Source organism: Aotus nancymaae, unplaced genomic scaffold, assembly GCF_030222135.1.
Source record: "Aotus nancymaae isolate 86718 unplaced genomic scaffold, 86718_ANA_hifiasm-v0.15.2.pri h1tg000155l, whole genome shotgun sequence".
Taxonomy (NCBI): Eukaryota; Metazoa; Chordata; class Mammalia; order Primates; family Aotidae; genus Aotus; species Aotus nancymaae.
Window position 1 is genome coordinate 152,856 of NW_026988570.1, and position 72,089 is coordinate 224,944.

Sequence of the window (72,089 nt, forward strand, 5' to 3'; positions counted from 1 at the left end):
AGGCAGGAGAATCACTTGAACCTGGGAGGCAGAGGTTGCAGTGAGCCGAGATGGCACCACTGCACTCCAGCCTGGGCAACAGAGTGAGACTTCATTTAAAAAAAAAAAAGTATAAATAGCCCCCAAGATGTTGGTGGTAATGGAGGTTTGAGAACAATATGGTTAATTTTTTAAAAATTGGACCTCTATATATTTAATTTCTTTACAATAAATTACATACCAGACCTCTGATAATGCAAATTTCGCCACTCCTTTCAATCTTAATACTCTTATAAAGGTATTAAAATCAGTAATGAGCCAAGAAGTATGGGGCCTATCTGCAGAGCTGGTTTTTTCTAAAATGCTATAATCAGCTATACATTCATTTTTTTTCTTATAAACCCTAAGCTTAAAAAACAAGAGGCTCAAGAATAAACAATGCTGTAAAATACTATTCCAAGAAGTCACAGTCTTCTTTGAACTCACAGCTCTTCTTTAAGCCTACAATAATTTTGCTAACGGTAGCATGGTTGTTCTATAATGAAAGGCATTTAAAGATCAGATACAAGATCCAAAATTAGAGTCAAATCATAACTTGAAAGGGAAAATTATTGTTCATGGTGTCTGGATGAAAGGAATTCTAAATGCTATTGATAATTCACTGGTTAGGCCTAATTATTTAATTTAAAATAAAAGACTGGCCAAGAGCAGTGGCTGACGCCTGTAATCCCAACACTTTGGGAGGCCGGGGTGGGTGGATCACTTGAGGTCAGGAGTAGCCTGGCCAACATGGTGAAACCCTGTCTCCACCAAAAATATAAAAAATTAGCCAGGTGTGGTGGTGCACGCCTGTCATCCCAGCTACTCAGGAGGCTGAGGCAGACGAATCACTTGAACCCAAAAGGCAGAGGTTGCAGTGAGCCAAGATCATGCCACTGCATTCCAGCCTGGGCAACAGAGCAAGACTCCATCTCAAAAAAATAAATATATAAATAAAAATAATAATAATTAAAAAAAAACTGAGCCAGATGCGGTGGCTTATGCCTGTAATCCCAGCACTTTAAGAGGCCAAGACTGGTGGATCACTTGAGGCCAGGAGTTCAAGATCAGCCTGGTCAACATGGTGAAACCCCGTCTCTACCAAAAAATACAAAAAATAGCCGAGTGTGGTGACACATGCCTGTAGTTCCAGCTACTCGGGAGGGTACGGTGGGAGAAGTGCTTGAACCTGGGAGTTGGAGGCTGCAGTGAGCTGAGATTGAGCCGCTGCACTTTAGCCTGGGCCACAGAGTGAGACCGTCTCAAAAAACAAAACAAAACAAAACAAACAAACAAACAAAAAACAGGCTGGGCACGTTGGCTCATGCCTGTAATCTGAACACTTTGGGAGGTCAAGGTGGGTGCATCATCTGAGGTCAGGAGTTCGAGACCAGCCTGACCAATATGGTGAGAGCCTGCCTCTAGTAAATAAAAAAACATTAGCTGGGTGTGGTGGTACGTGCCTGTAAGCCCAACTACTTGGGAGGCTAAGGTAGGAGAATCACTTGAACCCGGGAGGTAGAGGTTGCAGTGATCTGAGATTGCACCATTGCACCATTGCACTCCAACCAACCTGGGCAATAAGAGTGAAAACCGTCTCAAAGAAACAAAAAAACAGCAAGTAAGAATTACCGAAAAAAAAAGACTGGCTATGCAGTTACTTTTCTGGTTACGGAAAAAAAATGCTGCAGACATTTATAGGAATAAATTATTGATCAATCCAAATTTTCACCATGAAATAATCTTCTAAGTCTGGAGGACTCTTAAAGTTATGAATTATTACAGAAACATGGAGCTCCTAAGTTGCCATAACCTGTCTTCACATTGCTTGGGGTGAAGATGAGGACAAAAAAGAGCAGTTGGGCTCTCTGGGTCTATCAAAAGAGATATAACTCGTAAGCTGCATTCTTTCTAATGTGGTCATGGAATGTTTCTGCCACATCTATTGTGATGGGTGACAGCACCTGTAAAACTGACACTTGGATGGATGTCAGGAAGCCATCAATAAGCAGTTAACAAAGCACCCACTGTGTGCCTGTGTGCCTACAACTAGGCCTGTTTCTATGGGGAAGTATAAAAATAAGGAGATACATACAGGTCCTGCCTCCAAAAGCATAAAATAGTGTTTTAAATATGCTTTTTGTTTCTTATTTCAAACTTAGAAATTCTAAGTACTATGTAGATGTTAACCAAAAGTCCTTTCTTGGGTTTGTATCCTTTCCAGGTAAGGCAGGTTAATATGGGCTTTGTCACAACTGGCAGATACTGCTGATAAGTGACATACTCAAACACAAAACTCCAGCAATATAGTGATTGGTAGCTGCCAAAACTGTTTCTGCAAACCACATTAAACCGCTTGGGGAAAAGGCATTATGTAAATGCTAAAGAGTAACACCTAAGAAGAAAATAGCTTTGAACCCTCAGGCTGTTTGGTTATATATGTCAAAGCATAGATTTCCTAAACTAAGTCTTATTTAAACTAATTTACAAATGCTTATATATTCTACTGGACTTAATTTTGAACATAATTATCATCAAGTAGTGCCAAACCATTTTTGAAAAGATAATTTGAGAAATTAACAGAAAGCTCAATCACTGAAGCTTGTGGGGAGGGGGACCCTATCAGTGGACCGCATGACTGCAGACCACCCCGCCAAGGTACAGCCTTCAGCACAGTCCAGCCCTCCAAAAACATCAGGGAAAACATCTCCACTACAGATTCTATGTCATGCAAATGGAAAGACTGCCATGGCCTAAGATCTCATATCCTGGTCTCTAGGAGCTTCCTAACTTCTAGTGGTTATTAACTAAAGAAACATAATACCTTTATCGACTAAGTGGTCACTCAGGAAGACCTCAATGTGACATGCCTGAAGAAATATATTACAGACTGGGTGTGAACAGATCTGCTGTTTCTAAGAGCTGGTGGCTCTCATAGTGAATGAGCTGGCCACTCTGCCCAAATATGCTATGATTTAAACAAACACATCATGCATTATGAATTGTCATAGCATTTTTAACCCTCCATCAATATCCAACCTGTATAAAATGGGCGGAGAAGTCAGATCTTGGAGAGACACAAGTCTATATAGCTCTAAGGTAGGGAAGTCCTATGTCTTCCTGATAAACATTTAAGGAAATTGCTAACTTGATGGGTTAATATTCACTTGAACAGCTTCTCAGGAAATTCTACTGTTGTGTATTCTGTGCATGCCATCTGAAGCTTCATAAAATTGCAAACCATACAAACCATATCATGTTATTTTGGAATTTGTACAACTTAATGCACCCTAATGGGAGCATAATGATTATGTTCATTCAAGTTATAAAGCAATTTTATATTTACAAATACCTTACAAAAATAATTCATTCTTTACATCAAATATGTGATCAATCAAAATTAACCCCATTTCACAGATAAGCAACTAGATATTGATATAAATGGCACAGAAACCAATTCAGAACAAAAATATGAATTTATTCTCTTTAAACTTCCAGCCCTTGTAAAGCCTTCCTACCTCTCTCTAATTAATTCAGCAGAGTGGCTGAGCTAAAAGTTCACACAGGATTTCTTTACTACCAAACTGTTCTTCCACTCTTAAAATAAGTAGGAGGAACACTACTATTCAGACTTCCATGGCTAAAGGATTAACAGAAACCTAAGCACACATCATTTCACAATTAGGCTCTTTCAGCTGCAGCCTAATTTGGGGGTTTGAAACATTCAGCTGGGAAATACAGAGGTTGCAGATAGAAACAGACCCAATTTTTGAAATAGAGTTTGAAATCATACCAACATTTGATTTGTTTTTAAGGTTCACAATGAAAGCTTAACCAAGATACGGGAAAGTAGTCGCTGAATCTAAATTCTCATGATCTTCTGTGTGTTCCATTTCAACCCCCTGATACATCCACTCTATTAATCATCAAAGTAAACAGGTATAGAATTTTCATCACAAACAGTATGAATAGTTAAGTTACATCGCAATGGATGAGCCTATCCAGACTCTTAAGACTCAAGTTATTTCTGTTATCTCTAAATATGTGGCTTCTAACAATAGGAACATAACTTACTTGTCCATCTAACAGTGAAATTCAAATTACATGGATTCTAAAAACACGAATTCACCTTAAAGAAGAGCTATTTATTAGGGGAAAATGGCTGCTTATTCAATTTGTATGAGAAAATGGGAAAAAAGAAGAATATTAAAATAAACTATGTTTACAAGGTATGACAGAATATCCCATAAACTAATGCTATCACAATAAAAATGCTGTATAATAAATAAAAGTCATTATTTTAAACATAAACATTTTCATATAAAATATATTGTCAAATTTGAAACTAAGTTCAAAATTTTTTTGTAAAATAGCCTCTAGGACAATAGTTGAGATAATAGGGACTCAGAATACTGAATAAATGAACATTACAGAATTTGCATTAGTAACTTTTAAATCTTACTTTTTAATAAATCTTGGAATATCTTTTTTAGTTGTAAAAAAGATATTCTGTTAAGAGTTTGGATTCTATTTTGATCTTTAACAAGCCAAATTCTCTTATGCTTAAAATGTAAATAGCATTACTTGACACAATAACTATAAACTACATGAATAAATTAAAGATTTGCTAAAAATTTCAATTACTAAAATCAGCCATTTTTCTGATTTTATACTGACAAAAGAGTAAATTACACTTTGGGATATATATATATATATACACACACACACACACACATATATATACACACACACACACACACATATATATATACATATATTTTCTGTCAGTTTAATTCATTTTATTGACTTCTCAATTAACAACAAAATTCATCTGGAGAGTAAATTAGAAAATACTTTGTATGGTGGCTTTAAATTACATTTTTAACCCAAAAATGTTATCCAGAGTCATTTCAGACAGCAAATGTATCCGAAGAACAAACAGTAAAAATTCACATTCCCTTCCGTAACTCTCCTTCCACTTAGAACACAATGAACTTCTTAAGTAGGCAGAGTTCTTGTTCACTTAACCACAACCCCATTTTAGCACAGAACTGAAGCAGAAAGAATTGAAGAAGTGATTAGAAAGGATATGCATTATTAGTAAACCATATGCTATCTGAGTGTTAGGTTCCCATGAAATATTTTACTGTATATTAAAAAAAAAAAATCACTTCTCAAGGGCAGCTGTTTTCATTCAAGGACTGATTTCATTACTTACTTTCACTGTCTTTTATAGTGAAATGGTCCTTTTCAAGTTATTAATATGTATTGGAGTTGTTACCAGCACTGTTCTATACTTCCAGTTCAGAATATGAGTAGCAGTGTAATACTTAGTTTCAGTTATAAATTATGTATGTATAAAACAAAGAGTTGCCATTATTTATATATTGCAATAAATACACAAGAATGAATACAAGTTATTTTTCATAAAATACAGTTTCTAATCAGTTTAGGAGATTTCCACACTATGAAGACATTAAATACTTAAAACACCAGGTAATCCCCTCTGTTACAGAATGCCAGCCAAGTGAGATCTGAAAGAGATTCTTTATTGATAGCCAAATGCTGTTGACTATACTTGCAATCTCTGTGTTTTCTTGCTATTTAAGAAAAAATACAGAACCTAGACATTTAAAACATTATCCATGTAATAATCACTACAGACTCTCACTGGATCCTTAAAAATTTTGTTAAGAATTGCCAAAGTCATGATGAACACAATTATTGCAGCTACATCATTTGAAAAAGCAATATAAACTATGCTGCTAAAGACACATTGACATACATAAATATCACAATGTAACATAGCAGTAACTAATTGCTATTTCATATGAAAAATTAAATTTAAAAAGTTATGCTAGAGAACTTGGAAATTTTTCACTTTAGCAAAATGTTCTATTTATATACCTCCAACTTCTATGATACAGTATACAATAAAATACTTTAAAAAGATATGACATTCAAATGCTTCATTTACACAAATGATATTGCCAATACTAATAAAAGTGATACCCTTAAACATGAACTGCTCTGCTAATTGTGATTTTAAAATGTTTTCTTTACTGGATTTTACATTTTAATTAGCAGTTAGCATTACATATTAATCAGTTTTGTGCTGACAAATAAAAATGAGAGGTCCTAGTCAAAATACTGTTTCTCAAAAGTAATGTACATCATATTGCTTGAAACTAAACAACCATATAAAAAGTGGCAATCGTTTATCTAAACATTGATTATGAAAGACAACTGGCATATATTCAAGCAGAGTGTTGAGTTCATGATGGTTTATTTACAATAAAAGTACTTTTACTGAAACTAACTTAAGTTTTTAGGTCAATTACTACAGTCTTTTAAAGTTATAAAAATATTATATAAAATACCACAGGCTTTAGAGGCTATAATTTCATGTGGTTCTGATACTAGCAGCTGAAAAGTGTTTATAATTTAAAAATAAATAAACTATAGAGGTAAACCAGTTACAAAACAGCAGAGGACTGAGACAGTCACAAGAGTGAAAAGAACTGCTTAATTACACAATAGCTAACAAAATGGTGACGCGGTTGGATCAAAAGTTTTAAAAACCTCTTTCAGAGATTTGTCATCTGTTTCTCTACCGGAATCATTATCTGGGGTTGGGCTCCCCTGTCCTGGCTGCTTTGCCTGCCTTGGATCACTGTACTGGGGCCTAATTAAGCCTGTTAATGCCTGAATAGGAAGGCTGTGCACTGCTGGGACCTGAACCTTACCAGAACTCCTGGGAACATCTGCCTGTGGGTCAGCTGGCCCGTCAAGAGGGACTTCCACATTTGGAGTTGTTTTCTGTGGCATGATAGCTTCTCCAGGGGAAGGCTCATTTTTGTCACTACTTTTTAAGCCACCACTTTTTTTCTGGTTCTTTGAGTTTTCTCCTAAAGAAACTGTTGCAAGCTCTGCTGTGGACGATGAACCATGATCCCTAGGGTCATACAAACTAATACCACTAAGAACTGAAGTTGGAGTTCCCAGTGGAAGGCCAGCTGAGGAAGAGAGTTTAGGGGCATATGGAGGCAGAGCCCCGGAACCAGAATTGCTAGTTCCTGGCCCTGAGGGCTGTGATGAACCAGGGTTTGATCTGGCTAAGTGAGGGGCACCCTTTGATGTATGTGAATCCTTCATAACTACTTGATGAGACTCTGTATTGGGCAGTCTGTGAAGCCTAGGATCAAAATTTTTTTGTAGTCTAGGATCTCCTAATTTACTTCCTGAACTGTGTGAGTCTCCAAATTGTTCTAGGTAGCCTTCTCTGTTTGTTGTATTAATTTTGGCTTTGGCTGCTAATTTTGGATCAATGGACACTGTATTTTGATGAAGATCACTTTTTGTATTCCATAACCTATTTAGCCTCTGGTCAGCTATAAGCGGGGGCAGAGGTAAATTGATTGAAGACACTGGATCAGGTTTAGGTAAAGGTACTGGAAGTAAGTCTTCCGGAGCCCACACAATGTGTTTTGCAAAGTTGGGTTTGGTTAGAATAATGTCCATCTTAATGTGACTGAACTGTCTCAATTGTGACCTTGGATCCTGGAGCATTATGCCAGGTGAGGCATCCAAAGGTATTAAGAAAGCTTTTTCTCTCAGTTCTCTCTCTGTATCTTCATCATCATCATCACCTTTTTTGTGTTTGACATTAGTGCCAGCATTTGCATGATGCACATCAAACTTTGCTCCACCAACAGAAGAGCCTACATGACCACTTCCATTCCCTCTTAATTTCCTGGGATCCCACGCAAGTCTAAGATCCAGTGGGGCAGACTCAGAAGGCTTTCTGATGTCTTGTCTTGGGATAGTCCTAAGTCTAGGGTCAACCACTTGGTTTCCTTTACTCTTCTCTTTAGCAAGCCTTGGATCAGTAGGAGGACTGAGTTCTGTGGAAGGTTGTTGCTGATTCCTTAAAGTTTCTGTTTGTTTCTGTAATGTTTTCAGTATTGATTTGACACTGCTTCCTTCTTCCTCTTCACTACTGGAATACCAGTTAACTGTATCATCTAAATGCAGACAAAAACTTATTATAAAGAATGAAGCATTTATATGTAGCCTTAATTAATATTAAAAAACACATACTATTTCTGAAATAAGTATAGTCTAACTTCAATAAAATGCATAACAAAATGACAGACTTCAATATTGCAACAAAATAAGATATGGTAAGAAAACTATCAATTCAGTCATTATACCCTGTAAAGGAAGCGGAGTGATACTAGAATATGTGTAATGTCCTTCCAGTTAGAGAAAAGGCAGGACTTTTTCCTTCTAACTGGCTCAGATATGTGTGTTGTATGTGTGGTGGATTGTAGGAGAAGGGAAAATGCTCTCAGCATTCTAAAATGTGCTAGATCTCTTCAAATCAAGTATTCCTTAAGCTTCCTAGCTCTGAATTTATCAAGTTTTAGTCCACTGTTAAATGGACTAAAAAGAAAATAAAACACTTAAAGTGATGGTAAAGGTAGCAATGGAAACTGAGCAAATGAGGAATGGGGTGGAGACTTTTCATTTACTCTTTATTATATGTTTAGATATCTGACCTGTGTGAATATATTAGCTATTCAAACATTAACTTTAAAAATAACAAAACTAACACCCTAAAACTTATATACTTTATGAGAACACTTTGAGTCTTACTCTTAAAGCCTATTTAACTCTAGAGTGTTAGACACAAGTTTAAGAAGCCTACCTATCATAAGACTTTTCTCTAGCAGAAGGAATTACAAACTGATGTTTCAGAAGGGTGATTCTCCCTCCACTCCATTAAAATATACACAGGTTGACTCTGAATTGGCCACAAGGTATCTACTGTTGACATTCTTGCCAGACCATAGAGTGAGAACATGGAACACAGATATGCAGATACACTATATATGCATATATGTATCTCCATCCTAGAGTGTCTTGGACCAGTAGACTATTCTAGATATTCTCATTTTTACCTTACCTCACTGCTCACTCATGCATGCCTACTACATGAAACTTTAGTGTTACAGGGTTAGTTTGAAAAAGGCAGTGCTTACAAAACAAGTATTGATATTTAGGGTAGAATGTGGTTTAAAACAGCATATGGTATGTCACAACTGCAAAGTTTTTCTCAGATCTCAGTATCTGAAAAAAACTACTTCTAGGCTGGGCGCGGTGGCTCAAGCCTGTAATCCCAGCACTTTGGGAGGCCGAGGCAGGCAGATCACAAGGTCAAGAGATCAAGACCATCCTAGCCAACATGGTGAAACCCCGTCTCTACTAAAAATATAAAAAATTAGCTGGGCGTGGTGGCGTGCACCTGTAGTCCCAGCTACCTGGGAGGCTGAGGCAGGAGGGTTCCTTGAATCCGGGAGGCGGAGGTTGCAGTGAGCCGAGATCACGCCATTGCACTCCAGTCTGGTGCCTGGAGACAGAGCGAGACTCTGTCTCAAAAAAAAACACAAAAAAACTAGACACTAGATCTCTTTTCTTCTCTTTGACATCAAGGAAACCTACAGATGGATTTGTGATTCACTTTTACCTGCTGCACTTATTTTAAGTATTTCTGTGTAGTTCACTCCTCATAGTTTGTGTTACTTCTATCCTTACTTTGTTTTCATTCCCACATCAATATATTTTATAAGCATTATATATATATTATAATTTATAACATATGTTTAAAATATTTCTCAAATGAGAGTGAATATAGGAATAGAGGAAGAGTAGAATAATAGAGACAGACCAGTGGAAAATAGATATTAGATAAAATATGATAATTAGCAGCTTTTTATCAAAGCAGAGATAAAATGCATAAAAGCATTCAAATCCATAAAAACAAAACAACTCGATCCAAGATGGCCACTTAGGAGGAAGTCGGGATTGCAGCTCTGAGAGAAGGCACAGAGGGTGAGTGGACGCCACATTCCCAGACGGATTTTTACTGCCCACAGACCAGGCGATTCACAGGAGGAGAAGCCCCACGGGTCGCCAGCGCCGCTGGTTTGAGCGGCGTGGCCACTCAGCCTACGCCCTGGGGCGGGGGGCAGTGGCTTCTTATGCAGAGCGAGAGAGACAGAGTTCCCTCTGAGCCAGCAAGGGGAGCTGAAGCAGGGAGTCAAGCCAGGAGACCCCCAGGCAAGGATGTGCCACGAATCTCAGAGCCGCTGCTTCGGCTGACGCAGCGGCACACAGGGCAGCGGATTTTAACTGCCCACAGACCAGGAGATTCACAGGCGGAGAAGCTCCACGGGTTCCCAGCGCCGCTGGTTGGACCAGAGCAGTCGCTCGGCCTGCACCGGGGGCAGGGAGCAGCAGCTCCTTGAGCAAAGTGAACGAGACTGTGTCCCCTCTGGGCCAGCAAGGGGAGCTGAGGCAAGGAGGCAAGCCAAGAGATTCCCGGGCAAAGAGGGCCCCACTGGAAACACGGCTGAACCTGGGACGGTCCAGCTCTGTGGGGGAGGGGCGTCCTCCATCGGGAAACACCCTGCAGTTCCCGGGGCAATTTGCTGTAACCAAGACAACCTGCCACTACAGAGACTCCGTCACTACAGGGGCGGGCCAGCATAGCGGAAGCAGTTCTAACTACACCCATATAAACAGGACTGCAGGGAAGCTCACACGGAAGCTGGGCGGAGCCCACAGCAGCTCAGCGAAACCTCTGCAGGCTGAGTGTGACTAGACTGCCACCTTGTGGGCAGGGAAAACGGTAGCAACACAGCTGAAAAGCATAAAGCCCTAACCCCCTGGGCCATAACACCTGGGGGGAAGAAAAGGGGGTTTATGAGTTCAGCTGCTGCAGACTTAAAATTACCAAAATCAGAAAGACAGCAACTACAAAGTCAATAGGCGGTTAAATCCACAAAGATGGGAAGAAACCAGCGCAAAAAGGATGAAAACACCCAAAACCAGAACACCTCTCCTCCTACAAGGCAGCATAACTCCTCACCAGCACAGGAACAAGACTGGACGGAGAATGAGTGTGATGAAATGACAGAATCAGCTTTCAGAAAATGGATAATAAGAAACTTCTGTGAGCTAAAAGAACATGTTCTAACCCAATGCAAAGAAACTAAGAACCTTGAAAAAAGACTTGATGAAATGCTAACGAGAATGGACAACTTAGAGAGGAATATGAGTGAATTGATGGAGCTGAAAAACACAACACGAGAACTTCGCGAAGCATGCACAAGTTTCAACAGCAGAATTGACCAAGCAGAAGAAAGGATATCAGAGGTCGAAGATCAACTCAATGAAATAAAACGAGAAGGGAAGATTAGAGAAAACAAGGTAAAAAGGAATGAACAGAGTCAACAAGAAATATGGGACTATGTGAAAAGACCTAATCTACGTTTGATAGGTGTACCTGAATGTGACGAAGAGAATGCATCCAAGCTGGAAAATACTCTTCAGGATATTATCCAGGAAAACTTCCCCAACCTAGCAAGGCAGGCCAATATTCAAGTCCAGGAAATACAGAGAACACCACAAAGATATTCCTCTAGAAGAGCAACCCCAAGGCACATAATCATCAGATTCACCAGGGTTGAAATGAAGGAGAAAATACTAAGGGCAGCCAGAGAGAAAGGTCGGGTTACCCACAAAGGGAAGCCCATCAGACTCACAGCAGATCTCTCAGCAGAAACCCTACAGGCCAGAAGAGAGTGGGGGCCGATATTCAACATCCTTAAAGAAAAGAACTTTCAACCCAGAATTTCATATCCAGCCAAACTAAGCTTCATAAGTGAAGGAAAAATAAAATCCTTTGTGAACAAGCAAGTACTCACAGATTTCATCACCACCAGACCAGCTTTACAAGAGCTCCTGAAGGAGACACTACACATAAAAAAAAACAACCAGCACCAGCCACTCCAAAAACGCACGAAATGGTAAAGAGCAGCAACACAATGAAGAATCTGCATCAACCAATGGTCAAAACAGCCAGCCAGCATCAAAATGACAGGATTAAACTCACATATAACAATATTAACCCTAAATGTAAATGGACTAAATGCCCCAATCAAAAGACACAGACTGGCAAATTGGATAAAAAGCCAAAACCCATCAGTGTGCTGTATCCAGGAAACCCACCTCACATGCAAGGATACACAAAGGCTCAAAATAAAGGGATGGAGGAAGATTTACCAAGCAAATGGAGAGCAAAAAAAAGCAGGAGTTGCAATTCTCATCTCTGATAAAATAGACTTTAAAGCAACAAAGATCAAAAGAGACAAAGAAGGACACTACATAATGGTAAAAGGATCAATGCAACAAGAAGAGCTAACGATCCTAAATATATATGCACCTAATACAGGAGCACCCAGATACATAAGGCAAGTTCTTAAAGACTTGCAAAGAGACTTAGACTCCCACACATTAATAGTGGGAGACTTCAACACACCATTGTCAATATTAGACAGATCAACGAGACAGAAAATTAATAAGGATATCCAGGACTTGAACTCAGACCTGGAACAAGCAAACCTAATAGACATTTACAGAACTCTCCAGCCCAAATCCACAGAATATACATTCTTCTCAGCACCACATCACACCTACTCTAAAATTGACCACATAATTGGAAGTAAATCACTCCTCAGCAAATGCAAAAGAACGGAAACCATAACAAAGAGTCTCTCAGACCACAGTGCAATCAAGTTAGAACTCAGAATTCAGAAGCCAACCCAGAACCACACAGCCTCATGGAAATTGAACAACTTTCTCCTGAATGTTGACTGGATAAACACTGAAACGAAGGCAGAAATAAAGATGTTCTTCGAAACCAACGAGAACGAAGACACCACATACCAGAATCTCTGGGACACATTTAAAGCAGTCTCTAGAGGAAAATATATAGCAATAAGTGCCCACATGAGAAGAAAGGAGAGAACTAAAATTGACACCCTATCATCAAAATTGAAAGAGCTAGAGGAGCAAGATCAAAAAAACTCAAAACCTAGCAGAAGACAAGAAATAACTAAGATCAAAGCAGAATTGAAGGAGATAGAGACACGAAAAACCCTACAAAAAATCAATAAATCCAGGAGCTGGTTTTTTGAAAAGATCAACAAAATAGACAGACTACTGGCCAGACTAATAAAAAAGAAAAGAGAGAATAACCAAATAGATGCAATAAAAAATGATAAAGGGGAAATCACCACAGATGCCACAGAAATTCAAACCATCATCAGAGATTATTACAAACAACTCTATGCACATAAATTAGAAAACCTGGAAGAAATGGATAAATTCCTGGACAGTAGCCTCCTCCCATGCCTAAACCAGGAAGAAGTCGAAACCCTGAATAGACCAATAACAAAGTCTGAAGTCGAGGCAGCAATTAAGAGCCTACCACCCAAAAAAAGCCCAGGCCCAGATGGGTTCACAGCCGAATTCTACCAGACATACAAAGAGGAACTGGTACCATTCCTACTGAAACTATTCCAAATAATCCAAAAAGAGGGAATCCTTCCCAAATCATTTTATGAGACCAACATCATCCTAATACCAAAACCCGGCAGAGACTCAACAAGAAAAGAAAACTACAGGCCAATATCCATGATGAACATAGATGCAAAAATCTTCAATAAAATACTGGCAAGCCGATTACAACAGCACATCAAAAAGCTTATCCACCATGATCAAGTAGGATTCATCCCGGGGATGCAAGGCTGGTTCAATATACGCAAGTCTATAAATGTAATTCACCACATAAACAGAACCAAAAACAAAAACCACATGATTATCTCAATTGATGCAGAGAAGGCCTTTGACAAAATTCAACAGCCCTTTATGCTAAAAACTCTCAATAAACTAGGTATCGATGGAACGTATCTCAAAATAATAAAAGCTATTTATGACAAACCAACAGCCAATATCATACTGAATGGGCAAAAACTGGAAGCATTCCCTTTGAAATCTGGCACTAGACAAGGATGCCCTCTCTCACCACTCCTATTCAATATAGTACTGGAAGTTCTAGCCAGAGCAATCAGGCAAGAAAAAGAAATAAAGGGTATTCGACTAGGAAAGGAGGAAGTCAAATTGTCTCTATTTGCAGACGACATGATTGTATATCTAGAAGACCCTATCACCTCAGCCCAAAATCTCCTGAAACTGATAAGCAACTTCAGCAAAGTCTCAGGATACAAAATCAATGTGCAAAAATCACAAGCATTCCTATACACCAATAACAGACTTAAAGAGAGCCAAATCAAGAACGAACTGCCATTCACAATTGCTACAAAGAGAATAAAATACCTAGGAATACAACTAACAAGGAACGTAAAGGACCTCTTCAAGGAGAACTACAAATCACTGCTCAACGAAATAAGAGAGGACACAAACAGATGGAGAAACATTCCATGTTCATGGTTAGGAAGAATTAATATCGTGAAAATGGCCATACTGCCCAAAGTAATTTACAGATTCAACGCTATCCCCATCAAGCTACCAATGACCTTCCTCACAGAATTGGAAAAAACCACCTTAAACTTCATATGGAACCAAAAGAGAGCCCGCATAGCCAAGACAATTCTAAGCAAAAAGAACAAAGCCGGAGGCATCACACTACCAGACATCAAACTCTACTACAAGGCTACAGTAATCAAAACAGCATGGTACTGGTACCAAAACAGAGATATAGACCAATGGAACAGAACAGAGGTGTCGGAGGCGACACAACATATCTACAACCACCTGATCTTTGACAAACCTGAAAAAAACTAGCAATGGGGAAAGGATTCCCTGTTCAATAAGTGGTGTTGGGAAAACTGGCTAGCCATATGCAGAAAGCAGAAACTCGACCCCTTCCTGAAACCTTACACTAAAATTGACTCCAGATGGATTAAAGACTTAAACATAAGACGTAACACCATAAAAACACTAGAAGGAAACCTAGGCAAAACCATTCAGGACATAGGTGTAGGCAAGGACTTTATGACCAAACACCAAAAGCATTGGCAACAAAAGCCAAAATAGACAAATGGGACCTAATCAAACTCCACAGCTTCTGCACGGCAAAAGAAACAGTCAATAGAGTGAATCGGCAACCAATAGAATGGGAAAAAATTTTTGCAGCCTACCCGTCTGACAAAGGGCTGATATCCAGAATTTACAATGAGCTAAAAAAGATTTACAAGAAAAATACAAACAAGCCCATTCAAAAATGGGCGAAGGATATGAACAGACACTTTACAAAAGAAGACATACATGAGGCCAACAAACATATGAAAAAATGCTCATCATCACTGGTCATTAGAGAAATGCAAATCAAAACTACATTGAGATACCATCTCACGCCAGTTAGAATGGCGATCATTAAAAAATCTGGAGAAAACAGATGCTGGAGAGGATGTGGAGAAATAGGAACACTTTTACACTGTTGGTGGGAGTGTAAATTAGTTCAACCACTATGGAAAACAGTGTGGCGATTCCTCAAGGACCTAGAAATAGAAATTCCATTTGACCCAGCAATCCCATTACTGGGCATATATCCAAAGGATTATAAATCGTTCTACTATAAGGACACATGCACACGAATGTTCATTGCAGCACAGTTTACAATAGCAAAGACCTGGAACCAGCCCAAATGCCCATCGATGATAGACTGGACAGGAAAAATGTGGCACATATACACCATGGAATATTATGCAGCCATTAAAAACGAGGAGTTCACATCCTTCGTAGGGACATGGATGAACCTGGAAAACATCATTCTCAGCAAACTGACACAAGAACACAAAATCAAACACCACATGTTCTCACTCATAGGTGGGTGTTGAACAAGGAGAACACATGGACACACGGAGGGAAGCACTATACACGGGGGTCTGTTGTGGGGGGACAGCGAGGGGGTGGGGAGTTGGGGAGGGATAGCATGGGGAGAAATGCCAGATATAGGTGAAGGGGAGGGAGGCAGCAAATCATACTGCCACATATGCACCTATGCAACAACCTTGCATGTTTTTCACATGTACCCCAAAACCTAAAATGCAATAAAAAACAAACAAACAAACAAGTAAACCTAGTTGTTCAAAATATTTCTGTATCAGGGCCAACAACTCTCATAGAACATTTACAATTATATATTATAGTATAAAATTTTATATTATCTAAAAGTTTTAATCTCCTTGCTTATGAAAACATAAAACTGTAAGATTTTACTGAACAATTACTATTAAATGATTGTTTTTTAACAATCATTTAAAATTATTAAATTGTTTATAATTTAAATTATACAGGAAATTCACTTACTAGGAATCCTTCATTCTCCTGTGATGTTAGGTAAACGAAGAATTAATAATACCTTCTTTGAAAATGTAACAAAAAATGTTCATAAACATTGAAGCAAGAAACCGAAGAGAACACCGAAAATTGAAAAGATATTCCATGTTCAGGGATTGGAAGAATCAGTATTGTTAAAATGTCTATACTACCCAAAGCAATCTATAGATTCAATGCAATTCCAATCAAAATGCATATGACGTTCTTCACAGATATAAAAAAAAATCCTAAAATTTATATGGAACCACAAAGGACTCAGAATAGCCAAACCTATCCTGAGCAAAAAGAACAAAAATAGAGGAATCACATTACCTGATGTCAAATTATACTATAATTTGATGAGCTATATAGTAAGTAAAACAGCATTGTACTGGCATAAAAACAGATACACAAGCTGGGCGCGGTGGCTCACACCTGTAATCCCAGCACTTTGGGAGGCTGATGCAGGCAGATTACTTGAGGCCAGGCGTTTGAGACCAACCTGGCCAAGATGGAAAAACTGTCTCTACTAAAAATACAAAAAAATCAGCTGAGCATGGTGGTGTGCACCTGTAGTCCCAGCTACTCAGGAGGCACAGACTTGGGAGGCCGGAATTGCTCAAAACCAGGAGATGGAGGTAGTGGTGAACTGAGATTGTATCACTGCACTACAGCCTGTGCAGCAGAGTGAGACCTTGTCTCAAGAAAAAAAACAAAAAAAACCCCAAACTAACAAAAAAAGAAAAAGAAACGTAGACCAACGGAACAGAACAGAGAACCCAGAAACAAACCCATACACCTACAGTGAACTGATTTTCGACAAAGGTGCCAAAAACATACACTGGGGAAAGAACAATCTCTTCAATAAATGGTGCTGGAAAAACTGGATATCCATATGCAGAAAAGTAAAACTAGACTCCTGTCACGCCTGTAAATAAAATTTACGCACCTATAAAATTTACAACCCTGTAAAATAAAGTTACCATCTGATCCAGCAATCCCACTGCAAGGTATATACCCAAAAGAAAAAAAAATCAGTATATCAAAGAGATATCTGTACTCTCCCATTTACTGCAGCACTATTCATAATAGCCAAGATTTGGAAGCAACCTAAGTGTCCACCAACAGACAATGGTCAGGTGCAGTGGCTCACATCTGTAATCCCAGCACTTTGGGAGGCCAAGGTGGGTGGATCATAAGGTCAGGAGATGGTGATCATCCTGGCCAACGTGGTGAAACCTCGTCTCTGCTAAAAATACAAAAATTAGCTGGGCATGGTGGTGCATGCCTATAATCCCAGCTACTCAGGATGCTGAGGCAGGAGAATTATTTGCACCAGGGAGTTGGAGGTTGCAGTGAGCCAAGATCAAGCCACTGCACTCCAGCCTGGTGACAAGGTGAGACTCCATCTCAAAAAAAAAAAAAAAAAATTAGGTGGGCTTGGTGGTGCACACCTCTAATCCCAGCTACTCGGGAGGCTGAGGCACAAGAATCACTTGAACCTAGGGGGTGGAGGTTGCAGTCAGCTGAGACTGTGCCACTGAACTCCAACCTGGGCAACAGAGTGAGACTCTTTTTTTTTTTTTTTTCCAACCTCTGCCTCCTGGGTCCTGGTTCAAGCAATTCTGCTGACTAAGCCTCCCATGTAGCTGGGATTACAGGTGCATGCGACCATGCCCAGCTAATTTTTTTGTATTTTTGGTATAGACGGGGTTTTACTATGTTGGCCAGGCTGGTCTTGAACTTCTGATCTCGTGATCCAGACGCCTCACCCTCCCCAAGTGCTGGGATTACAGGCATGAGCCACCATGCCTAGCCAAGACTCCATCTTAAAACAAAACAAAACAAAAAAATAGACAATGGATAAAGAAAATGTGGCACATATACACAATGGAGTACTATTCAGCCATAAAAAGAATGAGATCCTGTTCATTTGCAACAACAAGGAACTGGAGGTCATTATGTTAAGTGAAATAAGCCAGGCACAGAAAGACAAAATTCTCATGTTCTCACTTATTTGGGGGAGCTAAAAATTAAAGCAATTGAACTCATGGACATAGAGAGCAGAAGGATGGTTACTAGAGACTGAGAAGGGTAGCTGGCAGATAGAGAGGAAGTGGGGATAGTTAATGTGAACAAAAAGTTAAAAAGAATGAATAAGACCTAGTATTTGATAGCACAACATATAATCAATAATAATTTAACTGTATGTTAAAAAAAAACTAAAAGGCTATAACTGGATTGTTTGTAACACAGAGGATAAATGCTTAAGGTGATGGATACTCTCATTTACCCTGATGTGATTATTATGCATTGCATGCCTGTATCAAAATATTTCATGTACCCCATAAATATATGTACCCACAAAAAGTAATAATTAAAATATTATAGATATATATTTTTAAATGTTCATATAATGGCTTGTAGTGTTATATAGTTTTACATAATCTTTCATAAATGTCATTTTTAAGAGTGGCCAAACATCATTCATAAACAGAATTGGATGCTTTAAACTTTTCTCACCTATTACTGAATTAACTAACTGTTGTATACTTTCCAATATCAAAAATAATAAGGTATACTTAGTTTCCATATAATCTTTTTATATTTAAAAATATTTCTTAATATTATAGCAGATCCTTAAGTATATAGCCTATGCCACAAAAATGTCTCTAATAACTGAATCATTTTGAAATTGGGCTAGAATTTAAAATCCTCAAACTGAAAGCAATAGCAAAAAGCTTAATTGCTTGCAAGTCTGCACAACCTTAAACTCTAGCTTCAGATCTTTTCACTGCTTCAAGTCAAACCTTTTGCAATTAATTATTAACACAATTAACTGAAGCCACAATCAATCACAAGAAGATAGTGGCTACAAGATAAATTGGAAATACAAGACAGAGCTCATTTTTAATCATTATTATTTTTTTCAGAGTCTTGCTCTGTTGCCCTGGCTGGAGTGCAGTGGTGCAATCTCAGCTCATTGCAACCTCCCTCTCCCAGGTTTAGGCAATTCTGCTGCCTCAGCCTCCTGAGTAGCTGGTACTACAGGCACATGCCAGCACAACTGGCTATTTTTTGTATTTTTAGTAGAGATGGGATTTCACCATGTTGGCCAGGCTGGTCTCAAACTCCTGACCTCAGGTGATCCACCCACCTCGGTCATTTTTAAATTTTAACCCATCCAAATAGGTAAGATGCTATTAATAACTTCTAACACACCTTCTTCCCTGCTTGGTGCCCTATGATGTTGGGTGCTGGATTGTTCTTCATCTTCTTGGTATCTCTGAGTAAGTCGGACAAAAAGAGCTCTTTGTACTGCAGGGAGGAGGCCTGGTACAGGCAGAGGGCCATGGCCTGTCCTGGTGCTGCTGCCATCAGACCCACTTCCATGATTAGGTGAGTCTTGAACAACAGGAGGCTGCTGCTGGGCAAATTCACCATGCCATATCCCATCTACATGTATAACATGGGGAGAGACAGACATTGAGTGAGCACAAAACTCTACCAGTGTCATAAGAAATAAAAGCTTTCATAATAGGCACACTGGATTATCAAATTACGTCATTTTAAAGGATTTCTAAAAGTTATCTAAAGTTCTATTGTTCCAAAAGTTTCGCCAAGTGAAAACATTTTAAGATTTCAATCTTACCAATTTTACTTAGCGTTACTTAAAACATACATTTCTATCATGCTTTTAAGGAAAAATAGGACTGTATTTTAAATTATGAATAAATTATTTCAAAAAGTAAACTTACCACCAGAGTTATTGGGTGGCTGAAAATTATGTACAGAATGCTGTGCATAGTAATTATCATAAAACTCAGTTGGGTTTTGCAGGGATTCATAATTGGTGTTGAGCTGCATTTCACCAGGACTTTGCTGGTATGATGAACCTGGAGAACAGTGATTCTCTCTGGGTACTTTCATCACATGTCCTGGAAAGCCTGGCGAGTTGTAAGCCCCACCCATGCTTGGTGGTGTCAAAGTTGCGTCTGGTTGAACAAGTACTCCAGCTTGATTTTGAGGACCTACAATTTCAGGTGGACCAGGTGGTAAAGGTGGGCTCTGTGGCACTGGTAGACCAGGAGGTCCTGCACATGGGTGATGTCCAGGGGAGCCTGAGTGCATCACAGGACTACTGTGTCCTTGAGACATGTTAGGTCCAGGACCTGGACTTGACCCAGAACTATAGATATGTTGAGGGTGTGGGCTGCTTCCCTGAAATTGTGGTCCTGGTGGTGAGGCACTGTTATAAAAAGCTGGTGGCCTGTAGACAAAAAATAACATTTCTTAGTTCAAAGAAAAAGAGATGAGAATGTTAACACTTCTAAACAGATATTGGTTAAGTATTTTTTTATATCAGAATAGAATACTGTGTGCTTAAGAAGCAATTTGTTCCATATCGTCTATAGGTAGAAACACGAAATAGACCTCTTACTGTCATTGTAGCCCACCTGCTTACTGTTAGCTGTTCTAAAACTTACTTTTTTGAAAAATACAGAAAAGTACAAAGATAAGAAAGAATCACCCCTAATCCCACTACCCAGATATAAAATTTTTGATTGGTTCTCTTCTACTAGTCATTTTTTAAAGGCATATATAACCTTTTACAATAAAATTAGAATCTACTATATAAACATACAACTTTTTATGACAATTTGTAATTGGTTATTGTCGGCATATAAAAAGACCTTCAGTTTTAGAATGTTGCTCTTCTTTCTTGATCTCTTGCTAATTTAATTATTATTTCCAATAGTTTCATCTGTTGATTCCTTTGGGTTCAGGGAAACTTCCCAAATAATGAGGCTGCCACTACACTTCTAATCTTTATAACTTTTCTCTTTCTCTTATTTCATTGACCAGGATACAATACAATATGTAATATTAGCAAAATAGTGGACATATTTATCTTCTTGACATTAGAAATACTTTTAATGGTTCAAATGAATTGTGGTATTTGCTATAAATTTCTTGCTCCTCATTGACTGAGACTTCCTTCCTTTCCTGAGTTGTCAAGGCTAAACAAATACTCAACAATGTGACTTAGGGACCAGATGCACAGACCCTAGGGGACAGGCAGCTGGGCTGGAATGGTGGTGGTAGAAAATGAAAATCTGGATCCAGAAGTCTTCCTCAAATAGTCGAAGGAATTGCTCTTCACAAAGAACCAAATATGTGGAGGACTATTTCCCACAATCTGAAGGCATTATCAATGACAATGCAGCCTCATAATCGAGAATGCCAAATCCACCTACCAGGCAGGGTCCTTCAGGATTACTACGCTGAGAGGTTTCAGAAGCCATATAAGGATTCCATATGGGAAAGCACTGATGGCAAGTAGCAGAGAGTGGGAATGGAAAACAAAGGGGAAAGCAGCCATCTGCAATGCATGCCAGATATGTGCTATCTCTACCCAAGTTTAATTACATGATTAGCTTGTAATATGTCTTAATTTCTTAATGATAGTTTTCAGGCAAAAAAATGTTGATGTCATTTTGAAAGTTTTCACTTACTTCCTCCCAATTTTATGTGCTAAATCCACGGTAGGTTTTACAACTATTTCAAAAAGAGATGGAATTTTCCTAAAATCATCAGAGAAATCTGTCTGAAAATCGTCTTCAGGATCAGAAAAGGGAAAATGCTCTGGAGGGGTTGGCAGAAGCCCAACCCCTGGAGGTGGTTTGGGAAGAGGAGTTATGCCACGCTTTCTAAGTTCCTCTAATTCTCTTTCATCTTCATTTATGAGTTCTTCATCAGTATTCAACACCTAAAAATAATTGGCAAAGATTACTATTTCAAAGCGAGCTCTTTTCCTCACATTTAAAACTAGGAAGACTTAAGTTTTGTTAGTAGAAAACATTACATTAAAGTTGAAATGGGCTGGTCACAGTGGCTCACGCCTATAATCGCGACACTTTGGAAGGCTGAGGCAGGTGGACCTCTTGAATTCAAGAGACCAGCCTGAGCAACATAGATAAACCTCTGTCTCCATCAAAAATGCAGAAATTAACTGGGCATGGTAATGCCTGCCTCAGGAGACTGAGGTGGGAGGATGGCCCCGGTGGCAGGTTGGGACGCACAGGGCGGGGGGCGGGGTGGGGGGGAGGTGGTGGTGGTGGCATAGAGCAGGGCATGCAGTAAGCTGAGCCAAGATTGCGCCACGATTGCGCCACTACACTTAGCCTGAGCAACATAGTGAAACCCTCCCCAAAAAAAAAAAAGAATAGAAAAAAAGAAGAGAGAGTGAAAGAAGGAAAAAAAGAAAGAAGAAAAAGCAAGCAAGAAAGAGAAAGAAAGAGAAAAAGGGAAAGAAAAAGAAAAAGAGAAAAAACAGTTGAAATCGTTTGGAGATAGCAAACTCCTCATTTTTTATAAACAGAATGAAGTTCAAAAAGGTAAATAATATTGCTCCAATAGAATAAAATATAAAACAAAGCTTCAATTTTTCAGCAGTTTCATAAAATGTGATTTATAAAATATGATTCAAGTCAAATGTATTTGTGGAGAGATCTAATCAAGGTACAAAAATATTACTCACTTTGTCCAAAAGTTTCTTTGTTTCTTTAGTCAGATCATCATGGGAAAATTTACAGTTGTCCCCCTGGTAACATTTTGCTCCACTATGATAGAACTTGCATGGAAATTCATGTAAATGAAAATATTAAGGAAAATACCAAGTAGAATCAAGTTCTAATTTTTTTAAACCAAAACCCACAACTGTTAGACAAAATGGTTAAGTTCTAGAGATCTGCTATATAACATTGTACCTCTAGTCAAAAATACTGTATTGTATGCTTAAAATTTTGTTAGGGTAGTAGAACTCATGTTAAGTGTTCTTAATACACAACCATAATTCTGCTGAATTAATAAGGCTGTATTATAATACATTATACTGAATTTACTATAATCACATCAGCTTATTTTTTATTCTATTAAGGTTACATAATTATACAAAAACATTCAAACAGCTTTTTTCTCTATTAAAACTAAAAAGCCACTTTTTTTTTTTTTTTTTTTTTTTGAGACAGAGTCTAGTTCTGTCGCCTAGACTGGATTGCAGTGGCACAATCTGGGCTCACTGCAACCTCCGCTTCCTGGGTTCAGGTGATTTTCCTCAGACTCCCAAGTAGCTGGGATTACAGGCGGGGGCCACCATGCCTAATTTTTTTGTATTTTTAGTAGAGATGGGGTTTCACCTTGTTGGTCAGGCTGATCTCAAACTCCTGACCTCAAATGATCCGCCCACCTTGGCCTCTCAAGGTGCTGGGATTACAGGCATGAGCCACGTCACCCGGCCTTGAAAGCCACTTTTTAATAGAAAAAAAAAAACACCATTTATAACTATTATAGCAAAAACTATTATATTTTAATTACATAAGCTCTGTTACTTTCCACAATGAAATAAAATAGTATGTAAATTTTGTAGCAAGGGCTTATATTTATAGGCCGGGCGTGGTGGCTCATGCCTGTAATCCAAGCACTTTGGAGGCCAAGACGGGCGAATCACCTGAGGTTGGGAGTTCAAGACCAGCCTGACCAACATAGTGAAACGCCGTCTTAAATTAAAAAAAAAAAAAAGAAGAGCTTATAACAAAAATTAAGAGGCTTAATATGTTATGTTAAAGGCAAATATCCCAATAATAAACTACAGACTAATCTTAAGATTTTGGAGACAAACTTGTAAAGAAAATACTAAATCTAGAAGTACAGTGAAAAATATACCACTCTCAGGTGGTTTGTGTTCAGGGAACAGTCGGATGTGTTTAGGAAATTTATTATTGTAAACATGGATAAGGTAAAAAAAAAATATGATCATTTTGGCAGATGCAAAAGGAAAATGATAAAATTCAAAACCCTTTTTAGATTTAAAAAATCCTCTTAGTAAAATAAAAGTATACTTTAATTGATTTTTAAAAACCTACTTTAAAACTGCAACCACAAGCTAAAACAAAAAGGCATTATCATTAAAACATGTATATGTCTGCCACAATCACTACTATTTAATATTTCTGGAAATGTAGCCAATACAATTAAAATTAAAGGTATAAATACTGTAAATGAAGTAAAATTATTATTTACAAACAGCATGACTATGTAACAAAAACTCTGTAAGAATAGACTGAAAGCTTTCAGATACAGAATTCAATAAAATATTTGTTTTCTAAAGAAATATGTCAAATCCAAAAAAATTTATTTTTCTTGAATAGGACAAATTTATTACAACATCTTATTTGTTTTTATTTTTATTTGCCAAATCACTTCTCACCTGAGACTATTACAACATTTTTTATAAAGAAGGAAGGCATATATGCCTTACCAAATATCAAACATATTCTTACAGAGGGGAATAATCAAATACCACAATAGATAAGAGTAGTATGGAAGCAGAACTGTGTAAAAATGAGACAATGAGTTAATCATCTGGAAAAAAAATGAGGTCCCTATAACACATAGTATATTAAAATACAGTCCATATGAATTAATGTAAATGTTAAATTTAAAAGTAAAATATTCACAATCATTATAGATTTCATTTACGTAAAAAATTATGTGTATAAACATATACATATCCATTCATACATACATACCGTAGCATAGAAAAAGTTTGAAAGACTTTATGCCATACCGTAAACATGGTTATCTCTATAGGATGACATTACTTAGAATTGTTTTTCAAGTTTGTTTGAAGGTTATTCACCATACCAAAGTAGAGAGAATAATAAAATGAACTCCCTCTCATGCTGACCTCATAGGTTCAACAACTTTCATCATTTGCTGTAAATATTTCCATACCTATTTTGAACAGATAAGGGATACTGTTTCTTTCCTTTTTTTTGTTTTGTTTTTGAGATGGAGTCTTGCTCTATCACCCAGGCTGGAGTGCCGTGGCAGCATCTTAGCTCACTGCAACCTCCATCTCCCAGGTTCAAGTGATTCTCCTGCCTCAGCCTCCCAAGTAGCTGGGATTACAGGCACACACCACCACACCCAGCTTATTTTTGTATTTTTAGTAGAGATGGGGTTTCACCATGTTGGCCAGGCTGGTCTCAAACTCCTGACTTCAGGTGATCCACCCGCCTTGGCCTCCCAAGTGCTGCGATTACAGGCATGAGCCACTGTGGCCGGACCCTTTCCTCTTAAAATTAGTTTTTATAGAGATGGGGGTGGGAGGGGTGTCTCACTATATTACCCAGTCTGGTCTCAAACTCCTGGCCTCAAGCAATCCTCCCACTTCGGCGTCCCAGTGTTAGGATTACAAGTGTGAGCTACCATGTCTGGCCAGGAATACTTTTTCTTACCAATCACGACTTCATTACCAACCTGACAAAATTAATGCGTCAATTTCAACTAGTACCCAGTCAATATTCAAATTTTCCAGACTTTTAAAAAACGTTTTTATAATTCCTTTATTCAGATCAGGACACAAAGATGATCCACAAATTGAAACTAGTTAATATATCTCTCAAGTTACTTTTATTGATCTCGAGAAGTTCCCCTTTCCCTTTTATTTTTGTATTATTTGTTAATTTTAATATTTGTTATAGATGGTATTTGAATACTCTACTGGATCATAACAAAAGGCATTTAATATCTGGTTGTTTCTTTTTAGTGATGTTAAGACTGATCAGTTCTTTCAGGTGTTGTCAGTTTCATCCATCAACTGTAAAATTACTAATTAACTTTTCACCTCATGATTTTAGCAGCCATCAGTAATCACTGCCCAGGTCTATTGGTAAGAATTTGCAAAACGTGGGATTGCTGGGTTAAAGGGTAAATGCATGTGTAATTTTGCCAGATATTGCCAAGTTCTCCTCCATAGGAATGCACCATTTTGACATTGCCAGCAACAAGGTATGAATGTTATCTGTTTTCTCACATCCTTACTAACAAACTTTGCTGTCATGGTTTTTTTATTTTTGTAAACCTGACACAGCTGCAAATGTTATCTCAGTGTAACTTAAATTATATTCCACTTATTAGGAACATTGAACATCTTTCTATATGTTTTGGGACTATCTACATTTCCCTTTCTGGAATTATCTGTATCTCTTGCCTCATTTTTATTCTTAATGTTTAGAAACTAATATATTAAGGGTATTACCTCTTCCTAAGTCATATAAATTACACATAATCTTTCCCGCTTTATTATCTTTTTTGTTTGGCTCATGTTATATGTATTTGTTCTGCAACTGTAAGCTTTTTCATGGAGTCAAAATTTCAATCTATTCCCTTTTTGCCTCTGGATTTTGAGACACAGGAAATTTATCTGTTCTCCTGAGTTATAAAGGAATTCATCATGTATTCCTCTGGTAATTGCATAGTTCAATTTTCTGACATTTAGATCTAAGATAACAGGCATTTTTCATTTTCCATTTTATTCACTTTCTTTTTTTCACATTTTTTGAACATGCCATCAGAATTTAAAAATCTATCTGGAAAAATAAACATGAAAGTCTACCAAGTATCACAGTGTGCTGCTGTGGCAGAAATAATCACAGCAAAGCAACACTGACATGAGGGTGAACAAATCCATGGAGCCAAACATGAAGTCCAGAAAAAAATGCATATATATAAAATTTTGTCTCTGATAGAGTTTCAATTCCATGGGGGAAAACTTCATTAGTCATAAGTGGTAGCGAGGAACCTGATAGATATTTGAGGGGAAATTAACATGGAAAATTGCAGAATACATTTAAAAAAAAAAAGGACAGGAACACTACATATAGTGAAATTCCAATTTGGGTAGGAGCAGGACCACAATTTAAATGTATATATTTCCCAAGGGAGAGTGGGGAAGAATATACAGTATTTATCATTGAGTGGAAGATTTTATAAGACTTTTATAATTTTCACAATGATAATTTATTACTCATGAACTTAAGTAAAATAATTATGGAATAAATATTTTGCCAACTACTCCTTCAGGAAGCACAATCTCTTGCAATACTTTAAGCTGATTATATGAAATATAAAGTACCTTCACTTCACAGAATTGTTTCCAAAGGGCAGTTATCTCATTTTCCTAAAGAATAAAAGTCAGTTTGCTCTTTTGAAGTACAAATTCTGACTAGACTGGGTTTATGTAATGTGTTAAATTTAAAACCAAACTAGGCTTTCCAGGGTGTATTTATCATTTTTTAAAACCTCAATGATGCTTTAAAATCCCCGCATTTTGTTTAACATAGATTTTAAATAAAGGATATTATGCATATAAATGCAGTTCTCTCCTTTGGTACAATATCCTTGTAAATAAAATTTGCAGATCTCTTTTCTTTTCTCCAACTCTGCATCATGATCAAATTTACACTGATCTCCCTATTCACAAAAAGAAAAAAAAGGGAAAGAAAAAAGATAAGAAACAAAGAGAAACAAAGAAACAACAACTGAATTTTCTCCATGGTGTCTCATGGTAAAATTATGATCATTATCTTCAGTCTTTAATAATGAACAAATAATAACTCAAAAGACCCCTTAGAATTCCTGCCCAAGACAGTGGATGTAGCTATGTGCACTGAGGCAGCACAGTGAGCAAGACCTCAGAGGATACTGTCTGAATTCAACCAGCACTCACCATTTCCAGTTGAGCTACCATGGGTACTTACTTAACCTCTTAGTGCCATGAAAAAAATGGGGATAATAACATTAACTACTTTGTAGGTCACTGTAAGATTAAATCATTTAATATTAGCTGTACTTTGAACAGTACTTGCCACATAGCATTATGTGTAACAAATTATGTTACACATATTATGTCCCAGAACATAATTAAATGAGCTTTAATGTACAGTGTTTCCATACAAGATACATTTTAAAGACCCAGTTTTATTACAGCCACATTGAGAGGAGAAAAAAACTAACCATTCCCCCAAAGACTTTAATTTTACAGATTATTTTGGAAGTTAAAATGAGTAATGATACCCCTATAAATTTACCTTAATACATCTCCCTTCCAGGAAGTATTTACAGATTTGTTTTCCTTTGTGTTCCACTGTGTGCTGATTAATAAATTCCTGAGTCATAACCTTCCATTTTTTCCCTGGTTTACTATACTGCAAGAAAAAAATTTCATTTGAATGCAACATATGAAATATTAATAGGTGTTAGAATGTATAATTAAGTTGATCTGGAAAAAAGTACATATTGACTATAAAAAATAATCAAGATTAAACATTCTGATGCTATTCATTTATTTGGAGAGAGATATGCATCTGGTAATCTACTTACACTACTAGTGGTTGCAAAAAAAGCCTATTTCTTTCTATTTTAATGAAGATACATAATTATTTTAAAATAAAATTATAAAAGAGGTTGAAAATTCATAATAATTCTCAATTTGGGCAAAGGTACAATAAAATATGCACTCATATATTATTGATAGGCATGCTATAAAAGACTTTAAAATATTCATATTGTTTGACAAACAATTTTGTACTTTTCCAGATTATTTTGAAAGAATTATCAGGGAGACACACCAAGATTTATTCATACAATCAATTACTGCAGAAATACTGACACAATAAAACAAACAGCAAAACTAGAAACACTCTACACACATCTAAAACTAGAAGACTCATCAAATATATTTTGGTGGTAGAATATTATGCAGTCATTAAAAAATTAACAACTTTGAATCATAAAAAATGTTTACAAGTCAGGCATGGTGGCTCACGCCTGTAATCCCAACACTTTGGGATCCCTTGAAGCCCGGAGTTTGAGAACAGCCTGGCCAACATAGTGAAACCCTGTCTCCACCAAAAATACAAAAAATTAGCTGGGCGTGGTGGCACATGCCTCTGTAATCCTGGCAACTCAGGAGACTGAGGCTGCGGTAAGCTGAGATCACACCACTATACTCTAGCCTGGGTGACAGAGTGAGACTGTCTAAAAAAACATGTTTACAATATTTTATGAAGTAAAAAATTGATCCCAATCCTACAATAATAGAAGCAAAAAAAAATGACAAAAAGAATATACCCCCATATTTTACAGTGTACGTCTCTGTATGGCAGGATTAGAGATTTTATGTGTGTATGGTTATTTTGTACTTTCTTTAGAGGGAAAAAAAGGGCAAATAAACAGGGAGCATGTATTACCTTTAACTTTTAAATTTTAAAAGTTAAGAAAAAAATTAAGAAAATTTAAGGAAAAGAAATCTCATAGCCCTACTTGTTTTCCTCACTTCTTCTGAGTCCCCTATTCAACTTCTGCTTTAAGTATAAGATTGTGTAACAAGACAGAGTATGAGGCTTAGCCACGCTAAATTAAATGAGTTACATTCATCAACTCTAAAAAAATCAACATTATTTTTAAAGCACCTGCATTGTGCCCTATACAACATGGGAGTTCAATGACTATATACTTTTCTGATTTGATTTGTTTTCCCTTTTCTCTTAATTTGCTAAAAGATGGAGCATAAAGTTCAATGAAAACAAGAACTTGCCTCACAGCAAATATTGAGGCAATAGATGTCTACACTGAAATCTGATCCTCAGCACTCACAGCTAAAAGCACATTTTACTGTAAGAATTCTGAAAAAGGTACAAGAATACCAAGTAAACAGATAATCCTAGAGGTTCATTAAAAAATATAATATACCTAATTTACCCCAGAAAAACACAATGAAATTAGTTATAATATACACTGATACAATTATTTAAAGTGTCTCAAATCTATACAAATTTGATTCACAAACATTTTTTATGTTTACAGATTTGTTTAGAATAAGCGGATATAATGACCAGCTCACACAGGCATTCTGTACAAGGAATCATGGCTGTTACAAAACAAAATAAACAGCCAAAGAGAGTACATTATGCAAAATCAATGAGCCAACCTGAGGAATATAATTCTGAAATTAATAAGTAAAAGAGTTAGGTAATCACACACACACACCCTGAAAAATGCAAGTTGTACTTACGTTTCATTAATAACTTAATCTTTCTGTATACATTACTTTCAAATAATGTTTCACTGTTTTATTAGAGGATTGTGGGGGGGGAGGTATTTAATAGAGGATTGTAGGGGGAGAGGTGTTTTGTTTTTTAGTTTAGTTCCATTTAAATGAGTACAAAGTAACACAGTGTCCACAGCTATGGGAAACCTGACCATAATCAAGGTACTATAGAAAATCTAAGGCAACTTTAACAAATAAATTTTTAGGGCAAAATTAAGTGCCTCGAAGATAAACCTTTTAAGTTTGAGTCTAAAGAAGACTCACAAATGTTTTCTACCCATAAAATCTCTAGTAATATAAGAGCTGGAAGAACCATAGAAGTAATGTAGTTCATCACCCTCATTGGACAAACATGAAAATGAATGATTAGAGAAGATAGTGCCTTGCCAAAGGTCACATGGTGAGTTACTAGACAGACACAACTCAGGAACTGTGCCTTGCAACTCCATATTCTTTGCATTACAAGGATGGAGGGAGAAAAAAACCAAGCTACCCTACTGTACTTGTTTGTTTTAAAATTTACTTTAGAAGATATATTGATACAAGACACAATAGCATAATATATTAATATATGTATTAGGTAGAGGAAATTTAAGGATCTACCAGGAAAAAAGTATTTATTACAAAAACTATAATAGGTAAACAGTAAAACAATTTAAGAGTATTATGGCCAATAAAATGAAGAAGCCTTTAAAATTCAGTGGAAGTTTGCTTCCTTCTGTGACAACTCTTGATTTTTCAAAAAAAATTATGATGAATCTGAAGGTACTCCTGAACTGATTTGGCTTTGAAGACTCTCATAGTCTCTGAAAGGCCTAGGATGGAGATGGATCTATGTTGGCCACTCTGGCCTGCATGTTCACACTATTCTGGATGGGCCACCTACAGACCATTCCTGACCATGAACTGCCTTCTTGGGCTCTGGTGCACTCCTAGTTGCTTCTGGAATCGTAAGAAATGTCTCTCATGATAGCCAATAAGCTGACGTGATTAATAATGTATTTTTATCTTGATTTTTCTGTTAGATGATTATCTTTTAGGTATAGCCCAGGTCTACAGACATCTAAAATGTTGTACTTGAAGGGACCCTTAATACTATGCCCTCATTTTGCAGATTAAGCAAACTGCGGCCCAGAGACAGGTATAACTTGCTGAAAGTCACACTTTCCTGGAAGCTAATTTTTTAAAGGTATAGGGTATAAAAACTGGGTATAGGAGCAGGCCTACTTAAAAAGCATTTGTATTAGTTTGGGTTAGGAAAATCAGCATATTCTAAAGGTCTACATCTAAGAAGATGACAGGGCAGGTTTTTAGTTACCCCAAAATTCTAAAATAATAACTATAATAATTCCAAAGCTGTTGTTCCATGGAACAGTGAGTGGCTCAGTGAATGTCAGTAGGTGTGTAGGGAAAAAATAGTTTGTGGTTGAGTCACTGATGGGATGAACAAAGTAAAATAGGCTTCTTTTTGCCTAAGCTGCTTAGAAGCTTTACTACATTAACGTCAACTGAGAATCTCCAAAAGCAGATGACATATGCTGGGTTTTGCAACCTGTTAACATCTCCTTAAAACAGTATACTAAGGAGTGCATATTAAGAAATCTCTGCCCATTATCTTTAAACTGAGAGATCAGACAACCATGTATTTTCAAATTATAGTATACAGCTTAGCTATATACTTAGCTCTCACTCAAAGTTGCAGCTTTATTTTTATTATTTTTTAGATGGAATCTCACTTTGTCACCCAGGTTGGAGTGTAGTGGAGCCATATCTCAGCTCACTGCAACCTCTGCCTCCTGGGTTCAAGCGATTCTTCTGCCTCAGCCTCCCAAGTAGCTGGGACTACAGATGTGCACCACCATCCCTGGCAAATTTTTGTATTTTTGTAGAGACGTGGTTTCTCCATGTTGGCCACGCTGGTCTTGAACTCCTGACCTCAAGTGATCTGCCCAACTCGGCTTCCCAAAGTGCTGGGATTACAGGCATGAGCCACTGCACCTGGCTAAAGCTGCAGCATTTAATGACAAAACCTTGCCTCTATAAATCAATCAAATCTTACTGGAACAGCAGTAGAATACAGGAATTGGACCACTGTAATTTAGGGAGCTGATACAAGGTTAAAATGTTCATGTTCAGCGTTCAACTCAATTTAACATAAATTTATTGAATATCTACCACATGTAACATACATAAGTTCACCTTTCCAACTATTTATATCCCCCTTTCTTCTCTTTAATGCTTTCAGCTCTAACAAGAAAGTTAATTTACCACTGCCTCCCTTTTTGTCCCCGCTACTTATTGAGCTATTAACATTTTATTGCCAATTCCATCTGGGGAAGATGACTCTTAGAAAAGAAAAGTACAAAAGAAGACTAATAGAGGATATATTTTTGCTTTCAAACTTATCAACTTTATTTTGAGGTTCTTTCAAACACATCAATTTTATTTCAAAGTCACCTAAATTTGTACTTCTATACTAGTATCACAACTAATAAACAACTATTTTTTGGAGGTTATAGATGCCTCATTTTATCTAAGCTGGTAATTTTTCATTTACTAGGAATGTATCATTAAAATCACAATGCTTTGCCACCAAATAAATTAAAAGATGAAAAACCTTCTCCTTCCTTATATCTAAATTCTCAGTACCTCTTGAAAGTCATCCGATACTGAAAAAACATTAGGCCCTTTATTGGTTCTTCCCCCACGGTCTTTTCGTTTGATTTTCTTCGGCAAGCCACGTCCACGACCAACATTAAAACTTTTAACCCTCTGTTCAATACCTAGAAAAGTTAAAACGTACTTAAATTTAAAAGAAAAACAGCATACCTGTCAATTTATTAGTTTATAAGGAACAGCACATTTTAATAGTCTATAACATACAGTGCATTCTTTTTTTCCTTCTAGATTCACTGAAAACAAATTAAATCTTAATACATCTTCTTGGTACTGTTTCTTAAGGGACGTTAACAACATAGGAAGGCAAGGAACCAGGATCCACATGGCTAGAGAAGCAAAATCAGGTTTTATTCTTTTTAATTTTCCTTATCATAAGATCATTAACAAGCTTTTTTGTCTTTAAGAGAATCAAATATTATATTCCTATATTTAAGGAAGACATTGTAGATATCAGTGGTTAATTAATAGCAAATCAAATTTCCACTGATAATTTTGAGTAGATATATACACATATATCTCCAGGAAAAATTATACTTTTTTTTATTTTGAAAAACTTGGCATTTAAAAGTATGTAAAAAGATACCCAAATTACAAAAATCATGTTTTTCTTTTTAGAGACAGGGTCTCACTCTATCAACCAGGCTGGAGTACAGTGATGAGATCATAGCTCACTGTAACCTCAAACTCCTGGCTGGGCAGAAGCAATCCTCCCTCCTCAGCTTCCTGAGTAGCTGGGACTTTAGATGTGAGCAACTTGGCCTGGCCAGTACTCAGTTCTTTAAGAGGACAAACAAGTAGCAGCTTGAAAAGAAAAGCCCCAGGTGGGAAGGGATGAGCAAGACTTCTCTACATTACCCTTATTCTCCAAGTGGGATGATCCCTGATACCACAACATCTAGACTATAGGAGCAAACTTGCTCAGTGCAACAACATACATGCAGAAAAATTCTTTTCCCTTTATTTCAGCTAAAGCCTACGTTAATATTTTTCAAAGACATTTTGCTAGAAAATCAAGAAAAAAATAAAGTCATAGAAATTACTCATAACTGATTCCTGTATGCAACGATAATTAAAGGGTAGTTTTATAGAGTGTGGCTCCTCACTACTTCATTTCAGTCTCATATTGCTCCATTTTTCCTGAAGCAGACATACTGACTAGCCAATAGTTAAGGCTGATTTGAGCCTTACATGACCCATACATAGTTTCTTCATTTATTGTCAACAGCTAGCAACTTGTCCTGGTCTCTCCAAGGATCTTGTAATTCAATACTGCAGATAAACAGGTGATCAGTGTAAAAATGTCTTTAGATTATGTTTTTATCTCCAATTTTAAAGGATGTTAATAGTCCATGCACATGTGCTTAGCAAAAATGACTGCTGTATTTTAAAGCCTAATAAAAGAATAGCTCCCCAGAATTCTCTTCTTACTGCTCTAAATTTAAAGCAATACATACATACAGTGGCCAAGACAACTGTATACTGATATCATATAGAAGCAAGGGGAAAAACATAAACAAGTTGTATTAAATTTTTATGTATTTTTAAATTATTAGAATCTTTCCAACTAAAATATTCATATATCATACAGATTGAAATATTTGTAGATTTTGTTCTTAAGGTCTACAAAATAAAAGAAAATGAATTTAGATTCTACAAGAATAAGCTAATCTTGAGAGGGGATAAGAAGTTTCTAAGTTTTTACTCCATAGCTTCCTGTTTTAATAAGGTTCTCATATTCTAAGACAGACTGTAATTTCAAACTTACCTTGCTGAACTCCTTTCATTCTCTGTTTTTTCCCTGATTCTTTAGAAAATGATGACCCTAAAGCAGTAGTTGAGGCTTCTTTAGCTTGTCTGTATTGTTTCAGCTGATTGGCAAAATCTTCCTCTGTTTCCTGACTGTAGTTACCAAAGTTGTCATCACTGTAGTTACCGAAGTTGTCATCACTGTAGGTAGTACTGTACTCATCATATTCTTTACTTTTAAATTTTTTGTTATGTTGACCCTTCTTTGATGTCATGTAGCTTCCTGATATATGTCCACGCTAAGTGAAAATGGACAATCATTATCAGGATTTTTCAATTATATGTAGCAATTAACAGTAGCAGAGGACATCCTTTTCCCCTTCAGCAAGTTTGGAGAAAGAAGGAGAAAAGACAGTTATTAGTTCTGACTTGATTAGTACTTACCTATGATACTACTTAACACTAAGTTCAAAAGCCTAAATGTTACCCTGAAATAATTAAATCTTGTAATCTTTGTGCTTTAGCTTTTGTTTTCTATGTTCTTTGTCTCAATATCTTACACACAGGAAAAAGTAAAAATATATATCATCATACTTAAATTCTTCCTCCAGAAAATGAAAGGCCTTTTTGAAAATAAGGAAAAGATAGTAAAACAGCTTGGAGTGGGGGAGTGTGGAAAAACGTGTGATTTCTCCTAACCCTGGAAAATTCTCGAATAACATTATATTTAATAAAAAACTGAACGTGTGGAAAATTTTGTAAAAAGAAAATGTGTATATCAAGGGTCTAACAGAAAAAACAGAGCTTTCCCTAATAGTGAAAAACGTCTAGTGAATAAATTGCTCATTAGAAACTGTTTATTACAATAAACATTTTTAATTTTATTGCTTCCTTATTAAAGCATGTGAAAACAAAGAATACACTTTAGTACTAGAAATTTATTTAATGACAGTATTCAGGTTTGTCTCTATTCACTGAACTATTTTCATTAGCTCTATTGTATCCTCTGAAATTTTTTATAATAAAGGAAGAAAATTTGCACATAATTACAACTTAAGGATCTAGAAAAATCCAAACCATAATTCATCTTTAGCTTAGTGCATTAAAAAAAATTTTTTTTTTTAAGGAAGGAAGGAAGGAGAGAGGGAGGGAAAGAGGGAGTGAGGGAGGAAGAGAAAAAGAGAAGAAAGAAAGAAAGAGAAAGGCGGAGAGAGAACAGGAGTCTTGTTCTATTGCCCAGGCTGGAATGCAATCTAAAAAGAGGTATTAAAAACCTCTTTTACACCGATAATTGTGCTTAACAGTGAAGACAGGAAGGAATAAGCGAAGAAAATAATAAACAGCCAACCAATATTTTATTTAAGTCTGTGAAATGCTATGCAAATGCTGAAGAGTGATTTACTTCCAATTATGTGGTTACTTTGAAAATAGGTGTAATGTGATACTGAGAAAAATGTATGTTCTATGGACCTGAGGTGGAGAATTCTATAAATATTCACTGAGTTTACTTGTTCCAGGTCTGAGTTCAAATCATAGATGTCCCTGTTAATTTTCTATCGCGTTGATCCGTCAAATATTAACAATGTGGTGTCAAAGTCTCCTGCTATTATTGTGCGGGAGTCCAGATCTCTTTATAAGTCATTAAGAACTTGTCTTATGTATCTGGGTGTTCCTATATTGGGTGCATATATATTTGTGATCATTGACTCCTGTTGTTGCATTGATCCTTTCACCATTATGTAATGTCCTTCTTTGTTTCTCTTAGTCTTTGTTACTCTTAAAGTCTATTTTGTCAGAGACGAAAGTTACAACTCCTGTATTTTTTTTTTTTTTGCTCTCCATTTGATTGGTATGTCTTCCACCAACCCTTTGTTTTAACCCTTAGTATGTCCTTGCTTATGAAATGGATCTGGATACAGCGTACCAATGGGTTTTGACTTTTTATTCAATTTGCCTGTCTGTGTCTTTGATTGGGGCATTTAATCCATTTAAATTTAGTATTAATATTGATATTTGTGAGTTTGGGTGTGAGTTTAATATTGTTGTTTAATACTAGCTGGCTATTTTTCCCATTAGTTGATACAGATTCTTCATTATGGAGATACTCTTTACCTTTTGGTAAGTTTTTGGGATGACTGATACTGGTTGTTCCTTTCTGTGTATAGTGCTTCTTTCAGAAGCTCTTGTAAAGCAGGCCTGGTGGTGATGAAATCTCTGAGTGCTTGCTTGTTCACGAAAATTTTTATTTTTCCTTCATTTATGAAGCTTAGTTTGGCTGGATATGAGATTCTGAGTTGAAAATTCTTCTCTTTGAGGATATTGACTATTGACCCCCACTCTCTTCTAGTTTGTAGGGTTTCTGCTGAGAGATCTGCTGTGAGTCTGATAGGCTTCCCTGTATGAGTAACCTGACCTTTCTCTCTAGCTGCCCTTAGAATTTTCTCCATTTCAACTCTGGTGAATCTAACAATTATGTGTCTTGGGGTTGCTCTACTTGAGGAATATCTTTGTGGTGTTCTCTGTATTACCTGGAGTTGAGTATTGTCCTGCCTTACTAGGTTAGGAAAGTTTTCCTGAATAATGTCCTCAAGAATATTTTCCAGCTTGGATTCATTCTCTTCATGACATTCAGGTACACCTATCAAACGTAAATTAGGTCTTTTCACATAGTCCCACATTTCTTGGAGACTTTGCTCATTCCTTTTGACTCTTTCTTCTCTAATCTTGTCTTCTCATTTCATTTCATTAAGTTGGTCTTCGACCTCTGATATCCTTTCTTCTGCTTGATCAATTCGACTGTTTAAACCTGTGCATACTTTGTGGAGTTCTCATATTGTATTCTTCAGTTCCATTAATTCACTTATATTCCTCTCCAAATTGTCTATTCTTGTTAGGATTTCATCAAACCTTTTTTCAAGGTTCTTAGTTTCTTTACGTTGGGCTAGAACATTGTTCTTTTAACTCACAGAAGTTTCTTATTATCCACCTTCTGAAGCCTAATTCTGTTATTGGAATGCATTCGTTCTCTTTTTTTTTTTTTTTTTTATTCACAGAGTAAATAATCAGCCTCTCAGAATTAAATAAATAATGCTGTTTTTCATCTTTTTTCTTTTTTACTTCAATATGTGTATTCCAGTATTTTTCTTTTCTTTTTTTTTTTTTTTAAAGAGAAAGAGAGAGAGAGAATAGGAAGGAGGAAAAAGGAAGAGAAAGAGAGAGAGAGAATGGGGAGGAGGGAGAAGGAAAAGAAAGAGGGAGAGAGAATGGGAGTATTGCTTTCTTGCCCAGGCTAGAATGCAATTTAGTAATGGGTATTGAAAACCTCTTTTATACTGATAATTATACTTAATGATATAGTCAGGAAGGAATAAGGGAAGAAGATAACAAACAAACAGCCAACCAATATTTAATTTAAACCTATGAAATGCTATGCGATTACTGAGGAGTGATTTACTTCCAATTATATAGTCACCTTTGGAATAGGTGTGAGGTGGTAATGTATGTTTTGTGTATTTGAAGTGGAGAGTTCTATAAATGTTTATTAAGTTTACTTGTTCTGGGTCTGAGTTCAAGTCCTGGATGTCCTTGTTAATTTTCTGTCTGGTTGATCTATAGAATCGTTAGCTCTTCTTGTTACATTGATTCTTTTGCCATTATGTAATGTCATTCCTCGCCTCTTTTGATCTTTGTTGCTTTAAAGTCTACTTTATCAGAGGCGAGAATTGCATCTCCTGCTTTTTGTTTATTTGTTTATTTTTACTCTCTGTTTGATTGGTAAATCTTCCTCCTTCTCTCTGAGTCTTTGTGTATTGTTGCATGTAAGATGGGCCCGGATGCAGCATACCGATGGGTTTTGGCTTTTTATCCAATTAAAATATATATAAGTTTAATACCGGCGTTTGATGCCAGCTGGCTGTTTTGCCCATTAGTTGATGTAAATTTTTTATTGTGTTAAAGTTCTTTGCTTTTTGATATATTTTTGGAAAGGCTGATATTGGTTGTTCCTTTATATGTATAGTGCTTCTTTCAGAAGCTCTTGTAAAGCAGGCCTGGTGGTGGTGAACTCTCTAAGTACTTGTTTGTTCGCAAAGGATTTAATTTTTCCTTCGCTCATAAAGTTTAGTTTGGCTGGATAGGAAATTCTGGGTTGCAAGTTCTTTTCTTTAAGGATGTTAAATATTGGTCCCCACTCTTTTCTGGCTTGTAGGGTTTCTGCTGAGAGATCTGCTGTAAGTCTGATAGGTTTCCCTTTATGGGTAACCTGACCTTTCTCTCTGGCTGCCCTTAGTATTTTCTCCTTCATTTCAACCCTAATAAATCTGGCGATTATGTGCCTTGGGGTTGGTCTTCTTGAAGAATATCTTTGTGGTGTTCTCTGTATTACCTGGAGTTGAATATTACCCTGCCTTGCCAGGTTGGGAAAATTTTCCTGAATGATATCCTGAAGAGTATTTTCCAACTTGGATTCATTTTCTTCGTCACATTCAGGTACACCTATCAAACGTAAATTAGGTCTTTTCACATAGTCCCATATTTCCTGGAGACTTTGCTCATTCCTTTTCATCCTTTTTTCTGCATTCTTGTCTTCTCGTTTCATTTCACTGAGCTGGTCCTCGACTTCTGATAGCCTTCCTTCTGCTTGATCAATTCGACTGTTTAAACTTGTGCATGCTTCGCGAAGTTCTCGTGTTGTGTTTTTCAGCTCCATCAATTCACTTATATTCTTCTCTAAATTGTCCATTCTCATTAACATTTCGTCAAACCTTTTTTCAAGGTTCTTAGTTTCTTTGCATTGGGTTAGAACAAGTTCTTTTAATTCACAGAAGTTTCTTATCACCCACGTTTTGAAACCTGCTTCTGTTATTGGAACACACGTGTAATCTATTAAGCCTTGTTCCGTTACTGATGAGGAATTGCAATCCCCTGTAGAGGGAGAGGCATTCTGATTTTGAGTATTCTCTACCTTTTTACGCTGGTTTCTTCCCTTCATTATATATTTGTCCATCTGTCGTCTTTATAATTACCGACTTTCTAACTGGGTCTCTGACGTCCAACTTGTTGATTCCCTGTGCCGAAATCTGAGCAATCCACTGAGCCGGCCAAAACAGCGGTGTTAAGATTGATGGTGCTTTTCTGCCCGGGAATCTCCGGACTCTGCACCAAGAACTGGCGTGCTAAGGCACCAGCAAAACCGCCACGCCGGCCACGAGAGTCGCCCTGGCGACCCGTGGAGCTCCTCCACTGGGAATCTCCTGGTCCGTGAGCAACTAATATTCGTCTGAAAGTGTGGCGTCCTCTCGTTCTTTGCGCTTTCACTGGGAGGTACGTGCCCGAGCTGCTAATCATCAGCCATCTTGGATCTCCGCTCTGCATTCGTTCTCCATCAGGCCTTGTTCCCTTGTTGATGTGGAACTGTGATCCCCTGTAGAGGGACAGGCATTCTGATTATGGGTATTCTCAGCCTTTTTATGCTGGTTTCTTCCCATCATTGTAAATTTATCCACCTGTTGTCTTTGTAATTAGCGACTTTCAAATTAGGTCTCTGAGTGGACGTCCAACTTGTTGATTCCCAGTGCCGGAATCTGAGCAACCCACTGCACCGGCTAAAACAGTGGCATTAAGATTCATGGTGCTTTTCTGCCCAGGAATCTCCGGTCTGGCTTCCTTCTTGAGTCCCTTTTTCAATCAGCTGAATAGGTGACTCTGTCTTCCCGGAGCTCCAAACGTTGACCAAAAGGGGACCCAGTCCCGTTTACTCTGCACCGGGGAACCGCCACGCCGGCCACAAAAGTTGCGCTGGCGACCCGTGGTGCTGCTCCGCTGGGAATCTCCTGGCCCGTGAGCAACAAAAATTCGTCTGAAAGTGTGATGTCCTCTCATTGTCTGCGCTTTCACTGGGAGCTACAATCCTGAGCTGTTAGTAATCGGCCATCTTGGATCTCTCTTCAGTTCTTTTTTTTTTTAAGAGGGAGTCTCGCTCTGTTGCCCAGGCTGGAGTGCAATGGCACAATCTTGGCTTACCATACCTCCATTTCCCAGATTCAAACAATTCTCCTGCCTCAGCCTCCTGAGTAGCTGCGACTAGAGGTGCACGCCACCATGCCCAGATAATTTTTGTATTTTTAGTAGAGACTGGTTTCACTATGTTGGCCAGGCTGGTCTGGAACTCCTGACCTCATGATCTGACCACCTCAGTCTCCCAAAGTGCTGGGATTACAGGCATGAGCCACAGCACCTGGCCAGCTTAGTGCCTTTTAAATGTGATATGAAAATGCTATTCTAGCCAGGCACAGTGGCTCATGCCTGTAATCCCAGCACTTTGGGAGGCCAAGGCAGGTGGATTACTTGAGGTCAGGAGTTTGAGAAGAGCCTGGCCAACAAAGTGAAACCCTGTCTCTACCAAAAAATACAAAAACTAGCTGAATGTGGTGGTGTGCGCCTGAGTCCCAGCTACTTGGGAGGCTGAGGCAGGAAAACTGCTTGAACTCAGGAGGTGAAAGGAGGTTGCAGTGAGCCAAGATTGCACTACTGCACTCTAGCCTGGATGACAGACTGAGACTCTGTCTCTAAATAAATAAATAAATAAATAAATAAATAAATAAATAAAATACTACTCTGGCAAAATACCAGTATGAGACTATGTATTTAATTAAATGCAGCAAAGTATTAGATCTTTCTAATTATAAAATTGAGAAAAAGTGCATAACTAATCAAAAAAACTAATTTATTTATCAATTTTAAGTTTTGTGTCTCTATCTCCTTCAGTTCTGCTCTGATCTTAGTTATTTCTTGTCTTCTGCTAGGGTTTGAGTTTTTTTTATCTTGCTCCTCTAGCTCTTTCAATTTTAATGAAGAGTGTCAATTTTAGATCTCTCCTTTCTTCTCATGTGGCAATTTTAAATTTTAAAAACACTGTATTATATTTTTTATTTGTTTTAAGTACTACTTTTTAAAAGTTTATAAACTCCGTTCTTAGTCTAGCACTTCAGAAGTTCAGAAAGGAATTTACAATTCTAGCCAACACACAGTGTTTCTGACATTTTTTTAAAGCCACTCTGAAAACTAAAGCAAAAAAATAATTGCTTAGATTAGTTGAAGATTAACTAGTTAAACTATGCTTACATTTTCTTTTATTAAAACTGTGGTTATATTGATACTTGATAAATTTCAATGCTTTATGATTGAAGACTACTCTGTTAACAGATGAATATAAATTTTTCTCTGGAGATTAGATGCTTCTCATTGAAGTTTTAAATGCTGGCTGGGGGCAGCAGTGGCTCACGCCTGTAATCCCAGTACTTTGGGAGGCCAAGGTGGGCAGATCACCTGAGGTCGGGAGTTCCAGACCAGGCTGACCAACATGGAGAAACCCCATCTCTACTAAAACTACAAAAAAATTAGCGGGGTATAGTGATGCATGTGTGTAATCCCAGCTACTCAGGAGGCTGAGGCAGGAGAATCGCTTGAACCTCGGAGGTGAAGGTTGTGGTGAGCCGAGATTGGGCCATTGCACTCCAGCATGGGCAACAAGAGCAAAACTCCAGCTCAAAGAAAAAAAAAAAGGAAGTTTTACATTCTTAATATTAATTCAGTTCTCTGATTTGCATGGGTTTATAAAAATAATCTCCGCGTTCCTACTTTTTTAAGTAGAATTATCCTTAAACTTTCATTTACCTCCTCCCTAGTTTCCCAACTGTAAATATTCTTAATATCCTCCTAAGGATGCACATTCTAGCCCAGGGCTGCTTCTGTGGTTAAAGACTTCTAATGCGGACTGCTAAGGTCTTTCACATTTGAGTCAGAGTGCCACCCATGTGGTGTGAGTTTTCCAGAAAGCTTGAAATGAATGAAGGGTTACAGAGCACCCCCCTTTCCTAAAATGCCTCCTTATGGTTCACATACTCATCACTGGGATGAACAAAATGCACTCAGGGGCAAGAGTCTAGCAAGCATTTTTTCGAGCCCAACCAAGAGAAGATACATGAAAAAGAGGATAAATTCCACCAAAACAGATAGCTTTTCTTTTTTTTTTTTCTGAGAACAGATAGCTTTTCTAATCACTTTACTGACTGATTATTAGGCTATACAAACTGCTAAAATGTGACAGATCTAGTTTCTGTAAAACAAAAATGGGCCTCCAGCAATCACTGGAAACAAATAAAGAAATAGAAGGCCCTGAAAAAAGATGAGGAAAAAGATAGCTACATATTAAGCCCTCTAATTTAACTGCTAGATGTTAACAGTATATTCTATTTTTGCCCTGTAACTGTAGAAGTTATATAGCAGATACCTGTTATGTAAGAAAATGGGATATTTAGATGTAGTTAGGTTATCATCTAATTCTCAATGAGTCAACTCTAAAATATATATATGGAAGAAATGGTATTGAACTTTCTCTTCTTATAATAGCAGACTGGGTAATTCAGACTAATTGTCCTGCTTAAAAAAATAGAAAAGATAGACAAAATATTTTCTTAAATCTGTTTGTACACATCAGACAGCTGACAAATTAGTGAAGGATTACTAGACCAATACCCATGGAGTAGACGAAAATCCTGAGAAGTGGGCAGCATTTGGAGCTGCATTTGCTCCAAGAGTACAACCCCATCAGGAAGAACCAGCTGAAAGATCCAACAGCACTTCTGACTGTCTCTGTTGTCTATGTAAACACAAGGTGGAGTTCAGAGTCTGGAAAAGGTGGAAGCTTAGTAATCCCCATCCTCAATTATAAGGGGATCTCAAAATGTGAATCAGAGACTGCAGCCCAGCCTTCAGGAATCTGGGTAGACCAGAAGTCTCAAATCCTGAAATTGGAATAAAGTTTGTAAGGGTCGCCAGAAATCTGGCAGAAGTAAAAATCTTTTTTGAGTGAAAAAAACATCATCCTAGGCCTAAAAATATTTCTACAAAATGTACTATATTTTGCAAATACAATGCTCAGCACAGAATAGAAAAAACTGAAAACAAAAATAGGCCTATGAAGAGATAGGATCACATGAAAGAGAACCAGCAAAAAATAACAGGCAATAGAAATACAGACTTCAGGCCACACATGGTGGTTCAAGCCTATAATCGCAGCACTTTGGGAGGCTAAGGTAGATGGATCACCTAGGTCAGGAGTTCAAGACCAGCCTGGCCAACATGGTGAAACTCCGTCTCTACAAAAAATACAAAAATTAGGCAGGCATGGTGACACATGCCTATAGTCTCAGCTACTTGGGAGGCTGAGGCAAGAGAATTGCTTGAATTCCAGAAGCGGAGGTTGCAGTGAGCCAAGATCACGCCACTGCACTCCAGCCTGGGCGACAGAGTGAGACTCTGTCTAAAAAAAAAAAGAAATACAGACTTCAGATACAGAAATGTATTTATATCTGAAGTCTGCTATTTTCAAGTAAAAGACAATATGAGAATTTCACCATGGAAGTTGATCCTACAAAAATGACTTAGAAGATTTTAAAACAATCAAATGTCTAAATATGAAAAATACTTAATAGATGGCTTAAAGACAAATTACACCCTAGCCTGGGTGACAGAGTAAGACTCTGTCGCTAAAAAATAAAAATAAATTTTTTAAAAAGGCAAATTAGATCTCTCTGAAAGGAAGCGAAGACTAGAGAAGAAAAGATTAAGTTAAGCATATCTAGTATAATGTTAACTGGGAAATCTGGATGAAAGATATACAAGAGCTCTTTGTAACATTCTTGCAACTTTTTTATAAGCCTGAAATTATGACAAAATAAAAAGTCATTAAAAATGAGAGTAAAATTAACACATTGGCCCAACAAATAAAAACTGAGAGAATTTACTGATAGCAAATTGTGCTATAAGATATGCTAAACAAAGGCTAAACGATGCAGTCCATCTGGTTAAAAGAAAACAGTATCATACTGAAACTCAGATTTATACAAAAAGGTGAACACTGAAAATGAAAAGTAGATAAATATAAAAGACCATCCTTTTTCTTAATTTCTTTAACTGATTTTTTGAAGCAAAAATAATAAAAGGATGTCTATAGGGACATATGATAGTCAAGGTCATATTAATAATACATATTTATTAACAATAAATAACTGCATAATGTTTAAAAAATGTGAGATACTTGAAACAACTGTACTATTTTTTTGTTTTGGTTTGTTTCTTTCCCAACATAAGCTGTTTCAGATGTACTATTGTTTATACATACAATTGATTTTATCTCCCACAGTGGCCACATAGAAGCCTATGTACTTATTACAATAATGCTGCCACTATTTTAAATATTTGGAACTTCCTCTTTGGGGTTACTTTCAGTGACCACTTATGAATCCAGAACCTTGACATTTTCAAATGTCTTCTTACATGAAATAATAATGCCTATCCTGAGTATCTTTTCATTCATTATAAGAGTCTTTTTGACTTTTGAATATTTCTAAAGAATAAATCTAACTGCAAATGATGAAATGCAGGTACCATATCAGTGTTGCTGAATTAAAAGTTTTGTCATTTGTGGTAAAAATACTTTTAATGAATAGTTATAAAAATGTTCTGAGCTGGGCGCGGTGGCTCATGCCTGTAATCCCAGCACTCTGGGAGGCCGAGGCGGGCGGATCACGTGAGGTCGGGAGTTCAAGACCAGTGTGACCAACATGGTGAAACCCCGTCTTTAAAAAATAAATAAATAAATAAATAAATAAAAATGTTCTGAGAAATAACAACAAGCACTGACTCTAAAATCACTAGCTATATTGACTATATAAACATTCTGATATTTACCTAACTAGCTAAAATTATTAACTAGTGTAGAATTCTTTTCAAATTTTAAGAGAAGATATTTTAATAAAACCTCATTTATTTAATGGTCACTTGACAATCTCAACTATAAGGGCGGCAACAGTGAGTCAGACAATAGAAATAACTCCAACAAAAATAGTATTTTGGTTTCTAAACTCACAAGAGATTAGCAACACCAAGTTAGGAGAAAGAATAGTGCTCTTGCAGACCAGAACAGTGACAAATTGGCAAAAATGAGAACGCAAACTCTGAGTCTTTTCAGATAAGTGCACAGTGATCTGAATACTTCCTAGTGCCTCTGAGAGCATCATTACTTGCCTAGAACAAAATACTGTATATCTGGAGATAGGGCCTTTAAAGAGGCGATTAAATTAAAATGAGGCTGTTAAAGTAGTCTCTAATCCAGTTTGACTGGTGTCCTTACAATAAAAGTAAATTTGGACAAAGAGAGACACCAGGGGTGCCTGTGCACAGAGGGATGACCATGTAAGGACAAAGCAGTGAGAAGGAGGCCATCGACAAATCAAGGAGAGAAGCCTAAGACAGATCCTTCCCTTATGGTCCTCAAAAGAAACCAACGCTGCTGGCACCTTGATCTTGGGCTTCTAGACTTCAGACTGTGAGAAAATACATTTCTATTGCTTAAGCCACCCAGTCTATGGAATTTCATTATGTTAGCTCTAGCAAATGAATACATTATGTATTCTTTATGCACAAAGATTTCAAATTTATAGCATATGTTTGAAAAAATACCAGAAAGAATAAAATTGAAAGTTTACTTTTTCTCTTAAAAGGGCAATATTCAAAACCACAATGAAATGTCACTTCATACCCATTTGCTGTTTCCAAAAGAAAAAAAAAACCGTGTTGGCAAGGATGTAGACAAATTGAAACCCTCAGGCATTACTAGTGTGAATGTAAAATAGTGCAGCCACTGTGGAAAACAGTTACATGGTTCCTCAGTTTCATGGTTCATTGGACATGGAATCACCGTATGATCTAGCAATTCTACTTCTAAATATATACCCCAATAAACTGAAAGAAGTCTTGAAAAGATATTTGTATACCCATGTTCATAAGCAGCATGATTCACAATAGCAAAAGGCAGCAGCTTTTTTTGATGGACATCCACATATCCATCAATATATGAATGGATAAACAAAATGTGATATATACATATAATGGAATATTATTCAGCCTTTAAAACAAATGAAATTCTGACACATGCTACAACTTGGATGAACTTTAAAAATATTATGTTAAGTGAAATAAGCCAGATACAAAAGGACAGATACTATATGATTCCACTTACATGAAATACCTAGAATAGGCAAATCCACAGAAACAGAAAATAGAATAGTAATTTCCAGGGGCTGGGGGCAGGAGAAAATAAGGTGTTATTACTTAACGGGTGCTGAGTTTCTGTTTGGAATGATCAAGAATTTCTAGAAATGGGTAAGTGGTGATGATTGAACAACACTGTGAATATACTCAATACCACTGAATTGTACAGTTAAAAGAGTTTAAATGGTACATTTTATGCTTTCTATGTTTTATCACAAAACAACAAAATGCCAATACCTGAGTAAATGGAATGTCATAATCCCTGTAGAAACCAGTTCTTTTTTTATGGAAACTTTCTGCATGTTCAACATCTGAATCAAGGCTGTAGTCCGAACTATCATCACTAGATGGGGAATTATGCTGAAGAGAGGGAAATGACAGACATGTTACATTTGCAAAAGGAAGTAATTAGATAAGCTTGTTTCAGCCAATGGTACCAACCAGTAGATTATATTATTCCAGAAGACTCTGAAGTGCTACTGAAAAATTCTTGTTCAAAACGCCACCACCATTCTAACTTTGCTAAGGTTTTCTGAGAAGAAAGTACATCTTCCTCTCTGCTCAAAGACTATAACATTTTCCTTATCATCACTTTGACCTAAAGAGGAATACTCTGCCTGTGTGCTCTAAAATGAACTACTTTTAAGCTAACCCTAAATAAAGTAAAATTGGCTCCTGGATCACCAAAAAGGGTCCTAGAATATGAGTAGAGTATGTATTAATTTGTTTTTACCTAAAATGGTTTTGGAGTTCTTATTCTATTGCATGAGTACTCGAAAACTAAAAGATGCCAAAACATTACTAATTACAAAAATGAAATAAATCTGGTCCACAAAATTGAACAAAAGTGAAATGAAAAGCATAAGTAATTGATAATGACTAACAAATATCAAGAGTAAGCTTTTTTTTTTTTTTGAGTAAGCTTTTTCAAGTATTAATATAATTTCCAAAAAAATGACCAATCTCCTCCATCTAGTCAAAATGATTACTTTCTCAACTTGAGCATTCTCTTTAAAGACTTAAATTTCTTGGCAATGAAGACACTGGCTCTGTGTACTGTCATCCTTGCATTCCCAGCATCTAGATTTAGTACAAACTCAGTACAAATTTGCTGAAATGATTGAACTCTGATACTCTTATAAGAGAAGGATTTGTTTTTCTCTACCCCATCCTTAAATGTTCTTTTAGGAAAGACAAATTGCTTTCCTTTATCTTGTTCCTAAATGGTCTGGAGTTTGGTTTTTATGGTTTTATTGCTTTTGTCTTTGTTGATTTGATAGGTGATATGAAGAAATCTTTTTATAATTATGCTGGCAAATGCTTCAACTTTAATATCTAATCATTCTTGGCTAGAGTTTAAAATAAATAGTGTCTATTTAAAAGCCCAGTTTGCTCAGTCACCATCAGAAGTCAGCTCCAGCTCTAAGGAAAATCTTTCACTGAAAAAATACTAATAGAATTATACTCTGAAAAGATTTGGTCCTTGTGTTTCTTGGTAGGATAGATTACAAACTCCAAAAAGTCTCAGATTTTTTGACTGTCTGGAATTAATTTTGTTAGGTAGTACTTTTCTAGAAAATTTTCCATTTCATCTTGGTTTTTATATTTGTTTTCATAAAATTATATACATGAATTTCCTATTATTTTAATTTCTTCTTTTTGATAGTTATTTCACCCTCAGCATATACATTTTTTCCTTTCCTTTTTATTATTAATTGGTTTGGTCAATGATATATATGTTATTAATCTTTTTAAAAAAACTACTGGTTTTCATTCTAATTCATTAACTTCTGCTTATAACTTTATTAAGTACTTCCTTTTTGTTTGCTTTGTTTTGTTATTATTCTATGCTGTTTGAGCATAGCTTAAATTGTTTTCTTAATTTTTCGTCATTTAAAAATATTAGGTTAAATTTTTCATATGCTTTGTGGATATTCTTTCTTTTCCAGAAGACTTACTCTTCATTATCCTCTTTTATTTTAAAATAACAACCATGGAATGTGACCACAGTCCTATCTTGCTGCTCATGTGAAAAAAATAGATGGAATGGGCCAAGAAAGCTTTTCAGGCTTCATGGCGCTAGGGTTATCACTTCTGATGTTAGCATGAAGCATTCAAAAATATGGCTATCCAGGCTTCATGGCTCTAGGGTTTTCACTTCTGATGTTAGCATGAAGCATTCAAAAATATGGCTATCCAGGCTTCATGGCTCTAGGGTTTTCACTTCTGATGTTAGCATGAAGCATTCAAAAATATGGCTATCCAGGCTTCATGGCTCTAGGGTTATCATTTCTGATGTCAGCATGAAGCATTCAAAAATATGGCTATTTTCTTTTTTTTTTTTTTGAGACGGAGTTTCGCTCTCGTTACCCAGGCTGGAGTGCAATGGCGCGAGCTCGGCTCACCGCAACCTCCGCTTCCTGGGTTCAGGCAATTCTCCTGCCTCAGCCTCCCGAGTAGCTGGGACTACAGGCACGCGCCACCATGCCCAGCTAATTTTTTATATTTTTAGTAGAGACGGGGTTTCACCATGTTGACCAGATGGTCTTGATCTCTTGACCTCGTGACACCCGCCTCGGCCTCCCAAAGTGAAAATATGGCTATTTTCTGAGCTATGTCTCTTCTGCTTCTTTCCCCCATTTGTTATCTGACAATTTCTTTCCTTGGTCCTATATGCCTGTCTCTCAGTGTAGATTCTACCTCCAGCAGTTACTTCCTCAGTGTGGGACTGAAAGAGATCTAGTTGATTCTTATTAGGGATTCGTTCATCAGGTCCAGACCTTTCAGCACCATTCAGTTTCTGTGGTCATCTTACATTCATGCATAAAACTTGTGGGTCAAGATGGCCAGGAGGAGACCTGTGTTAATTAAATGTAAATAGCTATAAGCTTGCTTGGCTCAGAGAACAGTTAAGTTTATACACTGAACTAAACTATATTATTGGTGCACTTAATTAGAAATCAAGAGTCAACAGGAGCCCTAAGGTGAAGACCATCCGAGAGCACAGTAACACCAGGGAACACCTCGGGGTGGCTGCAGAGCAGGGAATACTGCCCTGGTCCCATAAATGTCTTCTCAACATGGAGACTATATAAGGGCCCCCTAAAGAGGGTTTATGCAAAGATCTCTGAGAAGGGAGGCAACCTCTGCTCATAAGATCCGGGAAGGTCTTTGCAGATGGGAACTGGCAAGGAGGAGAAAAGCCTTGCAGGGCAGAGATCACCAAACACCTCAGGCTCTGCCTAGGTTCTCGGAATATGGAGTAATTTTAATTGCTCTATGTCCTCAATGCTTGGGAGATAAAAGCCCCTTGATGCACTGGGAGTGGTCAGACCAGGTGGCTCCTAATCCGATATACTTCTGATGCAGCTGCACTCTGATAACAATTAACAATCTGTGATAAACTCAGAGTACTAGTTTAGCATGTCTTAGAAGGATCTCAGGTGCTCTCCCCACTCTGGCTATCTTACCTACCCCTTCACCCTCTCCTTCTACTCCCATAAGATCAATGAGATTGTGCACACAATAAAAGTGTTTGGAGCCCAGAGCTCAGGACCAGTGCAGTTCCCACACTTGTGTTGGTCCCCTGGACCCATGCTGTAAATTCTACTCTTGTGTCTCTGTCTTTATTTCCTTTTCTCAATCCCTCATCACTGCTGGGACTAAAGGCACCCACGTACAGGGTTGGGCTGGTTCCCAACATAAACTGGTGGTAGTACAGCCCCCTCCCAGTTTCTGTTGCTGTTCTCAGATAGGCTCATGAGGTTTCTGTGCTAGACATGCACCATTTGAGGCGAATATCTGTTGGCAGCTTGGTTTCTGGAAGTCCCTTTATTTTCCTTCTGCTTCATTTGCACCAACGCTGTTACTACACTGGCCTTGTTGCTATCTATGGTTTGGCCCTAATCATTTGTATTTTTTAGGTTTATCAGAGATAACTTGTTTCTTCCTTTTTTTGTAGATGTTGTCAATAGGTTTTGGTTATGTTATCCTAATTGATGTGTTTTTAATGGAGGAAATCCAGGGAGTTTCAAAACCTGCTCCTCCATTGCTGCCAACTTTTCCGTGATTGCTCAGTCAGCATAGGTTCCCCTTCTTCCCTATCCCAAATCCTCATAATTCTCCATCCAGTACTCTGTTGTTTTTTTTGACAGCATTTGTTTTTCATTTGTGTGTTGCCTCTCTCCTTCTCATTGCAATGTAATCTCTTTAAGACCCAACTGTTTCACTCACTACTATAACCCTCAGCATACAGTATAAAGGTTTCTATAGTAAGCACTCGATAATACATATAATTGAATAAGTAAATAGATAAACAGATGGACAAGGCCAATGCTGCTAATCTGTATCTGTAGAGAATGAAACTCTCTTTCCTTAACCTTCCAATATCCATGTATACAATCTTCCATCAATTAAAATACTGTTTATTTTAATCTGCATTAAGATTTAACCTGAAGCCCGACATGGTGGCTCATACCTGTAAACCTAGCAATTTGGGAGGCCGTGTTCAGCAGATCACTTGAGCCCAGGAGTTTGAGACCAGCCTGGGCAACATGGCGAAACCCCGTCTCTACTAAAAATATAAAAATTAGCCAGGTGTGGTTGCGTGCACCCGTAGTTCCAGCTACTCAGGAGGCTGAGCGGGGAATCACCTGAGTCTGGGAGGTCAAGGTTGCAATGAGCCAAAATCGTGCCACTGCACTCAAGCCTGGGTAATAGACTGTCTCAAAAAAAAAAAAAAAAAAAAAAAAGATTTAACTTAATTACTTTTTAAATCTGTAAGATTAATTCATATAATCTTTGTTTAGAAAGTTTATATCACATAAATAAAAATATCTAATCCATGTTTTATAATAAAATAATGACTTCTACTTTGTAATTTTTAGTATTTTATATTTTATAAAAATTTAGCAAAAGAATAAAAAGATTCTAACCTTATGTTTCTCACGTTTTCTCCTTTTGGATTTCTTCTTTTCCCTTTCCTTCTTGTGCTTTTTTCTTGATTTTCTGTAGGCTTTCTCACTTTTCTGCTTTTCATTCTCTTTTGCTTCTTTTTCCTGTATTTCTTCAAATCCTGCATCATCTATTTCACCATCTTCTAATTCGCCATCTTCTCTATAGAAGAAAAGGAAAACTTTAATTTTCAAATATTAATTCTAAAACAAATCTGATAGAAAGATTTTCAAAAGAAAAAAGGCATATGCCAAGAATGTATGTTATATTCATTTAGACAGGGATTGAAAAAATTTCTGTAAAGGCACAGATAGTAAATATTTTACATTTTCAGGCCACATATGGTTTCTGTTGCGAATTCTTCTTCATTTAACATTCCTTTAAAAATGTAAGAACCATTCTCAGCAGCCAAAGTTTGCAAACCTCTAATTTAGATTAAAATCACTGATTCTCACAAGATGAATGCATGAATAAATACAGTGCTATCCCAAAGTACTGCAATAGTTATCATCTACTAAACTTCCTTCAAAAAAAGGAATTAAACTAAAATGCTGTAAGAAATACTCTACTTACAGGAAGGTATTTTTAACTTAGTGGCCCATAGATAGCTAAATAGTTTTAAAATAAAAGCAATCTAAGAACCAAAAATAGGCTGCTGTTGGGGAAAGAGGATCTAGGATCCTGTTGGTGCAGCTTATGGCTTATCCCTATGCATACAGTTCTTATTCTTTCTTATATTTTTATTTCTTTTTTTTTTTTTTTTTTTGAGACGGAGTTTCGCTCTTGTTACCCAGGCTGGAGTGCAATGGCGCGATCTCGGCTCACCGCAACCTCCGCCTCCTGGGTTCAGGCAATTCTCCTGCCTCAGCCTCTTGAGTAGCTGGGATTACAGGCACGCGCCACCGTGCCCAGCTAATTTTTAGTATTTTTAGTAGAGACGGGGTTTCACCATGTTGACCAGGATGGTTTCGATCTCTTGACCTCGTGATCCACCCGCCTCGGCCTCCCAAAGTGCTGAGATTACAGGCGTGAGCCATCGCGCCCGGCCTGTATTTTTATTTCTAAAAAATAATTCTTTAAATAGATAAGTTAGGCATGTGGCTTAAAAGGAAACCTCAAAAGGCACAAAAGGATTTGTCTCATTTTAAGGTAAAAAATACTGTATCAGTATCAAATAATTAAACATTTATTCATTTGAATATTATTAACTTCTTTTTTCTTTATTGTATGTTCCCTTTCCTGTGCTTATGTATTTTCAGAAATTTTAGTTGGTGTGCATACCACAATTTGTATTTTGTATTTAAATATTATACATTTCATGGCTGTATATTTATTTGGTCAACTTATTTTATATCATAAATAATTCACGTAGAGCTGGGCATTTGATTGCTTGCCAATAACTCAGCAATACACATTTTTTAGCATGAAGTTATTCTTTTGTTGAATTTTATTCTTGATATGGGGCTTATTTAGGAGTGAGATTTCTGGTCTACAGAAATGACCATGCTCATGAATTTTGACACATATTACCATGATGCTTTCCACAAGGGCTCTACCAATTTAGATCATCTTTAGCAGGGAATGAGTGGATTAGTTTTACTACAACTTCACTAATATTGGCGGTGGAATTTCAGTTGCTTTTTTTTGCTAGCTTAATAGGTATAAAATTTCACCTTCTTTGATGACTAGTGAAGTTGAATTTTTCCCTGCCTGTTATATTGCTTGTGTACTTTGCCTGTTTGTGTCACTGTCCTTCTTTTGGATTGAGGTCATACTATTTTTTTAAACTTATCTGTATAAAACATTTTATTCAAAAGTAATTATTGTTGGTCATATTTAATACAAATGTTTTTCCTAATCTGAAAAAAAATTTTTTAAAAATAAAATAAAAGCAATCTATATTAATTTTTTTTTTTTTTGAGACAGGGTCTCACTCTGTTGTCCAGACTGGAGTGCAGTGGCATGATCTTGTTTCACTGCAACCTCCACCTCCCAGGTTCAAGTGATTCTTGTGCCTCAGCCTCCCCAGTAACTGGGATTACAGGTGCATGCCACCATGCCCAGCTAATTTTTGTATTTTTGTAGAGATGAGGATTTCACCATGTTGGCTGGGCTGGTCTCGAACTCCTGACCTCAGGTGATCTGCCTGCCTTGGCCTCCTAAAATGCTGGGATTACAGGCATGAGCCACCATGCCCAGACAGTCTATATTTAATTTTTACCAACAAAGAAAACAGTAAGCAAACAAATTTTCATACATAAGATAGTAACAAAATGCAAACAAAACAATTCCTCAACTTGAATCTGTAAAAAAGATTCATAGTAAAACTATAAATCTAATTCCTTTCCAAATACTAGTATCTTTGCTATTATCAAGGCTGAATCCTAGAAACAAACTGACTTTTTTTTTTTTTTTTTTTTTTTTTTGAGACGGAGTTTCACTCTTGTTACCCAGGCTGGAGTGCAATGGCGCGATCTCGGCTCACTGCAACCTCTGCCTCCTGGGTTCAGGCAATTCTCCTGCCTCAGCCTCCTGAGTAGCTGGGATTACAGGCACGCGCCACAATGCCCAGCTAATTTTTTGTATTTTTAGTAGAGACGGGGTTTCACCATGTTGACCAGGATGGTCTCGATCTCTTGACCTTGTGTTCCACCCACCTCGGCCTCCCAAAGTGCTGGGATTACAGGCGTGAGTCACCGCGCCCAGCCACAAACTGACTTTTATATTATGACATTTTTATAGATAGAAACCAAAATATTCATTAATAGTATTTTAAAATGTAAATAAACCAACCGATACACATGGAAAGATGAATGGCTTTCCATGGATTCAGTTTCCAAGGATTCATTCTATTATTTATACATAAAACAATTTTATGTTTAATCATACTTCCAAATCATTATAGTTTGAAAAAAATGAAACTACTGCAAATAGTACATGCAAAAAGGCGAATGTCTATGTATAAATGGCAGCAAATGAAAAACACCTAAACTATGATGTATGCATTTTAAAGGTAATTTAGAATTACCAGGTATGTGTAATTTCTAAAATACAACCAGAAGACAGCCCGCATAGCCAAGTCAATTCTAAGCAAAAAGAACAAAGCGGGAGGCATCACACTACCAGACATCAAACTCTACTACAAGGCTACAGTAATCAAAACAGCATGGTACTGGTACCAAAACAGAGATATAGACCAATGGAACAGAACAGAGGCACCGGAGGCGACACAACATATCTACAACCACCTGATCTTTGACAAACCTGAAAAAAACAAGCAATAGGGAAAGGATTCCCTGTTCAATAAGTGGTGTTGGGAAAACTGGCTAGCCATATGCAGAAAGCAGAAACTCGACCCCTTCCTGACACCTTACACTAAAATTGACTCCAGATGGATTAAAGATTTAAACATAAGACGTAACACCATAAAAACACTAGAAGGAAACCTAGGCAAAACCATTCAGGACATAGGCGTAGGCAAGGACTTTATGACCAAAACACCAAAAGCATTGGCAACAAAAGCCAAAATAGACAAATGGGACCGAATCAAACTCCACAGCTTTTGCACGGCAAAAGAAACAGTCAATAGAGTGAATCGGCAACCAACACAATGGGAAAAAATTTTTGCAGCCTACCCGTCTGACAAAGGGCTGATATCCAGAATTTACAATGAGCTAAAAAAGATTTACAAGAAAAATACAAACAAGCCCATTCAAAAATGGGCGAAGGATATGAACAGACACTTTACAAAAGAAGACATACATGAGGCCAACAAACATATGAAAAAATGCTCATCATCACTGGTCATTAGAGAAATGCAAATCAAAACTACATTGAGATACCATCTCACGCCAGTTAGAATGGCGATCATTAAAAAATCTGGAGAAAACAGATGTTGGAGAGGATGTGGAGAAATAGGAACACTTTTACACTGTTGGTGGGAGTGTAAATTAGTTCAACCACTGTGGAAAACAGTGTGGCGATTCCTCAAGGACCTAGAAATAGAAATTCCATTTGACCCAGCAATCCCATTACTGGGCATATATCCAAAGGATTATAAATCGCTCTACTATAAGGACACATGCACACGAATGTTCATTGCAGCACAGTTTACAATAGCAAAGACCTGGAACCAGCCCAAATGCCCATCGATGATAGACTGGACAGGAAAAATGTGGCACATATACACCATGGAATATTATGCAGCCATTAAAAACAAGGAGTTCGTGTCCTTTGTAGGGACATGGATGAACCTGGAAACCGTCATTCTCAGCAAACTGACACAAGAACACAAAATCAAACACCACATGTTCTCACTCATAGGCGGGTGTTGAACAAGGAGAACACATGGACACAGGGAGGGGAGCACTATACACGGGGGTCTGTTGGGGGGAGGGGGGACACCGGGGGGGTGGGGAGTTGGGGAGGGATAGCATGAGGAGAAATGCCAGATATAGGTGAAGGGGAGGGAGGCAGCAAATCATACTGACACATATGCACCTATGCAACAACCTTGCATGTTTTTCACATGTACCCCAAAACCTAAAATGCAATTAAAAAAAAACAAAACAAAACAAAAAAAACTAATCATGTCACTCTCCTGCCATAAATCTTCAATGATAAGATGTAATATCTCAAATGTGCTTCAAAAGAATCCTCTAGGGATAATGGGCATGGTCTTAATAAGATTGGCCATAAGTTGGTAACTGCTGACACTGTGGGATGTGTATACAAGGATTCATTCTATTATTTATACACTTGAGGTATTCTATAATAAAAAGATAATCTTCAATGGTTCCCTTTGCTTACCCAGCTACTTTCAATTTCTCAAGTCTACAAGACTTAAAAAGTGCCTAAAATCTCTCAATGCCTAGCTCACCTCACCAGCCTCACCATACCTCCTTCACCCGGCTAATTCCAATTCATTATTTAGGATGCAGTTTAGATGTCATTTCCTACAAGATGTCTCCCGTTACTACCCAGGTGTAGGCGAGATGCTTCATTCCAAGTACTCCTCTAATAGCTCTCATTTCTCTTATCATTGGACTCCGTACATTATTTCAAATGACTTGTTCACTCATTGGTGAACGTAGGGTGCATGACTGTCTTTTACAAAGATATCTCTGGCACCTAGCATGGCACCTTGCTATTTACTGACTGACTGTGTAATAGCCATAACTCTTGAACAGGCATACGATGCCATTCTAAAGTGGCTGTAAAGTCACCAGAATTTTCCCCAGCTTCTATTATAAATCAAAAAGGTATATATTCACTCAGACTTGAAAACTGTTTGTGAGGCAGTCCTGGAGTTGTAGCTATTTCAATTAAAATGTTTTGAACTTTATTTATAAAGTATAAAACCTTACAGTCCAAGAAAATGAATGCACATATTCACCAAAAGACAAGAATGTTTTTAGCAGCTCTGGTCATAATAGTAAAAAATTATAAACAACAAATCTCTATCAACAGGCATATCGATATATAATGCTCTATTTATATCACAGAATACTATAAAGAAAAAATTAACAACTGCTACAAAAAACAATATAGAGGAACCTTATAGACATATGAGGAGTGAAAGAAACCAGATACAAGACACCACCGTGTGATTTAATTTACATGCACTTCAAAAACAGACAAACCAATATATGACAGAAGTCAGAATAGTGATTACCTCTTGCAGGAGTGCAAGTGACAAAAATTGGGGTACTAAGGAAACTTCTGAGGTATTTAAATATTCTATATATTGATTTGTGTGGTGATTACTATATACACATTACACATTTGTAAAAACTCATCAAGTTATACATTTAAGTATTGTGTACTTTGCTGTCTATACCACAATAAAATTTAAAACACAAATGACAAAAAAAAGTCCACGAGTGTCTATCCTTTCTTTTACTACCTTTCTCCTTCAACTTGAGTTCCTTAAAGCATAAAAAAAATACATCTGGAAATAACTGCTTCATATTTAGAATTTTAACTAGAGCTATTTAAAAACAAAGTATACGTCCAATGCCCATAAATTCATGTCCTACTTTACATACATTATTTAAGTTTGAAATATGGGCCATTTATATTTGTTATGAGACATAAAACATTGCAAGCTTTAAAAATGTTTTTTATTTCTTTTCCCTTAGCCTACTTATCATTTCAGCATTCATATAATAGCAGATTTAAACGTGTACATTTTTGTATGGCTACAAAAAATGCGAGAGAAAGAGAAGAAATAAAGAACACTGATTCACACTATGAACTGCTTCCAAACCCTTTAAAAAGTCGGCTTTGGACACATATGGAAAGCATAGGTGGTATAATGGAAAGAGAAGGAGATTTCATGGGAGGAAAGCTGGATTCCAGTTCCAGTTCTATCACCAAAATAAAATAAAACTTTCTTAATTGAGCACCTAGTAATGTATCAGATACTAACCTTGTAATACTGAGAAATTCCAAGAATAGAAGAGGTAACAGAAGTAATTAAGAGTGCTTATCATTCTCTAGATTTTGAACTTAATACTATTATATAAGAGCTATTTTGTTTACTAAACACAAGATTTTTTAAAAACATAATACATCAAACAGATAAATTCCTAAGTCAATTAATTATATCTAGGTGATATTTATTAACATAAACAAACATAATAGAGTGATTATGTCCTTTTCAAAAAAGGAGCATATTCATGTTCTTGTACCAATGACTAGTAAATAACTTCGTTAATAAACAAATTAATTTTAAAAAATTTTATCTCTTAAGTAAATTTACATAGATATCAAGTAGATTAGGAGTTGCCAGGTAGATTAGAGGGAAAAATGGAGTGACTGCCAATGGGTACAGGGTTACTTTGTGGAGTGGTGAAAATGTTCTAAAATTAAATAGTGGTAATTATTGTACTACTCTGAATATACTAAAAACCAGTGAAGTGTACATTAAAAGTGAAATATATCTCAATAAATCTGTTATTTTTTAAAACAGTTAAAAATATTTTTTCTCTAGATTTAGATATCTAGATTGCAGAAAACTGGGGAAAATCATAATACACTATGGTATAACAACTCAAGACTCTGAAAATGGTCAGTACCCTCATCATCCATGATGTTCTTATTCTAAGGTAATTATTCACTAAATCTTTATAAACTACTATGCCTTAATAGAGGATTCTACTTTTTTCCATTCTGATATTGTTGGCTATTAAAATAAATTAACCTGAACTATTCAGTCTTACCTCCACAGGTAGTTTCTGCTTTTTCTTTATACTTGCCTAAAGGCTCCTGTTACAAGCTACAGATCAGAAACTGAGTCTTCTGGAAGAAACACAAACACCTCTATAAAAGACTATACAAGTACTCCTGATAGATGATAGCACAAAGACATTACTCATGAATGCAAATTTCTTGGGATAATATGAACGCCACAAAAAAGACAATTTCAGAATGTACCAAGTGACCATGTCAGAATCTCTAGGATTTCTTTCCAGTCCAGAAGCAAACAACTTAAGTAGACTGCTTATTCTAAAACCAACAGAATAAAGTATCCTAGACGTTTGAAAAGATTATTTGTAACATTTTTCTTTTCATGCTTTTGTACTAATTCTCACAGTCATTTCTTTTTACTACGGATGATACGGTAGGGTAACTGCTCTGTACTGGTGCCCTGGAAAACTTGCATGTCTCCACATAGACCACCTGGGTAAGCCCAACGATAGGCTGACCTAAGCCTTGACAGAATGCCCTGCGTTCCTTCAGAATATGGAAAGATAGGCAGTCTTGTGAGGTGCTGCCACAAGGCTATTTCTTACCTACCTCCATATTTTGTGGGAGCCTGCTAGAAGGCAGTTTCTCATCCACCTTCCCTTGTTCCATGAGGTCTGAGATTCACCACCTTGCCCACTCTCAGGATATAGCTGTAGGCTAAAAAGTTGCTTAGCTACAGGATGGAAACCGTTCCTCAGCAATAGAGTACCCATCACTCATGTTAACCTAACTGGCCCCGTTTGCTTTCAGTGTTATCCTGCAGGATGAGGGACATGATGAGCTGATACCATTCTGATCATCCATTTGTCTATGTAATTAATAAACTGTCTGAATCTGTCAGTATGCTTGACAGAAACTTGACTGCGTCTAGGCTTTGCCCATGCCTGTTCTCATCTTTTCCCTCAATCTAAATAGCATATGTATAGTCCTCTTGATAAATCCTTAAACTAACTCTCTGCCTTACCCCTACCAAACTAGATATTTCCCCTCAAGGAAAATACTGTCTGGTCACACCGGGACCATGTCCATCCACCTGACATGAGTTTTTGTGATTTTCTGTTTATCTCAAAATTTGGCCTTGGGCATTTATATCTTGGATGGCTTTTCCTATCTCCATTTTCACTTTATAGTTTCAGAAACAGTTCCTCTTGAAAAATTATCAGTGGTAAAATCTGATGAGTATCAATAGTCTTTTTATCCAATACATTCTTACACCCTCTGGAATTATTTAGTTTGCAGAAACTTAGCTTACCCCTTTTTGACTATCTAAAGCCATGGCAATTTTTACTTGGTTGTTTTACTTATCAAGCCAGTCTTAGAATTTGTCAAAGCCTCAACCTAAATACAAAATCCTTCAGGAATGAGACTTAGTACAAACATATGGGCAATATTATATATTTTAATTACCGTAATGTCCTCCATAGTCCTATGACGACCTTTGCAATTTTTGCTGAACTCTATTCAAGGTAACTCTTCCCAAGAGATAACTGAGAATTCCTTTCTTATTTATTCACTTTTGTTACAAGTAATTCCTCTTTTGTTTTTGAAACTACATGTGGCTCTCCTAGTTTTTATTTCCTGAATCAACAACATATTTACTCATATTCGCCTCATTAGAACCTAACTTGAATATACACATAATAACTCTATGTAACAATGTAATAATTAAGACGATTTAAGATGCTTCCTCTTCTGATATCTTCCAGGAGATCACACTAACTTGGAAGTGTCTGAAGGGACACTGATCTCCCTGCATGGGGGTTACAAAACTTGTAAAAGCTATCAAAACTTGGTTAATAATGCCGACTGAAAAGATAAATAAAACCATAAAGCCCTGGAAGTATAACAAACTAACCTAAAACAATTAATCCAAGTGGTTACAGGTTAATAGCATGGCTTTAGATTTCTTAATGGCAAGCCAAGAAAAAAATATGACATATTGCTAACATTCCCTGATGAATGTAGTCCCAGCTACTCGAGGCTGAGGCAGGAAAATCGCTTGAATCCGTGAGGTGGAAGTTGCAGTAAGCTGAGATCATGCCCCTGTACTCCAGACTGGGCAACAGAGCAAGACTCTGTCTCAAAAAAAAAAAAAAAAAAAAAAAAAAAAAAGGTTCAGTTCAGGGAACAGCCCACCAGATAAAAGCCTCTACATCAAAGCCAGTAGGACAGAGATAGGGGGCCAGGAGGTGTGAGAAGAGGAATGCTCAAAGAAATGAAAACTATTTTATTAATAAGGTTTGCAGTTCAAAAAAAGGGCTGAGCACCACCAATATCCAGAAGACAGAGTGGAATATAGTGAAGTAGGTGACTGCCAGAACAGGAATTTCTACCTAAAGAGGTTCCAAACTGAAACAAAAACCAAATGAACTCTCTTATTTAATGAAGACCTACGGTTCTGGCAAAGTGAGGTCACCTGAACCTGGAAATTAAAACAGGAGTGTTAAACAAGAATAACCAGCAACAAAAGATTTTTTAAAAGGACTACTTAAGGCTTTAAACTTAAGTGGCATGTTAAAACTAATTATTTAACATCATAGTAAGGCAGAAGAACAAAAAGCTCTAGAACCAGAAAGATCTGTATTTAAATTCTGCTTCCCAATGTACTACCTATATGAACACGAACAAATTATGCCATCTTTCTAACATTCAGTTTCCTTCTCTACAAAATGGGATGAATTCATCACCCTTACCACTGCAGAGTTGTTTAAGGATTAAGTGAGAGATAAAGTTAAGTAACTACCTAGCATTGTACCACCTAGTAGCTAGCCCTCAATGAAAGCTTCCTTTCCCCTTGTGACTGACCTGAACTATACATATTTGAATAGAATTACTATGCTGGACTACAAGTACTTCCACAGAAATGAACTGGGAAAGGTTACAAATCCAAGGGGAAGGGATTCTAAGAGGAAATTTCTCTTATTTTCCTTCAGAGAATAACAATGAAAAACTAACTGGAATAGGTTAAAAAAAAAAAAAGGAAGCTGGAATAGACCAAGTTTGGAGTCTGTTCCTGAAGGATTTGTACTTTATTCCATCTCTATGCAACACTCAGCAGCAGTATGCATGAACACCTCCCATATCCTCAAAGTCTCCCCAAGGCAATAAAAAAACATAAAATGGAGCATGATATCTAGTGTTCACAGGGATATGGTGACAATAGATGTTAATGATGATTTAAAGTAACCCAATAAAAGATAAATCAGCAACTGTTTAGGAAAACAGAAAGGCATGCTATGTATTCTATTTACAAAGAGTTCTTTCAAAATGTTTCCAACAAATTGGGTTTTGATAAGAAAATATCTGGTACTTGTTAATTCTCTGCCCCTATCCAATGCAAGATGGAAGCAGTAGTGCTGAACATTAATCTAGAAAATTAAGAATTTTAAAATATATCCATAAGCTTGTATGCTTGACATCATGAAGAAAACCACACTATTCTTAAAATATATTATACTTCATCATAAGCAGAAACAGACTATTATGTGAATAAACCAAACTGTGAATTAGCTTGCCATAGTTTTTTTTTGAGACATTTTGAAAATTATTCTTTTTATATTTCATTTACTGTCTTTGATATCTAAGCTAGAATTGATTTACTTTCATTACCTTTCCAATTATCCTCTTGATTGAGGCTTTCCAGTGCAGACTGGAGAACTAGAAATTCCACAGAAACAAATCTCAGAAAAAAAAATTCCCTTAGAACATAAGTACCAGAAAATAATCTTCTAGGTGTCATGATATCAAAACAAAAGTTTTAAAAGTTGATACTTTCCACAATATTTTCATATAGCAGTTCTCTAGAAATGCTTATTGGATGAATCTACAATGAACCAGGGTGAAACAGTCTGTTATCTAGTAATAACCCAAAAGGTATTTGGTCTGTAAATATCTAACATCTCAATCCAGTATCTGCTACTAGATTAACTATAATTATAAGGTACTGCAACTGGGGGATGTGGGGGAGTAGACTTTTTAAAATAAATGTTCCATATTATTACTTTGGCCTAATAATTCAGCCAAAGTATGCTTCTTCAATTCTGCCTTGGCTCATCTCAAGTCATTTTTGGTATCCCTGAATGTCACATGGTCAGAGATTGCATCATTCAGTTACCATGATATCTAAACAGTGTAATTTAAAATCTAGACAGGCACAGTGGCTCATGCCTGTAAACTCAGAACTTTGAAAGGCTGAAGCAGGCAGATCGCTTGAGCCCAGGAGTTCAAGACTAGCCTGGGCAACATGGCAAAACCCTATCTCTAACAAAAATACAAAATTTAGCCGGGCGTGGTCGTGTGCGCCCATAGTCCCAGCCACTTGGGAGGCTGAGACAGGAGAATCTCTTGAACTGGGGAGGCGGAGGTTGCAGCGGGCCGAGATTAAGCCGTTGCACTCCAGCCTGGGTGGCAGAGCCACCCTCGTTTCAGAAAAAAAAAAAAAAAGAATTGTGCACTGGGTTGCCAAGATGTCGTTCCCAAAGTATACTCCGTTGCGCCTGGCCAGTATGCCCTTGACCCAGCCGAACAGGACATATTTCCGGAAACCCAGCGCCCGCAAACCAAGCGGTTGGCTATTAAGAGCCCAGCTGAAACCTGTTTCAGTACAACGACCCTAACCGCCGAGGGCTGATCAAAGATCCTGCCTTGATTCGTTAGACCTATGCAAGATGAGCAAATGTCTATCCTAATTTCAGACCCACTCCTAAAAACTCACTCTTGGGAGCTCTGTGTGGAACTGGAATCTTCTTCCGGTATTATGTTTTCAAAACTGACAGGGACAGGAAAGAAAAATTTGTCCGGGAAGGAAGATTAGATCAAACATTTAACCTGTCATATTAAAGTCTGGCAATGATGACTATATGTAGTCTTGTTTAAATAAATCGTCTATTAATCATTAAACAACAACAACAACAAAAAGAATATTTTTTAAAATTTATTATTTTATTTATTTTTTTGAGACAGAGTCTTACTCTGTCGCCCAAGCTGGAGTGCAGTGGCGCAATCTTGGCTCACTGCAGCCTCTCTGCCTACCAAGTTCAAGAGATTCTCCTGCCTCAGCCTCCCAAGTAGCTGGGATTACAGGTGCCAGACACCACGCCCGGCTATTCTTTTTGTATTTTCAGTAGAGACAGGGTTTCACCATGTTGGTCAGACTAGTCTTGAACTCCTGACCTCAGGTGACTGACCCGCCTAGGCTTCCCGAAGTGCTGGGATTACAGGCGTGAGCCATCACACCCAGCCCAATAATATTTTTTCAAGTATGAAAAACCGATGTCATTTAGGTGCAGTGGATCACGCCTGTAATTCCAGCACTTTGGGAGACCAAGGCCAGCAGATCATTTGAGGTGGGAGCTTGAGACCAGCCCAGCCAACATGGTGAAACCGTCTCTACCAAAAAATACAGAAATTAGCCAGGCATGGTCACGCAGGCCTGTAGTCTCAGCTACTCAGGAGGCTGAGGCAGGAGAATCATTTGAACTTGGGAGGCAGAGGTTGCAGTGAGCCAAGATCGCACCACTGAACTCTAGCCTGGGTGACAGAGTTAGACTTCGTCTCAAAAAAAAAAAAATTTTACTCTTACTATCTGAATATTCATTTTCCAATTTAAGGGATTTTAGATAGAACTTGGAATTAAAATCTTTTTGTGTGACTGTATATGTTGAAATTTTCTCAATTAGATGAAGTATAAATGTACATTAATGCAAGAGAATGAAGTATAAATGTACATTAATGCAAGATGAAGTATAAATGTATATTAATGCAAAATATTCTTTTGCTATTTTATGTACAAAAGAAATTAACAATTTTCAAATGGGCAAATAATAGTGTAATACTATTGAGAGAGTTAGCTAGTGACTTTAGGAAGAATATTAAATTCTTTTCCAGATGACAAATAATTATAAAAACTTTAATGAAAAATACAAAGCAGAATAATAGAGATTTTATATCATAATTTTAACTGCAGTCAGTTGTTTTTCATACCAGTATTCATAACACTAAACAAAATCATTTCTAAAGACTATGTCTAATTTTTATTTATTTTATTCCATGAATCTTTTTTTCTTCCTTTTTTTTCTGAGACTCACTCAAAATCCATGAATATTCTAAAAGAAAATCTTATCTGGGGATTCTTCATTTTTTGTAGACAAAAGCAGAATGTTAACTCTGTCACTTCAGAATTTCATGAGGAGGAAAAAATCCAAAGTTATGTACAACCTAATCATTTTTGCTCTAGATATTATATATGTATATACATATTTATATACACACATATATAAACACAGACACACAGAAAGATGTTAGAGGAAGAAAGTTCCTCCACCTATTTTGTATTCCACTAACTAGTGGAAAGTGACCTTCTATTTAGTGTCTGTATGTGCATTAGGGCAATCACAGGAACAATGTCGCAAGAGGCAGCACTGAGAAATTATCATTACTGCACTATAATGTCCTACTCTTAAAATAAGATTACTAATATTTCTAAGAATAAACTACAATAACTTCAGGGATAACATTTCATATCTTCACATACGCCAGAAGTTTATGATGAAGATACTGACTTCTGCTCCAGCTTTGACAAATACTGGTTTTCACACTTGGCCATTTGGCATTCAGAAAAGGGATATTTGGTGCACTAAATGTACAGCCAAAATGTGTAGGTACTTCCTATATCAATGCAGTATTTACTTCCATTTTCATGTGCTTACACAAAACATAATTTTTAAAGAGGATCTTATATATTCCAAGGGCGCAGAAATCAATTAACAGCCTCCCTTATGGGTCTAACAGGAGATATTATAAAAAACTCAACCCCACGCAGAAGCACCAGTGATCAAATAACATTTTATTGTTAACTACCAATAATCAAGAAAAATCCATGCAAGAAAGGTATTAGTTCTTCTGATCTCTATGCATTGTCAATGAATTCCCTTCACAGGCTGAAACTTGTACACAACAGAATTGCTTTCTATAGCTAAAAACTTACAGATCTAAGTTAGCTAGACCTGATTTCACATTCTCTTAAAATATAATGTAAAGATTATTAATATCCTTATACATTGAAATTTTAATAGTTTAAGATTTAGAAAAAGATATATTTTAAGATTTAAAGTGTCACAAGATAAATTTATAATTAACTAACATGAAATTGTGATTCAGTAATATCCACAATGAAAAACATTTATAAATGTCCAATATCCCAATCCAGCATCTGATACCAGAGTAACTATCATTATAAGGCAATGGAAAGAGTACCGAGATAGACTGTGGTTCTCACTCAGCTGTTTAGTCATTCTGGACAAGTTGTTTGCGCTTCCAAGTCTGTTTCCTAAACTATAAAATGAATATATTAATATTGTCTCTGTTTATATGTACCAAATGGAGTTATGGAAATTATAAACTATGATATATGTGAAATATTGAGTATCATGAGGGTTCCAAATCTAGGTTCTTTATATTCATACCAACTTTATGAATAGACTGTGATTGATTTTTATGTAGTTTTATGTTTACTTTTAATGTTTACTCTCTTTAGAAATTAGTTGGGACTTGATTATTTATTTGCCACTCAAGAATGTGGATATGATTTACAAAAGTGTATTAAGAGTTATCTCAAGTATTAATGTTAAGCTAGAACTCAAATTACAAACAAAACAAAGTAAAAGAAAACGAATATAAAATCATGTATAATAGAGTAAGCTTGTTCTTTGCCAAGAGTAATAATAATCTGCTGAAATTGTTATTGTTAGTCACTTAATAACTATTTTCTTGGTTGGTACACATCAGCAGCAGTCAAGTAACACCTCCCAGAACCCAACCACCAAAAAAAGATATTGGGAATAAGAATGTCCTCAGAAAGCAGAACTGTATAAACCAGAACATAGATTAGGAAGTCAGGCACAAGGACCAAGTAAAAGTAGGACTAACTGAATTTAAGACATTAACATGCAATGAAAAGAAATATATCTACCAGAAATATGGAGGTGAGCAGTTTGGTCAGCCATGGAAGCAGTAAAAAAGGAAAGGTATAAAACACTATTATGTAAGCATTACCCAGGAGAAAGGATATCCTGTAAAGCAGACTGATGTAAGTAACTGCTTGACAAGTATATTATGGAGATGGGATTATCACTTTATCAGAGTTGATGCCATTTCAAACTCTGGTCATTTATAATCAACTCCCTTGTTGTTATCTCATGATCTTGTTCAGTAGGCAACTATTGAAATTTGGTTTTCCATTCAGCATTCTACATGGAAAGAATATACTCAGTGATGTAAATTTCTAGTCCTTATTTTACTTGAATAAACTGGCATTCTCTTGTGGTAGGGATGTATATGCTCAGATAAGAGTGTGGGCTCTGTAGTCAGGTTACTTTGAGTTCCTACTAATTTACTTTGTGATCTTGGGAAATTCACCAATCTGTTGTCTGTTTCCTCATGTGTACAAAGGGGGTCTAATAATATGACCTATTTCCCAGGGCTGTTGTGAGGATTAAACAATTCATGTGGCCGGGCATCAGTGGCTCATGCCTCTAATCCCAGCACTTTGAGAGGCTGAGGCAGGCGGATCACCTGAGGTCAGGGGTTTGAAACCAGCCTGGCCAACATGGTGAAACCCCATCTCTACTAAAAATACAAAAATGAGCAGGGTGCAGTGGTAGGCACCCGTAATCCCAACTACTCGGGAGGCTGAGGCAGGAGAATGGCTTGAACCCAGGAGGCGGAGGTTGCAGCAGTGAGCTGAGATTGTGACACTGCATTCCAGCCTGGGTGACAGAGAAGAGTATCAAAAAAAAAAAAAAAAAAATTTCATGTAAAGCACTTAAAACAGTACCTGTCATATAGCAAGTGCTAAACAAATGCTAGCCTTGTTATTATTTTTGAATATGAATTAACATTTCTAAGTCTGATTGCTCTGACACTGATCAGTTTCTAAATCTGAAAAACTAAAGCAGGGCTACTGTGTTGTATAACTCCAAGGGCATCAATGCACAAGAGAACAGAGTTCTCTGGCAGCTCTGAACTGAAGGTGTGACCTGGTAAATTCAAGGTCACCCATCCGTGAGGTTCTTTTCGGTAGCCAATCTGTCCAGGTGAAAAATTGACTCAATATGTAACAGTCATAAACCTAAATGTCTACCATAGAGAGGCAGATCCCCTAAATAAGTGAAGCACACCTTGAGTGGTGAGTTTGCCAAGAAACTATGAGCGACAAGGCTGTGGAGGGCAGAGAGCACAAGTCAAGCCTTAAATGCTTCAAATACAGATATTTTAAAATATCCTGTCAGGCAAAAACAACAGTATAGGCAGATTTTAAGCCGGAAGTCCACCAGTTTGCAAACCCTACAGCACCCTTTCATTCAAATCTTAAAATATTTTAACTTAGGATAACATATATCCTGTGACCTATTTTTAACCTTTTTCTTTACTGCTCTGTAACTGTCCCTTCCTTTGTCCTCCCTTGGCTTCCAAAACCTTCTGTGCTCTTCCCATAACCTCTTGACACACATACCTTGAGTGGTATCATTCATTTCAACTAACATTTTAATCAGTTAAAAACTCCAGATATTTATATCCAACTCTATCAATGCTAAGAAATACCTCATGAATTTTATCTGTCTACTTTCTCATTGCTAATATCTTTGGTCAAGTCTTCATGTGATTTCTAGACGTTTACAATAGCTTTGGCCTGTTCTATTTTCTCATTGTCCACATCCAGCCACCAGCAAATCCTACTGGTTCTAACACCAATCGAACCATATCCAGAATCCAATTATTTTCACCTAAACCATCATCATCTGTCACCTAAATTACCACAGCAGTTCCTTTTATTACTCACTTACCATACTACTCATTTACCACATACCATAGAGGATCTTGTCCCTCCTCTATTCAATCTCCCAGTGGCTCCCAGGTCACTCACAAGTGAAATCCAAGGTCCATACAATGGCTTACAAGGCCCTATACAATTGCCTATCACCCCTCTCATTTATTCTCTTATTACTCTCCCCCTTGCTCATTCTTTTCTCTGGCCACACTGCTCCCTTGGTTTTCCTCAATCATACCAGGCTCATTCCTGGTCCGGGTTGTCTCTGCCTCCCACTCCCTTTATTTGGATACTCTTTCCTCAAATGTCTTGGGTCTGGATTGTTCTCTTATTTCAGAGCTCTTTGCTCAATTGTTACTCTTTCATAAGTGCTTCCCTAAACACCCTCTCCATATCCACTTGACTCCCCATCTCCCTTTCTGCTTTATCACCATCTAACACATCTGTTTTTCATGTTTATTTATTTTCTGTCTCTCTCAAGAAAATGTAACCTTCATTGCAGCAAGAATTTTTTTTCTGTATTGCTGTATTCCTGATCCTAGAACAGTATGTATTAAATATTAAGTACTTTGTGTTTAATGAAAATGACTGAAAAGCTTCCTAACTTGTCTTCCTTCTACTGATCTCCCCTTCTGTAGTCCACTTCCTCCTATCCCCCAGGTAGCATACCAAAAAATGCATCCGATCATTCTCCTGCTTAAAAGGCTTTAATGGGATTCCCACATCCTTCAGAGTCTGGCCCCAAATTTAATCCTTTTCCTCATTCCCCAAAATAGTTGTACACTCTCCACATACTAACACTTTTATCATCCTTGAACCTATTTATGCCATTTCTCCATGCTTTTCATTTATCTCTGCATTTACTTGGCCAAAGTTTTTACTCATCCTCCAGATCTAGCTATGCCATGATGTCTCCCAGAAGCCTTCATCTGTACTCCCATAGCACTCAGTTCATACCTCCATTATAGTACTTGCTATAACTATGTATTTACCAATCTGTTTCTGTAACTACAGTATATAAGATCCCAGAGAGCAAGTTCATGATGTTGTGTCCAGAGCTGTTTTGCCAGTGCTTAACACTATACTTAGCAGAGAGGAAATACTGTAAGTCTGTTGAAGAATGAAAATGTAATGAATGAAATTTTAAAATGAATGAAACAATTTGTTTATGAGAGGTTGGGAAAAAAAAAAGTCTTCCTAAGAGTCAGAGTGCTTTCCAACATCAAACCTGAGGCCTGATATGAGTTTTTACATTTGCTATAAGAAAAACATCCTTTAGTAATTTCAACAATAAATTAGTGGATTCAGGAATCAAAAATAAATTAATGGCTAGTCAGGAGAGGCATTTACTCCACGGAACATACTAATTTACAAACCAGATATCGTGTAGAGCAAAAAGTATACTCTGATCTGAGAAAAGGCATCTGCAACTTTTTAAAATTAAAATTGTTTTTAAAGTGGGAAGGAAAATTGAAAATGATCTAGTGTAACTACCTCATTTCACAAATGAGAAAAATCATGAAAAGGGGAAGAGCATTAACCAAGTTAGAAGATCAGGATCAGAACCAAGGTTTTATTCAAAATGAAGAGCTTGCTCTCAAATGTAACACATTACAATTCCAGACTACTCAAGAATTAAAGCCCAGGACTTATTCCATTAGTTTGCTGTGCAAACTTAATGAAGAGTGAAATAATACTGCAAGTAGGAGTTTGCATACCTGGGTTCTTATCTAGGCTGTATTTGTGAGATCTCAGACAATTCACTGAACCTTGTTATACTACCTTAATTAACTACCATCTAGGATTAATGTGAGAATCAAATGAAAGCCCTGTTGCAAATGAAAGGTATAATCATCTTCTCCATCCTCATCCCTTCAGATTCTCCAGTGCAGTCTCTTAACAAGTTATCAATCTATATGGGCAGTGGGGGTCGGGGGGGGGTCATAAACCACTGGCGATTCTGACTAGTTGGAGTTTTGTTGTTCCTGTTGTACGGAAGGACAGAAAGCAGTGAGAGAAGGGTGGGGAAGCTGTTTATACATTATGAACCTCCTCCCAAAGGAGAGTGTTATCCATATCACCTATCAATTAAAGACTCTTTTGAGACTCACAAGCTCTTAAACGGTTCATGTTAAAATTCTTTTTCCCCAGTACAGGCCCTACAAAACCTTTTACCATTAGCATATTTCAGAAAATTCTGCAACAATTACTTGGATTATATTTATCTTATCCTACTCTACTGTAGATGTGTCCAAAGCAAGGACTCATAGTATTTCATCTTCAGGAGCTGTTTGTGAATTGTCTTAATTGGGTCAACATCCAGCTGAAATATAAAACTAAGTGGCTGGAGTTGTGCCTGAGAGAACTGAATGAAAGAGAACTGAATGACAAGAGACAAAGATTATACCTCCCTCTGATTTCCCCCAACTCCTTCCTCTCCATGTCTATTATTTATTTCCAAAGACCTTTTAGAAACTAGGCTCCAGGCTTATGCAAAAGTCCTCTACTACAATCTACATAGCCACAAGTTTATTTACAAGTATTTTTATATTAACATTTTATAAAATACAATGTTTTGCCTCTAGGTGTGAAAATATTTAAAGGAAAGTACACTAAATGGATTTTTTTTTTAAAGTTATTCATTTGGCAAACAATCTTGAGCAAAACGTTCACCATATAACACATACAAGGCCGAGCATGGTGGCTCACACCTGTTAATCCCAACACTCTGGGAGAGGCTGAGATGGGAGGATGGCTGGAACCCAGGAGTTCAAGACCAGCCTGGGCATATAGCAAGACTCTATTTCTTTCTTTCTTTCTTTTTTTTTTTAAAGACGGGGTTTCACCATGTTGGTCAGACTGGTATTGAACTCCCGACCTCAGGTGAGCTGCCCACCTTGGCCTCCAAAGTGCTTGGATTACAGGTGTAAGCCACCACGCCTGGCCTGCGAGACACTATTTCTTTAAAGGAGAAAAAATTACACATTCTGTAAATTCCATTTACATTTAGAATCTCATTCTCACATAAACAGTAATATTTTGTATAAAATCAAAGCAATTGTAAATATAAATCATAGACTTCATTTTTTTTTCCTGCACACACAGTATACCTTAATTTTTGAAAATGTTATAAAAAGAATATCCTTGGCTGGGTGCAGTGGCTCACACCTGTAATCCCAGGTCTTTGGGAGGCCAAGGTAGGTGGATCTCTTGAGGTCAGGAGTTTGAGACTAGCCTGGCCAACATGGTGAAATGGAGTGTCTACTAAAAATACGAAAAAAAAAAAAAAAAGCTGGG

General features: G+C 37.0%; 1 protein-coding gene across 1 annotated transcript; it reads right to left on the reverse strand.

Moving 5' to 3' along the window:
* Positions 1-3,335: 3,335 nt before the first annotated feature.
* On the reverse strand, positions 3,336-51,892 carry ZC3H6 (zinc finger CCCH-type containing 6). Its single transcript, XM_064371656.1, has 11 exons — positions 51,697-51,892; positions 47,000-47,122; positions 34,668-34,947; positions 32,873-33,006; positions 28,203-28,319; positions 27,472-27,585; positions 22,808-22,915; positions 21,783-22,036; positions 20,025-20,536; positions 19,489-19,722; positions 3,336-8,042 (listed from the first exon to the last, which is right to left on the reverse strand). Exons 3-11 carry the CDS (start codon positions 34,921-34,923, stop codon positions 6,559-6,561), a joined length of 3,213 nt encoding a protein of 1,070 aa, XP_064227726.1. The 5' UTR covers positions 34,924-34,947; positions 47,000-47,122; positions 51,697-51,892; the 3' UTR covers positions 3,336-6,558.
* Between the last annotated feature and the right edge of the window lie 20,197 nt (positions 51,893-72,089).

Excerpts from the sequence above, each read along its gene's own strand:
- ZC3H6 (XM_064371656.1), bottom strand. The coding sequence starts at position 34,923 with ATGACATCAAAGAAGGGTCAACATAACAAAAAATTTAAAAGTAAAGAA. Across the intron at positions 19,723-20,024 it reads GCCACCCAATAACTCTGGTG|ATGGGATATGGCATGGTGAA; the intron begins GTAAGTTTACTT and ends TTATACATGTAG. Across the intron at positions 8,043-19,488 it reads GGCACCAAGCAGGGAAGAAG|ATGATACAGTTAACTGGTAT; the intron begins GTGTGTTAGAAG and ends GTCTGCATTTAG.